This window comes from Magnolia sinica, chromosome 6, assembly GCF_029962835.1.
Source record: "Magnolia sinica isolate HGM2019 chromosome 6, MsV1, whole genome shotgun sequence".
NCBI lineage: Eukaryota > Viridiplantae > Streptophyta > Magnoliopsida > Magnoliales > Magnoliaceae > Magnolia > Magnolia sinica.
Window position 1 is genome coordinate 18,784,743 of NC_080578.1, and position 72,089 is coordinate 18,856,831.

Sequence of the window (72,089 nt, forward strand, 5' to 3'; positions counted from 1 at the left end):
GGACTTTCACCCAGGGATATCTATCGCACCCCATGTAGAACAGTATTTTCGGTATCCAATCCTGCCAACCACGATACGTCTGTGGAGGCTACGACCCTGATGTCGCTAGGGCGTATAGTAACCATATCACACAATGCGAATGCATGAATCACACTATCCAGTCATACAGCAATCCTGCGCGTATCATGCGCTCATATAGGGCAACACCCCCTGTACGGGAGCCCCTAAACAATCTGCCCAAAGGCATATGCTATGATCAGTCATTTCTCATATCAAGCATGCGTATGATGCATATGATCATGAATCATGAAATTAAACATGCTATATAGGATGGATGATGTACATAACGAAGGTGGGCCTAGACGGCCTACACATAACACGCACGAGCCTAACAATGGGCCTTAGGGAATGTCATAATGCGGACATTTAACCACACTATACTTGCAATGTGGACGTCAAACCACCATTGCTCCCAAGGCATAGCCCTGACGTAAACATCATTACATAAATCATGCTGGGATCGTACATTGCAATGGACCTTAGGCACGTCCCATTGGGCCTTAAATACGTCAAATGGGCCATATCATATGGGCCTTGTATTCATCAAGTGGGCCACATCATTGGACCGCACCAATGGGCCTTATGTGCATTGCAATGGACTATAAATTGTGGGCTTTAGAACGTATCAAATGGGCCTAATCTTATGGGCCTTATGTGTATCAAATGGGCCACACCAATGGGCCCCAAATGCACATCAAATGGGCCTCAACCCATAGGCCCCAATATGTCTTAATGGGCCTTAAACCATGGGCCCTTAATACCTCAAATGGGCCTTGACCCATGGGCCCATAATACATCAAAGTGGGCCTCAGTCATGGGCCATAAGTAATTGAAATGGGCCTCACCTATATGTCAAAGTGGGCCTCAATCATGGGCCTCAACATAAATAAGTACAATATTTATATACATATATATATATAATATAGTATATAATATACATATAATATTACATGAACTATAATATTATATATACCTATATATATATATATACATATATCTATATATATATATATACACATACACACACGCACGCAGCACAGTGGGCCCACACAATTATCACAGTGGGCCCACACAATTATCACAGTGGGCTCCACGTCCACTGTCACATTGGGCTCCACCGTCCAGTGGGCTCCACATCCACTGTCCAGCGGACGGTGAAGCACATACATCATTGTGGTCTCTATGTGGGGTCCACCATAATGTTTATATTTCATCCAAACCACTGATAAGGTCAAGCAGACTTAGATGAAGGGGGACAAAATTTTTCACCCTGATCCAAAACTTCTGTGGACCCCAAAAAGGGTTTTCAAAGGTAAATGTTCAATTCCACTGTTTCACGCGGTGTGGGCCACCTGAGTCTTGGAGCAGGCTGATTTTTGAGATGGGCCCACTTCAGAGAGTGGGCCACCTGCTGAACGGATTAGATGACATGTAAACATCAACGTGGGGCCCACGGCTGCAGCCGTGACTGGCTGTACGACGGCCAAGCCGTCCGCCCGCTGAAATGCGCAGGCAGCGCTGCTGCGCTACTGACGGGGTTTCTTAAGGATTTTGCAGGTGGGGTCCACATCTTGTAAATCCACTCCGTCCAATGGCTCTCCATGGCTCAGCGCGAGCAAAACGAGTCCAATATTGGATGTATTTTGGCGAATAAGAAATCAGGGAAGGTTTCAACGGTGAAAACCACCGTTTGGTATGGTACGGTCCGCCCGAAGGTCTGATTAACCCCATCTTTTGGCTCAACGCCTAAAACAGATTTGGGAAAGGAATGGACGGCATGGATTTAATACATACATCAAGGTGGAGCCTACACAAGTGGGCCATCCCCAAACCAAGCAAATATTTAAATTTTTTAACAATAGCCATGAAACGTCCAGCGTCCCTGGACGCTGGACTCTGCAAATATACTAGAGGTGGGCCTTGCTTATGTGGGCCACCTCATGGAGGATGGTGTGTATACTACACACAAGGTGGGCCCCACTCGTAGGTGAGTTGGATGGAATACATACCCTATGGTGGGGTCCATTCAAGTGGGCCACATAACCTCATTAACATAAAAATAAAAATAAAAATAAAACAATTAAAATAAAAAGGGAGAGAGATAGAGAGTGAGACCGTGTGATGGAGGGACCCCGGCACTATGGGCCCTCCCTTGCACTAAATCATACATCAAGTGGGTCCCATTTTATGTGGCCCATTAAAATTAAATCCAACGGTGGAGATCCCTCCTCCACCAAATTAAACGGTCTAGATGACCCTAAATATTCAAGAAGATAAACATCATGATGGGGTCCATGGAGGATGGCCCCGTCATGGAATGATCATGATGATCCAAGTGGGCCATCGGCCACACCTTAGGGTCCAAAGCGAGATCCAAACCATTGATCGGTTGGCCTCACTTGGCCCATCTTAAAAACATCAAAAACTATCCTATCCAAACACCCACCACTTGATCTTCTTGCTCCCTTGGCTTCCTTAGCTCCTTGTGCTACTCTTTGATGGAGGAAGATGGGAAATGGATGGTTGAGATGAGAGATGAAGGGGTGGGAAAGGTGGACCTCACATATGAAGTTTTCTCACCATGGGGGACTCATGGTGCTCTCTCTTGGATTTGGATTTTTTTTTTGAAAAAAAGAATAAGAGAGATAGTTGTAAAGGGAGGGAGAGAGAGAGAAAGAGATGGGTGATGGAGTGATGGGGGATGGTTTGGGTTGAAAATTGTGAAAAGGTGTATGGTTGTTGTTGAAATTTGGAAAAGAGGAGTGGTGAGGTGGAAAGAATGGTGGACTTTTGAAAAAGGTGGGGATGGGTTGATGTACTTGAGGTATGGGATGCTTTAATGGTTGATTGATGGGACTAATAGTAGAGATTCCCTCGAAATCCGTAACGCGCGGTGTTTCTTCGGAATAAACGCTGATCGGCATCTTCTTGCCTGGGTATCGGTTCAGTGCGCAAGTCACGGCGTTGGAACCGCGGCGACGACGCGGTCGCTATGATATAACTTTCAGACCAAGCCGACGTCGGTGCGCGGGACCTGGCTTAGGATCGTGCGCAAATACCGAATACGGTGCGAAGGTTGCCGGAATTTGACCGGAAGGACCGCGGAAACTAACGGAACAGTACGGATTAGGACACGGGTCTTACAGGTTACCCTCCCATAAAAATATTCATGATCATATATTGGGCCCATTGAGATGTGGTTCACAAATCCAGGCCATCCATTGTTTGTGTCCCACTTAGATGAGCGGTCAGACCAAGTTTCAGCCGCATCCAAAACTCAGGTGGGCCCCACCAAATACTTTTATATGTTTTAGGCATGTATGCACATGGTTTTAGATGGTATGACCCACTTGAGTTCTGTATATAGCTTATTTTTGGCATATCTCATAACCTAAAGGGACCCATCAAATGGACGGTGTTGATATTTGAAACACATCACGTTAGGGCCCACACAACTTGACCTCATAGTACCATTTCCCATACACACACATACATACACACATAACAATATATGCATTTCAATTCTCAACAAATTCCACAAACATTCGATACAAAATGTTGATGCAGAAATCTGGTTAGCCTTCCTGAGACCTTTAAGCACCCGCAAAAGGAATGGACAAAGGAGACCCTGACTAATGAAGGGGACCTTTGGATGCCTAAGTCAGGTAGGGAATCTGGGTCTGGTCGTAAACATGGTTTAGGCTAGCGATTATGCATACCTTCTACCATTGGAGAAGCTCCTATTTATAAGTGAGGAGAGGCGGTGGCGTAGAGGAGATCTCCTTATTTGGTAGGGACGTGTTGCAATAGGATTCAGATCTCGTATGTGTCACGAGGATCTTCCGAGATTCTCGACTAGGATCTCGAGTAAATCCATGTTGCGGTCGCTTTCCTAAATCCTCGGCTGAGATCTTGGGTAGACACCGTCAGGATTAGGTCGAACAGAAGAAGGGTTGTGCCGACCTGGAGTTATGACGACTTTGAATTATGCCAACCTGGGGTTATGCCGACCTGACTCCTTTGGTGAGTAGTCGAGCTTCTTTTGGCATCGGGCAGATTAGTGGGTCTTCTGACCTGTTGATGAGAGACTGAGCTTGACCTTATTTCCTACTCAGTTTGGGGCCAGAGGTCGAATGTTTAGTTGTATCTATCGTTGTCTGACTCAGCGAAGTGCACAAAGTTCCAACCTGACATTATCTTATTGGTCGATCCATTTTTCCCATAAGAGTAAGCCCCCCTACTTTTGAGTTTGCATAGATGGCTTGAGAAGTAGATCGGTCTTGGCTAGGTTGGACTGTCTTGTGCTTGGGTGTCGAATTTACGTGTCATTAATGTCGAGTTAGGCGGCGTGCACAGGAATCAGATCGTATCTGCAATCATGATACGCTGCGCTTGAGGTGGTGTGTCGCGGCTCGAGGTCACATGCACTGTCAGGGCGCCTTTTCGACGCTTGGCATATGGGGTGCCGACACATGGCTTGTTCTCAGTCGCAGAGCTATGCAGCGAGTGGTAGTGCTCCACATGTCTGGACGGGAGTCTTGTAACGCTCTGAAAATCGGGGGGTCGTGCATACGCTCGACTCCCGAGTTCCTGGGGTCACTTATAACCAGTTTTCATTAATATGCGATTAATCCAGGTTTAAAGGCGTAGCATGGAATTACTTAAAACATGAAGCACGATCACAACTAGTCTGCTGAAATGAAAATAGATCATTATATACATGTCCAAAAGGATATAAAAAGGGTCGCATCAGGCGTTGCCCAAACAAATCACAAAAGGAATATCATGTCCAAAAGAATAGGGCTGAGTCCACAACTCAGTGATCCAAATCCTGTCTACTAGGCCGACGGGGAACCATCCATTAGCTGAAAGTAAGAGAACTCGTCCTCCTCCTCGAGGCTCGCTCCGTCAGGCTCCACAAAATCTGTATCACCTGCATCTATGAACGAGTCTGGTTGGTGTTTTAAAACACTGTCCTAGAGTGGGAGTGAGTGATCAACTCAGTGGGTGCTATTAACCTCAAGTTATCACAGACATCAATTATAATATGATCTTAATGAAAAACAGACAATCACATACGTCTAAGTAATCTTATTAATGCACATGTATGCAGCATGACATGATGCATGTCCTCACCACAACGCTCCCTCGTGCGACAACATCTAACGATCGCCAATGCCAACACTCCCTCAGTGCGACCTCGACTGCCGAGTCGCCACCCTAACTAGTGTGATGCAATGATCGTGTTAGCCGTGTGATTAGTTAGGTCCATTCAACTAGCAGATTTGGGAATCTGGTACATCCCACGTATCAATGCCCTAAACAGGTTGCGAGGCCAAGACCCCCCAATGCGTGAGGCCGAGACCCCGCGGTCCGTGATCCCGTCGGGTTCCTCATCCCCGACTTCAAGCACATGAGGAGTGCCATGAGAAAGGGATCGCTCGCGATCACTACGGGGAGGCGCGGTACCCCAGCATAGGCCGACAGCTCGGACACAGTGTCCCATTCCACCATGCCCGGCTCACGAGGCTGTAGACCAAATTTCAAGTGGGTTATTGATGAGCTACAACGGTTATAGGGTGTTCCAGGTTCCATATAAGTGTGAACAAGCAGGGTTAACAATCAAGGTTGGTTAGACGGTAGGCTAGACCTCACGAGTCAGGCGAGCGTGAGGCGTGTGACATCGGGCATGAGGGTCCCATGTAATCGAACTACAGCCACCCGATCACACCCGCCCAAACCCACAAGTCCAACTATAGCGTAGTCCTATCGATGGGACTACTGTCTTTCCTCAAGTTCCTGACCAACCCAAGGGTAGGAATAGGGACTCATAGCATGCCAACTACCAAAGTAACATCAAGCATATTCAACACCATGTTCTCATGTTGCTCAACATACAATTCAAATTTCTCTAACAAGTAAACTATTAACATCATGAATAAAGTGTATGTGTGTGGTGTGGTTTGGTGAGGAAGTTAACACTTCCTCCAACTTAAGAAATCACATGCACATGGGTAATGAATCATACATCCTATGAAGCAACAATACATAGGAAAATCAAACATGGCATGAACATATAATAATCCATACACAAAATCATGTGAGAGACAAGAACAATCATCATAAGAGTCAAACCTACAATTCCATACTATTGCAACAAACATACAATTCCTAGGGTTCCTCTAGTTATCCTAATATGGCATCCAAGCAATCAAAATCATTAATCTCATAGTAGAATTGGTGCTAGGCTACCTAAGATCAATACTCCGCACCTTTGGATCGTTGGAGGCTTGGAAAACGACCTAGGAATGAGGGCTTTTGGGGATTTGGGTAAAACCACCATTTCCTAAATCAAAATCAAGAAAGATAACATTAATACCTAGAAATCTATACTATGTTGCTCTATTGAAGGAAAAATATACCATTCTTACCTCCACTTCTCGGCATGGGTGGGTTTGGTGGAGGTTTTCTTGAGGAAGAGGTAGGGAGTTGTAAGATTGAATTCCCTTGGGCCCCACTTTAGTTATGACCCACTTTCTCTCCCTTCTTCACTCTCCCTTCCTCTCTTCATCCTTTCTTCCTCTCCCTTTTATCTCTTCTCTCTTTCCTCTCTAGGGCAAATTCGTATGGAGAGAGGGGTGCCCCAAAGAAGCCCCTTTTTATAATGCCAGATTTGATACAAATGGCCTCAAGTGTTGGGTTTTTACTATACTAACCCTATAAAAGGGTTTTTCTAGCCACTAAGGCCCTTTATAGAGTGTAGGAGTCGATACCCACCGTTGGATAGTTGGCCCTAGTAATGATCTTCGTATGGATACGATTGGCCTGCCATTTGGATGCGCCGATCAACAGATACGATTAGAAGTTTGTTCAACGGTCACCGATAGTCGATCGGGGCAGCGGCTATACAGATATGAGCAGGAAAATATTCTTGCTCCACGGGTAAAGTTTGGTCGTAAACTGACGGTCCGAAATCCTTAATTTTGCATAAGAGTGGACGACCCAATTCACTTAAGTTTCAATTCATTCTTTTAGGGTATTTGCACTTCTCATGCACTCGCCCTTTAGCTCGAGTTGAGCAGTTCTGGACAGCACCCCGGTTCGACTCTCGCGATGGGCGTCAAGCCCAGTAAGATGGACATTATTCTATAGTTTTGGAACTAGTAGCCCACCAACGAGCGGTCTAGAGTTTGTTTGGAGAATCGGGGCAGTTCTGGTGGCCCTTTAGCCATGAAACTTACAAGATAGGTGCTTCATGGCCCGATGAAGGGCCATGCAAAATTTGAGAACGATTGGATATGGGGTTTAGTCGCACGGGTCTGATTCGTGATCAACGGTCACCGTGCCATGATCGGGACCCAGATTTTGTGGGTGGGCATAGACAAATACATTAGACCTTTACCGTAAATTTGAAAGAAATTTGATGGCTGAAATGCCTAAAATCCTAGTCTTATTTACCAGTGTCAGATTCCAATTCTGGCATTGGTGGGTTGCATTTGGCAAGTGCCTTTGGGACGGCATGAATAGTTTATTTCTGGATGTTCACTGAGTCCATGGTCCACGATGGACCACAAGCCCAGTGAGATCTATGTTTTCATAAATTTTTAGATTTTTCTGACCTTCCTCGGCTGCTGCACGACTTATACAAGCTGTCGCTGAGTACAAGCCGATCATCTGACTTGATGGCTTGCACACGGTCTGATCGTGACCAGACTGGACCACTCGTGTATAAGCTAACGTTGAGTGCTAACGGTCAGTAAGTGATAATATAAGTTAATTAAAAAAATTTCAAGGATTTTTAAAAATTCAAAACAGTGAAAATTCAGGATGTTACAATTTACCCCCTTTAAAAATAATTTTGTCCTCGAAATTGCTTAAAGGTAGTAGTAAAGGTTTCATTATTTCATTTGCCTAGGTTTGTTGATTTCAAGTTTATATATGTGGTAGGGTGTATACTATCTATACTAGGCTGGCTCATTTTAGTCTACCCCCCTTAAAACTTTTTCACCCTAATGGTTTACTAAAATTTATCTATAAAGATTTAGATTTATGGCGACGGTTTTCCTCTATCTAGAGTAAAAATATTTATTTTCAATGGTAGACCAATACGGAGAGACGGTTGTAGTGGGCTTTAACCCGATACGTCGATCATCTACCTGACCAGGGTAGAAGACTCATCGTATCCCTTCTTCGTCCTGGTGGATCCTGGTCTTCTGCTCGGTCAAAGCAGTGAGTCCATTGGTAGTTGCCTAGGATTGAGAATTGAGTCAAGCCACGAATGCTTCGCAGGTGTATACTTCCGTAATTCCATAGTCCGATCAATATAATGTTTAGGGAACGACCATTATTGGAAAGTTTAAATCTCCTATTTATAAGGTTGTCCTTTCGGTCTTGGTCCGAGAGAGTTCTTATTTTAATTCTTGTCTAACTTAGTGTTTTAAATCTCCCACGGTGCTTATGGTCAAATGATTATCCTAAAAAGGTTTCCAATAGTGTAAAATCTTACATGTATATCACCATTTCGATCTCATGTCTAGTGAGTTAGGAGCAGACTGCACTTCAGTTTCCTAAACTTCGAGAGGGAAGAAGGAATCGAAAGTTCTAAGGTATTTTAGTGGTTTGAAGTGCTAATAACACTAAGAAGGATGCAGAAAAGGAGAGACGAAGAATGTCGTCTTCTCAATGTGGTACAAACCTTAATTCTTTAACAGAATAGGAAAAACTTGACATATTTTACCATAGTTCACCTTTAATACGAACTTTCGAAGCCTTAAACTGTAAAACACAATCCTATTCAAAGGTCCTAATTCGATTGCGTTGAAAACTACTTAAAATAGAAAAACATATATAAAAATTAGTCTAATCATAGGATGATTCCTAGCATTATTAGAGATAAACATTCTTATCTTTCACTGCATATTTGGTTTCTACTGCAGACCTGTTTAAATTCAATCCATTATAACCTATTTTACATTTGCAACAAAACCCACTAATAGATTCAGATTGTCGTTTAGTTTTTGCTTCTAGAACTGTTTCCAACACCCATAGCCTGTCCTGGAACTTGCTCATCAGCTCCTATTTTAGCAGGGTCTTCACTAGTCAACCATCTGTCTTCATGACTGATCTGTTTCCTAGCCACTTCCACACCCAACATTGGTACCAAAATCTAGCATTGAATGTCCATGGCTATAAAGTATCTTTAATTGTGGACAACACAATATCCAGATGGGGATGTGTATATGGATTCACAGTTTATTTATTTTCATTTAGAGCAACCTCACCTATCTGTGATGAGGCACGTTAGATGAATGGATTGGGTGGCATATAAAAACCATGGTAGGCCCCGTATATAACTAACAGTGGATGTTCCTTCTCAACTATTCCATGAGATGGCCCATTTGAGTTTCAGATGATCATATTCTAGTTCAATGGTTGCCTTTGGAAGAAAGAAAAGAAGAAGAAAGGATTGAAGTAATGGGTTTTTTTTTTTTTTTTTATTTTTATGATGGGTTTGGAGAAGAAGAAAAGAAGAAGAAGAAGGAGGAGATGGGTTTGAGGATGGGAGAGTGAGAGTGATGGAGTGGGAGTAGAGAGAAATGGGTTTAGGAGACAGGTTTGGGAAAGGATTTGAGAATGGGATTGAGAAATGTGGATTAGATATGAATTTGAAATGGGGTTTGAGGTTTGGGTTTTAAGATGGGTGTTGGGAATGTATTTTGAATTGGGTATGACAATGGGTTTGGAGAAGATGAAGAGGAATGAGTAGAGGCTGGATGCTCTTGAATGGGTCTCTTGAAAATGGGTTTGAGGTCGGTTTTCATGAATGAGTTTAGAAAAGAAAGTTGAAGTTGAGATGGAAATAAATGTTGGGAGAGGAAAGATGAAGAGAATGAAGGAGTGTTGAAGGTGAGGAGGTTTGGAGAGAGGGTGTAGAAAATGAGGGTGGTTTGGACAGAGCTAATGGAGTCAATGAAGACTCAACTCCTGCTACAGCTCCAACGAGACAACAAAGGCAACTTATCGGATGGAATACCTAGCCCAAGCTGTTGAAGGGTCAGATCACACTATCCAGGTCGATGTGTTGGATCCTAGAGGCAACTTAAATCCCATTGATTAGGTGGACTACATGGCATCCTTAGTAGCTTTCTCTATCTGGAAAGCTTGGAAGAATGGAAAGAAATTAAGGTCTGTGGCCGCAAAACTCAAAGGGTGTGTTCGTTCGGTGGCAACAACACCAATTGACCTATGAAAGGAAGGGAATAGAAAAGATTAATAATTGGGCTTAAATTAAGTTGAAAATGGACAGTAAATTGTTGCCTCTTAATTATTGTCAAACCCTATATAAAACTTTTCAATTGCAACAATCTAATGATCAATGTATGCTAAAGTATATAAAATCAATTTTTTACAAATCGTTGGGTTTTGTGAATGAGCTTATGAGAGTGAATGAGTGGATAGTTTTGAATGGGTTTTGTTGAAGGGGTTTTGGGAAATAAGAATGTAATGGGTTTTGGGAGTTTGTTTTAGGAATGGGTTTTGAAAGTGAGATTGGAATGGGGGTTGGAAAATGAAGTTGAGGATGGTCTTGGATTGGGGAAGAATGGGTTGAATGTGGATGGTTGAGGTTGGGTTTTGTGAATGAGGGATTTAGGTGGAAATGGATATTGGGTGTTAGAGGGGATTTTTGGAAATGAGAGAGTGGAGATGGGTTCGGGAGATGGAAGTGAAAATGGGAAAAGGATGTGTTTTTTTTTTAGGAAGATGGACTTTAAAGATGTGGTTTGGGGGAAATGGGTTGAGTGTGGGCCTGAAGAAATGAACTTGAAGATGGGTTGAAGGTATAGGATTTGAGAAGGGTTTTGAGATGGGTTTTGGGAAATGAAATTTTGAAATGGGGAAGAAGAGAGTGAAAGGAGTGGGGTTTTGGTGAATGAGTATTGAAAGAAATATGGGTGGTGAGAGAGGATAAAAAATATACAAGAGATGAAGGTGGGTTTGATGTTGAATGGGTGGAATAAGAAGGAATGAGTTTTGTGAAACAGAAGAAAATGGTTTGGAGGAATGGGTTTTGGGAATGGAGTTTGGAGATGAGGGAGGGGAGAGGGTTTTTTTTTCCAAGTGTTTGGGAGTAATGGAGAGGAAGGAAATGGAAGAAAATGAAGTGGTTTGAGTCCTATTTGCAAGGAGAGGGGACCCCACTCGTGTGTACATTGAAAGGGAGGAGGGGACCTATCTTGTAATGTTTCTTATAAATTGGTGACTGAATTATTTTTAAATTTTTTATAATGTTTTATAATTAAGTTTAAAGTTATACCACAAAATTTCATCTCATTTGAAGTTGTGGATAAATTATTAAAATTCTAGGAGCGACAACCATCTGAAATTAATAATTTTTGGACAGTTGGTAAAACATTCTAAGTTTAACTATATTATAATTTTTATTTTATTTTTTTATTATTTTTATACAAAACTAGACTCATCAAACTTAAATCTGACTTTTGAATCACTTAAATCGGAGCTGTAACGAAGGAGATATGAATTTTTGAAGTCGATCAAATTTTGCAGAAAATTCTGGCGTGGGCACGCCGGTTGGGCGTGGCCACGCCGGGCCCCTGGAGATTTGGGCGTGGAGACGCCCGGTGGGCATGGCCACGCCGGGCCCCTGGAGTTTTGGGTGTAGGGACATCCGGTGGGCGTGGGCACGCCAGCTCACGGTGTATTTTGGGCGTGGGCACGCCGAGGTCCTACTGGGACTCCTAGTTTTTCGATTTCTCGGGCGCCGGTAAGGCCCCCGGGAAAGTACTATATATGATTTTGGGGTTGAATGACCTGATCTACGCAATGGGCCTATCATTTTTGAGATATTCTTCCAGGTTAAGGGCCAAAAACTTATTTTTCTTCCGTTCCACTATGTTCGGTAAAATCTCGTTCACCCCTAAGTCCCTATCCTCAAACGGGCCGGAACTATCAAATTCAGCCTGAAAGTAACTCATTCGTACGTATATGTTACCTCCGACCGTCCAATCATTCAATCTCTAGCTCATTTCTATTGATGGGTTGAGATTTGGTATGACTCCTGGACTCATTCTCTAGCGTCGTTACCTCCTCTTGCTACCAAATCCCAATTCCTAGGAAGTCTCACCGTTCATCCGAGATTTTCGGTTCGGGGTCTGGGATGGATCCTAACATCCTTAATCTTTGTTGTGTTTTCTAATACATATCCTCTCAAGTCAGCGGACGCATAGTGAGTTCATGACCTATGGCCCAATTAATTCCAAACCATGCTTTGATACCATCTTGTAATGCCCTGAAAATCAGGGGGTCGTGCATACGCTCGACTCCCTAGTTACCGGGGTCACTTATAACCAGTTTTCATTAATATGCGATTAATCCAAGTTTAAAGGCGCAGCATGGAATTACTTGAAACATGAAGCACGATCACAACTAGTCTGCTGAAATGAAAATAGATCATTATATACATGTCCAAAAGGATATAAAAAGGGTCGCATCGGGCGTTGCCCAAACAAATCACAAAAGGAATATCATGTCCAAAAGAATAGGGCTGAGTCCACAACTCAGCGATCCAAATCCTGTCTACTAGGCCGACGGGGAACCATCCATCAGCTGAAAGTAAGAGAACTCGTCCTCCTCCTTGAGGCTCGCTCCGTCAGGCTCCACAAAATCTGTGTCACTTGCATCTATGAACGGGTCTGGTTGGTGTTTTAAAACACTGTCCCAGAGTGGGAGTGAGTGATCAACTCAGTGGGTGCTATTAACCTCAAGTTATTACAGGCATCAATTATAATATGATCTTAATGAAAACAGACAATTACATACGTCTAAGTAATCTTATTAATGCGCATGTATGCAACATGACATGATGCATGCCCTCACCACAACGCTCCCTCGTGCGACACCATCTGACGATCGCCAATGCCAACACTCCCTCAGTGCGACCTCGACTGCCGAGTTGCCACCCTAACTAGTGCGATGCAATGATCGTGTTAGCCGTGTGATTAGTTAGGTCCATTCATCCAGCAGATTTGAGAATCTGGTACACCCCACGTATCAATGCCCTAAACAGGTTGCGAGGCCAAGACCCCCCAATGCGTGAGGCCGAGACCCCGCGGTCCGTGATCCCGTTGGGTTCCTCATCCCCGACTTCAAGCACTTGAGGAGTACTATGAGAAAGGGATCGCTCGCGGTCACTACGGGGAGGCGCGGTACCCCAGCATAGGCCGACAGCTCGGACACAGTGTCCCATTCCACCATGCCCGGCTCATGAGGCTGTGGACTAAATTTCAAGTGGGTTATTGATGAGCTACAACGGTTGTAGGGTGTTCCAGGTTCCATATAAGTGTGAACAAGCAGGGTTAACAATCAAGGTTGATCAGACGGTAGGCTAGACCTCACGAGTCAGGCGAGCGTGAGGAGTGTGACATCGGGCACGAGGGTCCCATGTAGTCGAACTACAGCCACCCGATCACACCCGCCCAAACCCACAAGTCCAACCATAGCGTAGTCCTACTGATGGGACTACTGTCTTTCCTCAAGTTCCTGACCAACCCAAGGGTAGGAATATGGACTCATAGCATGCCAACTACCAAAGTAACATCAAGCATATTCAACACCATGTTCTCATATTGCTCAACATACAATTCAAATTTCTCTAACAAGTAAACTATTAACATCATGAATAAAGTGTATGTGTGTGGTGTGGTTTGGTGAGGAAGTTAACACTTCCTCCAACTTAAGAAATCACATGCACATGGGTAATGAATCATACATCCTATGAAGCAACAACACATAGGAAAATCAAACATGACATGAACATATAATAATCCATACACAAAATCATGTGAGAGACAAGAACAATCATCATAAGAGTCAAACCTATAATTCCATACTATTGCAACAAACATACAATTCCTAGGGTTCCTCTAGTTATCCTAATATGGCATCCAAGCAATCAAAATTATTAATCTCATACTAGAATTGGTGCTAGGCCACCTAAGATCAATAGTCCGTACCTTTGGATCATTGGAGGCTTGGAAAACGACCTAGGAATGAGGGCTTTTGGGAATTTGGGTAAAACCACCATTTCCTAAATCAAAATCAAGAAAGATAACATTAATGCCTAGAAATCTACACCATGTTGCTCTATTGAAGGAAAAATATACCATTCTTACCTCCACTTCTAGGCATGGGTGAGTTTGGTGGAGGTTTTCTTAAGGAAGAGGTAGGGAATTGCAAGATTGAACTCCCTTGGGCCCCACTTTAGCTATGACCCACTTTCTCTCCCTTCTTCACTCTCCCTTCCTCTCTTCATCCTTTCTTCCTCTCCCTTTTCTCTCTTCTCTCTTTCCTCTCTAGGGCAAATTCGTATGGAGAGAGGGGTGCCCCAAAGAAGCCCCTTTTTATAATGCCAGATTTGATACAAATGGCCTCAAGTGTTGGGTTTTTACTATACTAACCCTATGGGAGGGTTTTTCTAGCCACTAAGGCCCTTTATAGGGTGTAGGAGTCGATACCCACCGTTGGATAGTTGGCCCTAGTAATGATCTTCATATGGATACGATTGGCCCGCCATTTGGATGCGCCGATCAATAGATATGATTAGAAGTTTGTTCAACGGTCACCGATAGTTAATCGGGGCCGCGGCTATACGGATATGAGCAAGGAAATATTCTTACTCCACGGGTAAAGTTTGGTCGTAAACCGATGGTCCAAAATCCTCAATTTTGCATAAGAGTGGACGACCCAGTTCATTTAAGTTTCAATTCATTCTTTTAGGGTATTTGCACTTCTCATGCTCTCGCCCTTTAGCTCGAGTTGAGTAGTTCTGGAGAGCACCCCAGTTCGACTCCCACGATGGGTGTCAAGCCTAGTAAGATGGACATTATTCTATAGTTTTGGAACCAGTAGCCCACCAACGAGTGGTCTAGAGTTTGTTTGGAGAATCGGGGCAGTTCTAGTGGTCCTTTAGCCATGAAACTTACAGGATAGGTGCTTCATGTCCCAATGAAAGGCCATGCAAAATTTGAGAACGATTGGATATGGTGTTTAGTCGCACGGGTCTGATTCGTGATCAACGGTCACCGTGCCATGATTGGGACCCAGATTTTGTGGGCGGGCATAGACAAATACATTAGACCTTTACCATAAATTTGAAAGAAATTCGATGGCTGAAATGCCTGAAATCCTAGTCTTATTTACCAGTGCTAGATTCCAATTCTGGTATTGGTGGGTTGCATTTAGCAAGTGCCGTTGGGACAGCCTGAATAGTTTATTTCTGGGTGTCCACTGAGTCCATGGTCCGCGATGGACCACAAGCCCAGTGAGATTTATGTTTTCGTAAATTTTTAGATTTTTCTGACCTTTCTCGACTGCTTCATGACCTATACAAGCTGTCGCTGAGTACAAGCCGATCATCTGACTTGATGGCCTGCACACGGTCTGATCATGACCAGACTGGATCACTCGTGTATAAGCTAACGTTGAGTGCTAACGGTCAGTAAGTGATAATATAAGTTAATTAAAAAAATTTCAAAGATTTTTGAAAATTCAAAACAGTGAAAATTCAGGATGTTACAAGTGTCGAGGAGCTGTCTTCGGCTATGCATTAAATGAAAGCATTGAAACCTGTACGAGTGGAACTGCTATAAAAGGGGGTGCCCTAGCATCGCCTAGGTTACCTCCGAAGGATCTATTCAGTTCCCAGTCATGGTAGGAGGAGGACAGAACCAAACAATGATAATGATCGACTTTTTAGTGGTCAACTGCCCATCTGTAACAATGTCATCTTCGGACAACCCTTCCTCAATACTCTATGAGCAGTGGTATCAACGTACCATCTTGCAATGAAATTCTCGACTGAGCATGGAGTGGAGAAAGTCAAAGGAGATTAGTAAGAAGCTCATTAATGCTACTACATGGCATTGAGAACGTAACACCAGACGATGACCGTCACCTCATTAGATCCTCAGGAGGACATAGTTAATAGGGGGCGTTCGGTGGAAGATCTCATAAAGATCCCACTCGATGACTCCGACCCGACCAGGACGGTGCAGATCGATTCGTCAATGAATCCAGCTCTGTGAAATGAAATAATGGATCTCCTCCGACAACACGCCAACGTATTCGCCTGGTCCCATCGGGATATGCCCGACATCAGTCCAAAGGTAATAGTTCACAAGTTAAATGTCGACCCCGACCATCGGTTGAGATAGAATGGTACGCAATAATCGGCGAAGAGGTCAGTAAACTCTTAGAAATTTACTACCTTAATGGGAGTGCCAATGTTGTCCTAGTGAAAAAGTCTATGGAGAAGTGGCGGGTCTGTGTTGATACACTGACTTGAACAAAGCTTGCTCTAAGGACAATTTCCCTCTTCCATCAGTCAACCAGCTGGTCGACAGTATTGCAAGGCACGAACTCCTAAGCTTCATGGATGCTTACTCAGGATACAACCAAATCGTCATGCATCTTTACGACAAGCAGAAGACGACCTTTGTCACCGACAAAAAGCTCTACTGCTACAAGGTCATGCCCTTTAGGCTGAAGAATGTTAGGGCCACATACCAGCTACTTGTCAACAGGATGTTCGCTCAGCAAATCGAACGCTCCATGGAGGACTCCCTACTAAAAAAACAGGGCAACGTCGATGGCTAAAAACCATCAGCAATGACCTTCCCCCAACAGCTTTTAGCCATCACACAATTCGTCGGGAAAGGGGGCGTCGGCGTTTTTGATGGCTAAAACTGTCGACGTTTTTGATGGCTAAGGGTGATGGCCAAAACCATCGGCATTTTCAACGGTCCGTCGACCATTCACCAACGGTTTTAACAGTTGGCATTTCTCAATAAATTTAAAAATATATATAACCAAAGCACACATCCAAAACTAGATATACCTATTTCTCCAAAGCCCTAAAACCAACCTATTTGAGAAGATAAGTCTACACAAAAGAAAAGGAAAAAATCAAAATCAGATATATTACCAAAATCCCAAACATATAAAATTTGTATTTCCATAAATTAAAAAAATTTATATAAAAAAAATAATAATAATAATTTGATTGTGTATTACCCAATCTCAGGTTGCCACCTGGCCATGATAGAATGTACTTCATCTATTTATTTCCTAAGAGATTAGTTTGGCTAATAGAAAACATTGTCTGAGAACTATTTCCACTTAAAGAAGGAAAACAAGAAGATTGAATTGACATAAATTCCTAATTTTCTCTTGTTCAGCTAACAATATCAGCAAAAAGTACTGCACTAAATGATTGTTGCATAGTTGGTTGTGTTTGGTCTATATAAGGATGGTCATTGGCCCGATGAGCATTGAATGCCTTGAATCCTAGCAAATCTTCTTAACCAGCAGCCCACGAAATGAGAGAACACCATAAATGAAAGGACTAAGAAAGGGAAATGAAAATGAACAAGCATACAACTGTCAAGGGATTCAATATATTTCTGAATGCATGTATATCATGCTCATACTCATCCAAACAATCCCGAATACTTGTTCACCAAATTGCAAAGGAGTGCAGGGAGCCATGTGAAAATTCCTCAATGGCATAGTCACAAAACACCATTAGTTTCAAGGTAAAGATGGATGCGTTACAAGGAAAACACATTTTGTCAAGAGAATACCAAAGTTTCTCTCTCCATTTTACAGGCATCACCTATCCATTCATAGTAGACTACTGATTTCTCAAATACCCAATCACTTAGATTAAAAGAATATCAGATACTTAATAAATTGACTATTCTGCTTGTTCAAAACAAACACCTCCGGAATTTCTACAGCACAAATTCTTTACGACTGCCGATGTCTAAAACTTGACATCATCTGTTAGGGTGCAAGAACGTTGCTGCAGCTTAAGGGTACATTTGAAGAAAAAGATATGCCACATGGGAAGTCACATTCTATTTTTCTGTCAGAAACCCTTGTAGAATGCAAAAGGCCAGCTTAGGATGATGAACACAGGCCCATGCAACATGGCACTGATGACAAAAAGAGACTAGGAAGGTTTCAATGCCAGAAAGTAGTGGAGGCCGGATGGTGGACGAATATTGACCTGTCTTGAAGCATAACAGGTCGCCAAGCAATTCAGCAAATAGTAGTGAAGCCACAACATGCACTCTAAGACAGGACTATAAGATACACGTCTTTCAAAATTTTAGACTGTTCTTCAAAGTTTTGGACCATGGTCATGACTCATGACTCCTACTCGCTAGCTCATGACCTAGGTTCGAGATTTGCTGGTCTGGTGACGTAGCAAGCACAATCATTGAAAAAAAAAATGAAAGGATGTGGATGTATATCATATAAAAAAAAGAGCCCAGAGTCCAATGTTAGTTCGCACCATTTGAAAAATTGGGGCGGCTCATCCTCCTTAGATCTTGCACTAATGTATTATTCTAGACCATCCAAATTGTAGATCCCATTGTGGATGAGGCATATCTCTAAATCACACTGATGAAGCAATCCTAACTACCTAATTTTTGGATACAGAAAATGATTAAAAATTAAGAAAGCAATTGGTCTAAATGCAAAGGGAAAATTCAGATGGATCATATTATCTTCTAATTGTAATTTTTTTTTGTTTTGTTTTGTTGTCTATGCTCTATCCATGGTACTCATGATCATATTAAGAAATACCTACAAGTAATTTGATTACCTAGTCACAGTAGTTTGGAGCAGAAAATACAGCATATCTTTTGATTATAGAAGCTGGTTAGTTTAAAAAAGAAAAAAAGCAGCATGTTCCTCTTTGAGGTGAACTCTCATCAGCTGAAACATCAACAAGCATTATCCTCTAAAATCTCTAAAAACTGCTCAACCTAAAACAAAGGGTAAAAAGCAAGGAAAAAAAGGCAAAAAAAAAAAAAAAAAAAAAAAAGAAGAAGAAAAGAAACCAGATTCTGATCTGAACTTGATTCAAAGCTCTTTTAGACGCCATACATATCAGTTTGAAAATCATTTGTAAAGAACTCAGATTCAAAGGAAACAAAAATGCACAGTACGGTACAATAGATGAACAGTTTCGATCTCATACATACGTGCTATGTTAAGGGTCTTACGTACCTAAGATAACTAAGATATTAGTATCTAGCACTAGATACTTTCTTATAAATAAGCAAGAGGCATCATAGCAACTTCACGCCTAAAATGAGCCCCAAACAAGATTTAAGTCAGCATCTTTAAAGAAGAAATGAGGACCGTGGTCACAGAGGACCAGGCAGGAAAGAGCAGACAACTACTCCAAATTAAACAGGGTAGGTAGCTTCATTCACGAACAATATGATGATGCAATCAGGCCACCTGTGACTGGCATATACAAGCAGAAGTTCAAACTACAGAGTAACTCCTTAACACTTCTTCTGAACACGTGGAGCACTACCACTTGCTGCATGGCTCCGCGACTGAGAACAGGCCACACGTCAGCACCCCATACGTAGAGATCCGAAAAGGCACCCTGACAGCGCACGTGACCTCGAGCCATGACACGACACCACATTCGCAACGTATCATGATTGCAAATATGCTCCAATTTCTATGCACACCACCTAACTCAACATTAATGACAAGCAGATTCGACACCCCAGGCACAAGATAGTACAACCTGACCAAGACCGATCTACTTCTCGAGCCCCCCTACTTAAACTCGAAAGTAGGGGGAGCTTACTGTTATGGGAAAAATGGATCGACTAATAAAATAAGGTCAGGTCAGAACTTTATGCACTTCACTAGGTCAGACAACGACTATAACATCCCAAGAATTCCGGATGTTAATAATGTAAATATTGGATGCTTCAAAATCGTACCTTATTTTTTTGCTTTTCATTTAGATCACATCTAATTACATTCACGAGAATAAAATCAACTGTATTTATTATTCCATTAGTGAAAAAAACATACAAATAATTCTTTAATGCTTTCTCAATGAGAACTTATTATATTATCAAAGTTTGCAGTAGAAACTAAATAAAATAATTTGTGGTGCTATCCTTCTTCTTTATTCGAAAGAATCTTCCATACAATGATAACCGGCCGTATCATCAACATGTAATTCACCTGCAATATCTATATGATTGGAGAGGGTCCATGCCCTACTCATAGTGATGGTTATCCTTTAAGATTAACTCTAATTTAAGAGATTCATAAGAATAATGTGAGGGTACATCTCGTACTCCACCACTACGAGTGGTATCAGTATGCGCAACTAATATACACATATATACGTGCACACACACACACACTCACAAACACGAATGCATGCCTAGCAAAGTGTGTGCGTTCTATCATACGTAGTGATCATCACAATGTGGAATATAATTCATAGAAAATCCGGCTCGCCCTGCATTCTTACACTATGGAGATTCACCGGCACATCCAACATTAACTTAAATTTATGTGAACATCTCAAGGCGACACGACAACGCGATTTGAAGATTTACATGACATGATTTGTTCATGGAGCAACTATTTGTGACATCCAATCCTGAGAAGTGATGTAACACGCATAACAGTTTATCTATTTTGATTGTACACCACTACCCAACCCATGAGATTACGTGCCGACCAAGAGGGCCGCTACCTGAAATGCATTATGCACATGATAATATATATGAACCACTATATATGAGGCTTAAAATACATCACTTACATCAATGGAGAAATAACTCAAAACATGAGGGTTTTCGAATTCCAATTCACATGCCCGAGCTATAAAGCGAGGTAACACAAGGTTGACCTAATAAAGGAGAAGAGTAGCAATAAGCTAACTCAATAAAAGAGAAGAATAACAAATAAGCTAACTTAACAAGAATAAGGAGAGAGGATCAAATGTTAGTGCACTCACTTTGCACACTTGTTTGTCAATCACGTGAATAATTGTATCAACTAAGTTCGGTGAGCTGTTGGAAAATGAAGACTGAAGATGCAATTGGAGTAGAAGGGTTAAGATACATTCAAAGGGTAAAACGATGTTCATATCCTCAAAACAAAACAAACCTATACCCTTTAGATGATCCTGACTCAAATAGGAAACCTTATTTAGATCATCCCTTAGTCAAAAAGCTCATATTCCCATCTTCTTTAACTGGGCTATATAGGTTCAAAGTTGCTGAAAGAATTGTAGGACAAGAACTTAAATAGGAAAAAACTGTCCTAACTTCGGTTAGAAAAGGTGCCACCGAATGGCATCTTTGGTCCCACCGAAAGTGACTAAAACAGTCCAACAAACATTGAAGGTAATTCGGTCGCACCGATACTATATTCGGTGCCACTGAAAGTGATAAAAAAATGTCCAGCAACTTCAGGACTTAATTTGGCACCACCGAGAGTTAATTCAGTCCCACCGACGATAGTTCGGCGCGATCGAAGGATCCCTCGGTAGGACCAAAATATAGCTGTTATAGATCTATTAGGACTTTTTGTCACGCCCCAGACCGGGAAATCGGATTCACAGGAATCCCGATTACTGAATCTGGTGCTGGTAGCCTCCGTAGTGCCCCATTCTCGGCTCCCAGCACCCATATGCCAGGTTTCGATCCTGGGATTCTACAAGGAGGATTTTTTTTTCAACGTACATTTATCTCATAAAAAGCATAACCACAAGTTTTCAACAATCATAGAGTGTAGGGTATCTATCAGCAGATATGTGATGTTATCTTTTGGTATTCCTAAGTTATGCCCTGATACCAACTTCTGTCAGCACTAGATTCGGTAATCGGAATTCTTGTGAATCTGATTTCCCGGTCTGAGGCGTAACACTTTTTCTCTGTAAAAGGAGCATCCAAAACTTCATAAAAATTATGGATTAAGGCATCCTGGAGTCCCTAGTATATCCCAAGCTTACCCTAGCCATTTTACACTCTACCCATATAAGATTCATGTTCTTTTCATTGTGATTCATCATCTCAATGAGCATTCAAAGCTCTTATTAATGAAGAACATGATCTCAAGCCTTCACTAGAGTATGGAGACTAAACCTATTGGTATATTCTTAGTCTCAATCATACTCTAGTGCATCTATCGGTTGAATCCCTTAGGAAATTCACTTGCCGTCAAGTTATAGGAGATTCAACCCACTCCTATTACCATGTTTACCCGAAAAGGAACATCATATACAAGGAAATCGATTGTGAAGCTGAAACACCAGGTCAACCACAACATTGTGATCGGAGGAGCACTAGGGAGCTGATTGAAGCTCAATAAAGCAGAGATCAAGCAACCTACAAACTATATCAAGAAGGGCTCATGCACGTATAAAGTAAGTATAAGAGTCTAAAGAGTTTGAAACATATTTCTTGTGTAGGATGTGGTTTCAGACTTTGTTTGCAAACTCGCTAAGACCTTCATAGGCCTTTGGCGGGAGAATACGTCAAGTCCTTATGTAGGATTGGTTAGCCTTGTGTAGGCTTCGCCTTATGTAGGCAAAAGTTACCTTGTGTAGGCAAAAGTTGCCTTGTGTAGGTTCCTTGTTAGGCCCTTGTGTATGACCTTTGCCTATGTGACTTAAACTTATGTTCTTGTGTAGGACCCTTGCTCTTCTGTAGGGCATAAATTGTAGAGTCCTTGTGTAGGCTCCTTGTTATGTTCTTGTATAGGACTTGTTAAGTCCTTATGTAGGACTTGTTATGTCCTTGTGTAGTCTTCGCCTTGTGTAGGAAAAGGTTGCCTTGTGTAGGCTCCTTGTTATGTCCTTGTATAGGACTTGTTATGTCCTTGTGTAGGACTTGTTGCCTTGTGTAGGCTCCTTAGTAAACCTTGTGTAGTTTGTGAAGATTGATGGTTAACCTGATTTAAAACCATTTAATAGTGAAATTCGGTATACTCTAGGAGAGATTGCCTCCGCCGGGAGTGGAGTAGGTACGTAGCTAAACCACTATACATGTCTGTGTTTGGATTTGTCATTTGCGCATTTGTTTAATTATGCTTATGTGTTTGAATGCTTAACTATGTATACATGATTAGATGAATACCTATGATTGATAGGTAGCATATTCCATACACACATGTTCACTATGCTATAGGCTAGTTACTTAATGTGCATATTTTAAGTAGCTTATGTGATTGGATCCTTTATTGGCTTGGAAGCCTTTAGAGTTATATTGTCTTGCTTAGTTTAGTTACTAAGTGTTTAAGATTAGGCAATTAGAATTTTTAAATTAACATAATATTCGAAAAGTCTTATTCATCCCCCTTTAGGATACTTGAACTGATTCCATACTTTTACTGTAGCTGTCTAAACCGCAATTTCATCAAAAAGGCCAACTCAATATAGAGTGGAAGCACGCGTTGCTATTAAACTTGACAAAGGGCAAGGCTTCTATTCATCACCCCACATAAATTCATAAAAATCGCGCATAATTAAAATCATACCTTAACCATAATTCTCGAAAGGATAAATAATTTATAATGATCCATCAATTAATTGCATGAAAAATCACAATAATATGAAAGTATGCAAAAATAAGATAAATCATATTGACTGAAATTAGTGTAAGCTTCAAGGAATCCCTCACCTTAGCCTTAGATCTAAACCCTAGGTAAATCTTGATGTAGGAGAGCTTCTACATGAATTACGATATCGTTTGAGTAAGAGGAAGACACCATACATGTGGAAAAGGGAGAGGATAGTGGACGTCTAAGCTTCTCTTTCTCTTTCTCTTTTTCTTTCTCTCTATCTATTTCTCTCTTCTCCTTGGACATTAGGAGGTGGTGTATGAGTGGAGAAGGGGACGTACACCCCTTTTACAAAAGGAGTGGGCATGTAAGAGGGGTGTGTTTCACATCCTACTTGGATTGAGTTTCTCCAATTTAACCTTTTCTAGCAATCTTTCTTTAAATCTAATTTATCCAGTATGTCGGGGTCATCAAATAGAGATGAGATATATGATTTTCTTGGTGATCCGAAATTTAGATTGGCCTATCTTTAAAATTCTCATAACGGGTGTCAAAACAAACTTAATCTCAATTAACGGTTCACACTTAATGATCAGGGCCCAATTTTGGTAGAAATGTGTAGTCATGATAGGAAAATGATTGAATAAAAGTTGGTAGTTGATAAATGATGAAAAATGCCTAAATCTGAAATTTCACCTTTTGTACCAAAATGAATGAATTAGAGTTAAGGCGGTCATCATTCAATAGTGTAGGATCATAAATCGGGATTTAAATTTTATATGATATCATAGTCATATGAGGCCAAAGTATAGTCTAAATTTGAGTTATGATTGAAGGTGTAAAATGGGTCAATCATAAGCTCTAGATTTAGAAAGAGTCGGTAAGCGTGACATGAATAATTTTGCGGCTAAGGAAAACCTACCAAGGTGGGGTTCTCATATTTCACACTTGGTCTATATGATGAAAAATTCAAGTTATTCATATGAAGGGAAATATCTTACTATGACTACCTACGAGCTTTCTTTACTTGATGGACACCAAAATCAACGGTTAATGGACTAATTTGTCAATTGGGTTACTTTTACAATGATTTAAGAGCTGAAATTCGAGGTGTATGGTTAATTTATGATAAATAGGTACGGTATAAAATTTTACATGAAACGGATCATGGGAACCATGTGATTTAGAATTCAAGTGTATAGGTTAATGACATTAAGTGTTTATAATTTTGCCATATTTTATTTCTCTAACTTCTACCATCTGTAACGTCGGATTACATCATCCAAATACATAGAAATTTGATAGACATTCTTTACTTTTCATTCTTTTTCCATCACCTCATTTTGGGCCTTGATCGCTTATAGATGACCAAGATGCCTTTTTAATGGGCTATATCGCCCTTAGGTCTAAATCAACGCTTTCATATATCTAATAAAGAAGTCAGTTGGTGGTTGTGGCATATACCTTACGATCTTTAAACTGAGCAGTTCATTTTGATATTTAGGCAGCTCATTGGGCGGATCCAAATATGATGGATGGTCAGATGATATGTTAAAAATAGAAAAATTGATGGTTAGTACTCTAATCATGCATGTAGGTGATTGTATGGTCAGTTTTGTAAACGGGTGAACACAAGTGAGTTTTTGGAGCGATCAAGAGGTAAAATATGTATACCGTTATATTCAAGTGACTTGTTCACATATGTAAGTTTCTCAGATTGTAGTTCTGATGATAAGTTAAACATATTCATAGGTAGTGAACAAGATGAATGGATTAAAATCTCAATTTGATATGTGTACAAGTGGATGCAGATATCATGGTCTAAACTCAAAGTGGACGGTCAAATATTTTTACCTATTGGTGGATAGTTGACTGAACTATTAGTTATGGTGGACAAGCGGGAATATTCAGACATATGATGTCTTGTCTTAAAATCAACGGTTGGATGGCTTGATCTATGGATGAAGATCATTCTCAACGGTCAGATTCATGTTAAAGAATAAATGTAAGGTTAGGATAGGTAAATTGTTATCGTACGCATGTGCATACAAAATTAAATTTTATGGTGACACTCGAGAACTTTTAATACTCGGGTATTAAAAAGTTCAGGGTATTACAACGACAGATACGACTAAAGATTCGACCTCTGGCCCCAGACTGAGTAGGAAATAAGGTCGAGCTCGGTCTCTCATCAGCAGGTCAGAAGACCCACTGATCGCCCGATTCCACAAGAAGCTCAACTATTACTCCCCAAAGGAGTCAGGTCAGCTTAACCCTAGGTCAGCATAATCCTAAGTTGGCATAACCCCAGGCTGGCACAACCCTTCTTTTCCTGGTTCCGACCTTATCCCGACGATGTCTACCCAAGTTCCCAACCGAGGATCTAGGAAAGCGGCTGCAACATAGATCTGCCCGAGATCCTAGCCGAGCATCTAAGAAGATCATCGCGACACATACGGGATATGAATCCTACTACAACACATCCCTACCCAACAAGGAGATCTCCTCTAAGCCACCGCCTCTCCTCATTTATAAATAGGAGCCCTTCCAATGGTGGAAGGTATGCACAATCTCTAGCATAAAACTCCGTTTATGACCAGACTCAAATTCCTTACCTGACTTAGGCATTGAACACTACAAGAAAAAGGATTTTTATCGACGAAACTTTTACCAACGATTTTTTTTTCGTAGGTAAAAAGGAATTTTACCATCGAAAATTATTTTCGTTGGTAAAAGTTTACTTTTACCGATGAAATTTTAATTTCGTAGGTAAAAGTCTACTTCTACCGACGAAATTACAATTTTCGTCGGTAAAAGTAGACTTTTACCTACGAAATTAAAATTTCGCAAGTAAAAGAAAACTTTTACCAATGTAAATTTTCATTGGTAATGGTTATTTTTATTTTTTAAAAAAAATAAATTCAAAAAGTTTACTTCTACCAACAAAATTTGATTTTCGTAGGTAAAAGGTGTTTTTCCCGACGGACATGAACCGTCGGCAAAAATCTGGTAAGAAGTAATTACCAACTAAATCTATCTTCATCGGTAAAAGTGTTTTACCCAATGGACATGACACATTGGCACAAATCTGATATAATGTTAGTACTGATGAAATATAGTTTTGTTGGTAAATGTGTTTTTACCGACGGACATCAACTGTCGGCAAAAATCCGATACATTGTTATGACCAACGAAAACCACTTGTCGTCGATAACAGTGTTTTACCTGATAGACTTGATGCGTTGAAAAAAATCTGATAGGCTGTTAATACTGACCAACATCATTATCGTAGGTAAAATTGTTTTTCTCGTTGGACATCAACTGTTGGCATAAAGGTTCCTGCCATGACTGAAAGCATGACAGTTTTGCCAATGAACTAAAACCGTCAGGTAAAGGTTCCTGCCAAAGCATGTCAGTTTTGCCGACGAACTAAAACCGTCAGAAAAAGGTTCCCGCCAGAGCACGTCAGTTCTAACGACGAACTATAACCGTCGGGAAAAGGTTCCCGCCAAGCCCCAAACATTGCCGCCATGACCGAAAGCATCTCAGTTTTACCGACGAACTAGAACCGTCGGGAAAAGGTTCCTGCCAAAGCATGTCAGTTTTGCCAACGAACTAAAACTGTCGGGAAAAGGTTCCCGCCAAGAATCAAAGATTACCACCTTGACCGATCGTATGACAGTTTTTCCGACGCACTAAAATCGTCGGTAAAAGGTTCCCACCATGGAAGCAAAATGTGTTTTCACCGACGATGAATTTCGTAGGTAAAAATAAATAATTAAAATTTTTTCCGACGGCAAATAACCGTCGCTAATTGTTTTTACCACCAACCAGATGGCTTCGGTAATAATCCTCTTTTTTTTTTTTTTTGTGCAGATATATGGTTTTTATATCATATGAGTGGAAAGTTTTTTGTTTTTTATAATTAAAAAGTAATATTTAAGTGATTTGTAATATCACATGAAAAAGAATATTGAGAAGTTTAAAATTTTAACGATATTTAAGAAAATTTTTGAAAATAAAATGATACTTTTGAAGAAAAGAAAATCAACATTTTGAAATTATTGAGAAAAAAATTTAAAATATGAGGAAATATTTTAAATTTTTGAAAATAAAAATTCAGAATTTGTATTTAATTTTTTTTTTAGAAATAATTTATAATAAAAATGTTATTTTGTTAAATGTTTTCAAAAATATACATTTTAAAAAAGAATGTTATTTTTAAATGGAAATTGAAATTTATGTTTGAAAAAAATTACTAAATTATTAGGCACATTCACTAATTGTAGCTTTAACCGTTTTTGGACAATGTAATCAGTCTAGATTGAAGAGTAAATAACTTCAAATGTTTAAATCAAATTTTACTAAAATTGTTGATCGATCTTATATGCCCAATATCTTTTTTATATGTAAACTAATCGGGACGAATAACTAGTGAAATTGAGTATTGATCAGAAATATAGAGTGAATGGACCAGATAGGTAAAATGGGGCAAATATTTTGTTCAAAATTGTGACCCGAGGTTATTGACCTCGTGAGAACCTAAGTGTTGATGTAAGTTTTGTGGGCCCCATCATAATGTGTGTCGAACATCAACACCGTGAATTTAATGTGTCCCCTTCAGGTTATGAGATATGTAAAAAATCATCCATATACGAAACTCAGGTGGGCTATGCCATCTAAAACCATGTGAAGACATTCTAAAAAATATAAAAGAACTTGGTGGGGCCCATGTGAGTTTTGGATGCGGCTGAACCTTGGTCTGACCCCTCATCCAAGTGGGACACATATAATGAGTGGGTTGGATATCTGAATCACATTTAGGCAAACCCAATATATGATTATGAAAGGAAACCCTTCTCCACTCCATTTAGGTGATTTACTAATTACCCTAAGTTAACTTTGTGTGGGTCTACCATTAATTATTTATTTTATCTACTCCGTTCATCCAAGTTAACAAATGATTTGAGGTCTAAAGAATAAAAAGGAATCATGTCCAAAGCTTAAGTGGACCACACTACAAGAAATAGTGTGATTGAACCTCTACCATTGAAAAATTCTTAGAGGCCAAAGAAGTTTTGGATCAAGCCGATGTTTGTGTTTTCTTTCATTCATATCTTTTTGATATTGGATGACAAATAAACATTACTGTGGGCCCAAGGAAGGTATCAACGATGGAAATCATTATTTAACATTGTTTCGTGTGGCATGGTTCACTTGAGTTTTGGATTTACTGAAAATTTGGGATCAACCGACACTGTTCATCCATTTTTTGAGATCATTTTAGAGAATTATCCAAAAAATGAATCATATCCAAAGATTAAATGGACCGCACCATAAATAAGGGGAACAGATTGGCTACTTCTCCTGACACTAGCCAATGGCTAGTGGTTGGGCCCACCATGATGTATGTGTTTAATCCATCCCGTCCATCTATTTTTAAAGATCATCTTACGGCATGAGACCAAAAATGAGGTATAACCCAATCTGAAATGGACCACATTACAGGAAATAGTGTTGAATGAGCATCAACTATTAAAAACATCTCAGGGGCCATAAAAGTTATGAATCGAGATGATTTTTGTTTTCCCCCTTCATCTAGGCCTGTATGACCTAATAAACAGATTGGATGCCCAATAAACAGTACAGTAGACCTTATGAGGATTTTAATGATGGATATCTAATCATTATTGTTTTCATGTGGTGTGGTTCACTTGATATTTTTATACCTGTCATTTTTGGGCCCACCATGATGTATGTTTTATATCCACACCTTCCATCCATTTGGAGAGATCATTTTAGGGCAATATCCAAAGAACGAGTTAAATCCAAAGCTCTAGTGGACCCCAGCACAGAAAATAGTGGGACAGTGACGCCCACCATTAAAAACTTCTAAAGGCAACAAAAGTTTTATATGAAGATGATATTTGTGTTTTCCCATATTTCATGTATTTTTTAACTTTTGAACAAGTTAGATTTCAAATAAATATTATGATGGGCCTTAAGATAGTTTCAATGGTGGAAATCACTATCCTTGATGTTTTTTGTGGTGGGGTCCACTACAGATTTTTATCTACTTCATTCTTTGGCTCATGACTTAAAATGATATCTCAAAATGGATGGACGGTGTGAATATAACAAATATATCATAGTGGGGCCCACAAAACTTGGTGACGTCACTGACCGTAGGGCGTAAAGACGCCCTATGTCAGCAACGGAAACAGATTGGCTGCTCCTCTTGCCACTAGCAATTGGCTGGTGGTTGGTGCTCCGTGGGCCTCACCCAGATTTATGTATTTCATCCATTCCGTCCATCTATTTTTATAAATCATTTTATAGTATGAAAGAAAAAATGAGGTATATCTCAATCTAAGTGGACCACGTTGCAGGAAATAGTGTTGAATGAACGTTTAACATTAAAAATGTTTTGGGGGCCATAAAAGTTTTGGATCAAGCTGATATTTATTGTTTCCCTTCATCTACGTCTGTAAGACCTAATCAATATATTGGATATCAAATAAACAGTGCAGTGGGCGTTAGGAATATTTTAATGGTGGATATCCAATCATTATTTTTTTCCTGTGGTGTGGTCCACTTAAGATTTGTATCCCTATCATTTATTTTATAAGGCCCTAAAATTCTCTGTAAAAATGGATGAACGGAATGGATGAAACGCATACATCATGGTGGGGCCCACAGAGCACCAACCACCAGCCACGAGGCTGGTGTCGGGGGAGTAACCAATCCGTCTTGGACGCGGATTTCCTGCGAAAGCCTTTCGCAGGAAGTTTCGGCGCAAGCGTTCTAGGTGTGGCCGTTGTGATGTTTGTGAAAAATCAAAGCCGTCCATCCATTTTTTGACCTCATTTTAAGGTATTCTACCAAAAATGAGTAGGATCTGAAACTCAAGTGGGCCATAGGAGATGAAACAGTGGGGAAAGGAATGCCTACCGTTGAAACCTTCTTAGGCTCTACCTTGCTGTTTATATGCCATCTAAACCGTTTATAAGGTCATTCTCACTTAGATAAAGTGAAAAAATCAAAAAAATTATATCGTCAGAAACTTTTATGGACATATAAATATTTCAACGGTGGTCACTAAATATCCACTGTTTCCTCTCGTGTGGCCCATTTGAGTTTTTGATCCTCCTCGATTTTGGTCACATGTCATAAAATAAGCTTAAAAAATAGATAGAGGGGTTAGATTTCACACAAACAAATAAGTAGGACCCACACAGATTGTGCAGAACTTCCTGCGAAATCCGTCCGTCTCCGTCAGCGACTCCTCGCATCCTCTCTTCTATATCTCTCGGTCCTATCTCTCTCACACATCCTCTATCTCTCTCTGTCTCTCCTGGCCCTCTCTCTCTCACGCATCCTCTCCCTCCTTTGTCTCTCTGTATCTCTCTTCCTCTCTCTCGGAACTCTCTCGGGCGGACTGTTGCCGAACGCCCTACCCACGCCGTGAGGGGTAGGGATTTGGGGACCGTAAGGTATCTCTCTCTCTCTCTCTCTCTCTCTCAATCTTTCTCAATCTCAATACCGATTTAGGGATTTAGGGATTTGGGGATTTGGGGATTTAGGGATTTAGGGGTTTGGGGATTTGGGGATTCCCGTTCCGAAAATTTGCCCATTTTATGATTCTCATATTTAAGATGGGCTGGAAGATTTTCGGAACTACATTCTCTTCCAACCATTATATTGTTGAAAAGGATAAAAAAGCCTCTGCTCTCCTAATAACTCTTTCCAAACAAAAGAACTGGATTTCTAAGAACTTTTTCAGTACCAAAACATGTAGACAGAATCCCTTTCATTTGGAAATTCTGGACACATATTCATGACTCCTAAGATTCGAGAAATCCATACCTCTTATATTTTAATCGGCGTAGGCATGTCTGATCAAAATGCATAATTCTCTACATGGAAAGTTGGTTGTTTGTTGAAAACTTGGAATGTTTATGTTCATGTGTATGTTTTTAGAGGAATATTAATATGCAGGACACTGCCTATTAATTTTATATTCGGCTCCCTCCTCATAGCAATCAGATCTCTTGTTATTGTAGGCCACCACATGGACAGGCCATATCTCACAAAGCAGGGGGATTGAACTTTGGTTCATTGTATCAGTTGCCTGCAAAAAGAACAGTTAGAGCAACAGTCCAGATTCACCAAGGAAAAAAGAAAAGAAAAGAAAGAGTTGTCCTATCACTGTTTTAACCATAGCTTATCCACTTGGTGGGTCACCAAGATCAATACCCCGAATCAGCATAAACATTTGCCACAGGTGTTGCAAGGAGAGCTGCATTGAACTTTTATTCAGCAATCTGCTTATTAGCATTCCTGTAGTTTTAACAGCTAGATGTGTTCTGGAAGACATAGTATACAATGCTCGGTGCGACAGTGAGTACAATATGCTCAAGTTTTCAGTTTGTACAAGTGGGTCCCAATGGTTCCATGATCCAAACCACTAATATGATTGGACCCGCTTTGGATGATGCAACACAAATAACCCATATGAGTTGGTCCTGTCTGGTTTGTCATCCAGCAAATAGACATTTAAGAAAGAAAAAGAAGCAACATCATATTCAACCAAAGAAAGCCAGATGTTTGGTAGCTAGAAGCATTCAATCTGAGGAATTGTTTGTCTAAACCAAGGCCCATTCTACCATCGACTGAGATCTCGCTGAACATGGGCCCCACTTGTACAAGTTGAAAACCCAAACATGCCATAGAAAGCCTCAGGCCAAGCATTATATATACCTCAGTTTATAAACAAAAAGCCAAAAATAAGCAAACTTAACTACACCTTGTTAATACAGCAAATCCATCTTTGAGTGCCTTTAGATATACAACATCCTTAAAAACATAATGCAGCAGAACTCGAAGTCGACAACAACACTACATTCTTTTTTACTTGCGCATTAATACGTGATTTTGGATTTCTACTCTTACACTATTAGTAGAAAATCCAAAAACAGTTAAATGATATTCATGTGGATTTGAAAGGAAAAATATGTTGTCACATATGCAATTGCACATGATCACATATGCAATTCAATAAAGTTGCTTGTCACAAATAAAAAAATTCTTATTTATTGCAATGTGATTGAACCACATTATCACAGACTACATTTAATGTAGCAATGTTGCCAATGTCGACGATGAAGAATTCAAAGAGCTTCATAGATTTGGAGTAGTTATCCTAAGGAAGACAGTGATCAACCTCATCATGTCTTTCCCTGAGTTAAATTGCAAGAAATAGATTCGGAGTAGATATTTTCTTTTAAGAATCGAATGGCCGTTTTATTTATAGTTTCACTATAGTTGATGGAACCATTGAAATCCTTCCATACTTTTAGAAGCTCTTGAAAATCTTAGATATTCATAATCTTGTTATTCCTTTTCTTTTGTAATTCAATATAGCAGTGTTGTTCGCCTTTTTGTACTTCCCAAGGTTCTGTCTCAGCTTTTCAAAGACTGTTGCTAGTTAATAAATAATTTATTTACTACACATGCATGCGATTCTTTTTTTATCTGATGCTCAATAATTTATCTGAAAACCAACAGTAATTTAATAAAAAGACAGGACTTTTGGAAAGGGGGAAAAAAAAGAAAAAAAAAAATCTTGGTTGTCTTCGAGTCAACCAGCACGCATTCATCTACCAAGCTTCATTCATTCTAGACTAAATTCAAATGAAGGAGAAACAATGGTATTAAATAAACTATGTAGTTAATGCAGAGATCAGTCTTGTATTTGCTTTTTTAAATAGAAATATGATTGCTAGGAGTAGGAAAGAGAATTTGGTTTTAAAGATGTATTTGGGAGGCAGACGGTCATGTGAACAGACTTGCGGCGGGTGACTGGATTAGAGCTAGTCATCTCCGATGCAATGCCTCTGTTGTATCTGAGCCCTTGTCAGCCCTCTCTGTATTTATGTTTCTCTTTCTTTAAAATAAAATCATCACTGATGTTTGGGAGAATGCCCTTTCATCTGCTATTGGAATGCAGGTTGTATAGGCACCTCCTCATTGTAACTTTCTCTGTTTGAGGTCCCACCTCCTCATTGTAAGTGCTAGCAAATTTCTAGATGTAGCAAGTCTTATAGTTCCCCTGAAAACCAAACTTTTGCAGGTTCATCTTTTAGATGTTTTTAAAGAAGTGCCATCTTTGCCTTGAATTTGTTCACTGTTTGTCAACTTTGGGCTGCACTGAGTTTGTTTTCTTCCAAGTTCTTCCAGGCAGTCTCATCTGTCATTATGCATTTTCTAGTGAAACTTTTATGTAATTGTGTTAAAATGCAAACCTTTCTACAATTACGGCCATGCTTTGACAATCTCACCTAAATCTTTCTTTTCTCTATTGAATTTCTTACTTGTTTGTAGGTCCTTATGGTTCATGAAGACATCTCCGATGTATAGCTTGAATTGATTCCCATGTTTTAGGAAATACTTACTCAATGGATTATTCTCCACTTGGTGGGAACAACACCATCTGAGTCACCACTTTTGGAGGATTTTAGCTCTCGCCTTTCGTCATTGCACATTGGTAACTACATGTTATGCTTCTTGTACAGCTGGATCATTTTTCTCTTAGTTCTCAGTTTCCTCATTGCTCCATAACTTAAATCACCTAATAGACAATTTGGAATTACTAGAGCCTGTTGGCTGAGACAATTTATATGCAAGTACCTATTAGCCTTGTTATTTTTTTAGGTTCTTTTTTCAGGTTTGCTTGTTGCATTAATAAAAATTTGATTTGTGGTGTAAATGGACTTTCTTGGATGCTGGGTTCTGCTTTATCAGTTATTTGCTTGAGGAGGAAGATCTCTTTTTCCTTATGAGGTACCATAAGAAACTTCTTTTGCCTTTATACAAAGCACAAAATTTATCCTTCTTGTTGCTGAAGTGGGGGTCAAATTGGGTTGGGTCTGGAACCTTTATTGCAGTACATATGGACAAAACTAGACAAAACTTGGGTTCAACTTCCAAATTTGAAGTGTTGTGGTATATTTCTGCACATGGTATTGTTGAAAAGTTAAGAGAACTTTTAATCATCAGATGTGGCATATTTCTGCATATGGTATTGTCAGATTTCTTAACTCGGCTCCTTGTTGAATCTCGCAAATTTCTGTTACTAAGAATACTATACTCAAAAAGTTGCGCTGGTGTTTTTTTTTATTTTTTATTTTTTATTTTTTTTTATTTTTTACTGGTTGTATTTATTAAATCGGTATGAGATGAGTTCCACTAGTAGGAGCCTCACCTACTTTGAATTGGGTGTGTATGGATGCTATCGAATTTGGTTGCAATTAAATGTATACTAAAGTGGAAATAAGCAAAAGTACCTGGCAATCATATTCGAGGACTTGGCTTCCAGTTGCAACTATGCCACTTTCAAGTCAGATTGGAAAGGAATATGGTTCCAGTTTGAGGTTTACTTCTTCATTACAATCATTAGGGAACACCATTAGCTTAATTGTACATACAAACATGGGTTTTTTTTTTCCTTCTTAAATCTTATTTTCATAAATGTTGTACTTCAATTTTTAAAGACAGTTGGAAACATATTCTCATGTGTCTCTAGTGTTTGTGGTTGATAGAAATTAAATGTAAAAGCTGATTTTTATTTTTCATTATTTGTTTTCCTTTAAGATTTACGTGTCCTTGGAGGGTGTGGAGCAAGAGAAGGTGGAAACTGTTTTCAAGCCTGTTTGTTGATATTAAATTCCATGACGTTCAAGGGAAGAATTACCGTTGTGCCATACTGAAGTTGAACAAGGAGATTGTGCCTGAGCAATGTAAGGTGGTTGTTAAGCCCAACTGAGTCATTGTCACACTGTCTAAAACTTCAAAATGGAATTAGCTTGATTTGCACTTCAAAGAAGATAAGGTAAATGCCAATTTTTCATTTCCTGTGTCTTTGGATGATGAAAGAACATATGCATGGCATGGTAAAAAAAGGCATTGTTATTATTATATGGCAATCCACATTACTGCTATCTAAGGAGTCGGCCTGTCTTTGGATGATGAAAACCAAAATTGATATTGTTTTGTGAATTATAGTTGAATGTATATGTCCACATAGGTACTTGGATACCTTAGAGATTATCATCTTTGAACAGCTCTATACATTCCAACTTGTGTGGTTTTGTCTCGGAAATGGTTATAAGGTTTGTTTTATTATTTTGCAGTTGAAGCCAAATATGGATAAATAAAAGGATCCAATGGTTGGAATTATGGATTTGATGAAGGTAAGTCTTGTATCCATTCTTTTCTTGGGAAATGTCCTATGCCTCAGCCTGAACTAGCAGTTTTTGTTTGAGCCAACATTCTGTGCATATGAGTCCTAGCTTTTGTTGTGCCCCATTGTTGATTGGGTAAATGCTGTGGAAACCACCTCAGGGAGAAGATCCTCGCCATCTATAATTGCTTTCCTACAACTGGATGATTAAAAACCGAAAAGCAGTTATGCTAGCATGAAATGAATTGTCAGGATCATTGAAAAGCAGGCCTCAAGTGTCCAGCGTGCTGACACAACTGAAAATTGCCCTTTTTTTCTATAGGCCGAGCATCATACATTACCTCCTTTTGTCAACCACCATGGATATCAAGGGGTTGCACATTCTGGATTAAGCTGAGAAAATGACCTGTTGCAGAACATGTATGAGGACGGAGTTGATGACATGAAGTGGACGATTGCAAAAGCATGGACAGATGCAAGATCTGGGAAAACAGCTAACCCATTGCAGGGATACCGGTGAAATTCCCTCAGCCTGATGATCAAATGGTAGAAATAGGAGGTTTACCAGTAATGCATCTAGGAGTTTGATTATACTGAATGAGTGGTACACTTGAGAAAGTTACTCTAAGGGTGTCCTCAGATGTTGCTGCTGAAATTTAGCGACCAGACGAATTGCTTTCATTTAAGAAAAAACACCCATTTGAGCGACTAACTCAGATGTTGCTGCTGAAATTTAGCTAGCAGATGAATTGCTTTCATTTGAGAAAAAACTCCCATTTGAGCGACTAACTCATGAGTGGGCTTCATTTAATAAAATAAAATAAAATAAAAAGCTATTCACAAGGTAGTGCATCTGCTGTAGTCCAAAATCCATGTTGGTTAATTCTCTTCAACTATCAATTATTTATTTATTTATTGTACACATTTGGCCTTGCTGATGATAGTACTGGCTTGATTTATAGGTAATGACACGGTGGTCCCCACCTGATGAGTGGCATGGATCTTGTTTGGATGTGTTACGTTTCCATCTCTAATTAGGGTAGCCTCTGCATTGCTTGTCAACCAAATAATCCCGATGCCCCTACTTAGGTGAGCCTTTAATATTGTGGACCCATTAGTGTCGAACTGTCAACTTTCCTCACTGGGAGCAACTGGTTGTAGAATCACTCGAACTTGTATCTATTAAAATCATAAAACGAAATTCGATATGTTTAAGAGCCTGTTTGCACGCAACTGGTATTGAACTACAGATCAGTTGAATAGGATTAGAATTAGCTCCATCCATTCGTTTCAAGTGGGGAGATGAAAGAAAATTGGTAGGAGAATTGCTGGATTCTGCCAGCTTCCAGCTTCCATCCCTAAAAGTATTTAAGATGTGTGCACTGTCTCATATTTGAATCCCCTTTCCTGTGACAAATCTGAAAAACTTGGATTTTTTTTATTTTTAATCGTCATTCCTAACACACCTTCGGAATTTTAAATTTGGAGAAAATGAGGAGGTATGGCCAGAATTACCCCCTCAGTTCATGGAGATTGCCAGAGTGGATTAAAGGTAAAAGATGTCTTTTCTTTTGGTGTTAAACCAAAAAATGGTAACACCTATTTGAGATTGGACTATTGGCACCAACGAAAGTCTGCTAAACAATGCAAGAAAAACAAGGAAAGAAACTAACTGTTAATAAAAACCCACCTAACTTCCACTAACGAGCTCAACAATGTATATCCATCCCAAGAAAATACAAGCAGGACTACAACTCCAACTCATCTCTGAAAGGTTGAAAACCAATTACCACCGTTAAGGGCCTGCAGTTCTATAGATAGCAACTCATTTATTCCTGCAACAACCTGCTACAGCCTACAGCCAGGCAAAGGTGAAATTCCCTCAGTCTTCTTTTTCTTTTCTTCTTTTTTATTTTTTTGATGTATTCTATTTGTATCACTTGTATTCTTACATAATCGTTTGCGATGTGTATTTTCAGGTAGTAGAGTAAGATATGTGGGTCCACTAAATTCGCTTAACAATTGGATGAATGTAGTAAGTAGTAACTATGAGTTGGTTCGATCATGTTGCTCCATGGATGATGCTCTTTGATGTAACATTTAGGTCTCAGGTGTGATCCTAATTTACCTACCCACAGAAAAACAGGGGGAAGAAACTACTGTTTGGTGGAATATACAATATATTGGAGTTTTCTCCTATGCTCTATTGGCATGGAGGGAGGGGCTGGAGTTGGCTAGACTTCGTGATATTAAGAAATAATTTGAGTATTAAAAAATTATGAGTCTTAATGCTTTCTAAATGTCCAACTAAGTCTTAAAAATTGATATAACAGAAAATATTAATCCAAACATGAAAACATGACACAACAGTTTCATGTTTTTATGTTTTATTTGGAGAATTCATCACTGTTACTATGTGCAACATTTTACTCGAGTTACAGTTCATTTGCAGCAACATGGAGCACCTATGAAGTCTCCTGGTTTTCGGCTTCAACTTTGAGATGGTATGTTGTAAGGTCATAAGATCCAGCTGCCTATTGTGTTTTCTAAGATGTTTATGTTTTGCTTATAATTTCAATTGATGCTTCTATTGATGGTTGGAACATCGTGATGCTTTTATGTGATTAGATTCCCATAGTTCACTAATTTTTCATGTTCAACTTGAATATAAAAAAAATTGTTGCTTATTTTATATTTGCACTCAACGACACATACATAAGAGCTGTTGTTGAACATGGATGCTTTACTCTAGGAAAGCATTGCTAGGTTGTCCCAACGACATATCCAGAATCCTCTGTTTCTCTCTGTTTTCTTCAGTTTTGCTCTTGAAAAAGAAAAAGCAAAAAAAAAAGAAAAGATGGTGGTGTTGTCCCAACCAGCATTAGATCAGATTAGTTTTGTAGAAAACTAGAATGCCTCAGGTCAAGGATGGATGTAGTTTATGTTTATTTGGAAAAATGGGAATATGAATATAATGAAATATATTGTAACAGGTGTATAACAGGAAATTTTGCCTGAATTTGGGGGGAAAAAAAGAGACCTTTACCACGCAAATTTTCGTAGGTAAAAGTTTCATCAACATTTCTACCTACGAAATTTTTCGTAGGTAAAAGGTTCATTCACATTTTTTTACACACGAATCATTTCGTAGGTAAAAAGTCTTAACATAGTTTGTAGTTATTAGGAACCTTAGCACGGTGATTTAGCTACGAAAATTTTTGTAGGTAAAAGTCTTAACACAGTTTTTCCCTACGAAAAAGTTCATAGGTAAAGGTCTTACCATTGTCTTCCCACGGTGATTTACCAGCGAAATTACCAACGAAATATTTCATAGGTAAAAATCTTTTTCTACTAAATAATATCATTTACCTACGAAAATTTTTTTCGTAGGTAAAAGTCTCATCAATGTTTTTAATTTTGTAGGTAAAAGTTTTACCATTGCCAACGATGACATTTTTCGTCGGTGAAAACCTCTAGCCACGGTCTTTTGCTAACGAAATTACCGACGAAATTTTTATTAGGTAAAGCACTTTGCCTACGAAATAATATCATTTACCTACGAAATTTTTCATAGGTAAAAGTGAAATTTCTTGTAGTGGGAGGGTCCCCTGTATTAGCCAGGGTCTCCTTTCTCCGTTCCTTGTACATGTGCTTAAAGGTCCAAGGAAGGTTAACCTAATTTCTGCATCAACACAAAAAGTCACAATTATCAAAATAATGAGATGACTATTTTAATAACAATGGATAGAAAACATATCGAGTTCACTCACCTAATGATTTGGCTAGGATGAATTATTTTTCGAATAATTGAAATATGATAGTTTAGAATTTCCTAAAACACAACATATACATAAAATCATTATCCTGATTTATATGAATTCATATGATAAGGCCCACCTTTAATTGATCGAGGATATGATCAGGGTCCATAATATTCTCAAATCCGGATCTCTTTAGATCTAGCCCTTGATACAGGGTTTGTAATGACAACCATTTCAAGCAAGACCCACCTGATTAATCAAAGCGGTCTCTATCATTTTCATTTACATTTCAAATAACCCAACAATTATAGTTAATCATAAATCAAATGACTCAATTCATCAGTCCTTAAATTCAGAGTATAAGTAATATGTTTTTACCTTTGTCGGTCGGACTGAATCGAATTGACTGAATGCATGCTCTGTCAAATTTAGTTAAGATCTCTCTATCAATTTGGATTGATAATCCTATATGTCAAATTGACTAACTCTTAAATTCTACTCTATTCTTTAGAAAAGAATAAAAGTTTTGAGAGTTTTCTTATTTAAAATCTAAAGTATACTTTAAATATATCAGTCAGATCCTAATCGATTAATGGCCAGTTAAGGAACAGTTTATGTAGGGCCAAATAATCAGTTTGATTTGAAACCTTAATAGCCCACACGGTATTTTTAATACTTCTCTTTTTAACAAATACCATCTAATCAACATGGTCCACCTGATGATTAGATTGACCTAATATTTGTGGCTCCAACGTAATTTCACCTCAATAATTAGATGGACGGTGTGGATCGGATTGCACATGTCAGTGTGGGCCATGCCCAATTCCCATGCTAGAAGCAAAATATAAACATCTACGTAGAGGTTAGAGGTTTCATAATCAAACATCTTACTCGGAGATGATTTACTGATCATACGAGACAGATCTAAGCCATCCATTGACATCATAAAATTTCAAATTGATAGCGGGTCAATAGATCTCTTAGATCCAGACCATTTATATTTCCAAAATAAAAAAAATTAATTCAAAGTATCATAAGTACAATTCTAACTTTTCATCCTTGTAGCCCATCAAACGGTCAGATCTACCCATATTCTTTGGACAATAATTTATATCTATTCCAAAATGAGTATACATAGTGGGGATCTGATCTGATATGTCAGATCACCATTTTAGATATAAGGTATAAATTATTATTATGGTTAAATATGATAAAAATGGCCCATCCACTAATCAAATTGACCATATCTAAAATTATAAAGCACTTACCCAAAATTGGGAGTCATGGTGGCAATAGTCGATCCCTCGACCTCTCTCTTTATCAAGAGTATCTCTACCAACTCAGCCATTGACTTGTTTTTATTTCTTAATTAAAAATAAAATATTTAGATAGGGTCGTTACATACTTATTAATTTTTTAGTCACCGTGCGAAGTTCTATATAATTTTCGGGTGAAGTTAAAGTTCATTTATTAATTTTTAGTCACCTTGCAAAGTTTCATATGATTTCCAGATAAAGCTGAAGTTCACTTGTTGATTTTCTAGTTATCTTGCAAAATTCATGTAAAATGTGAATTTTGAGTGAAGAAGAAGTTTATATATTGATTATCTGATTATCTTGATATGTTTACTTGTATTATGGTCTCTAACACATTCTATTAATGGTGAAAATATGTTGATTGTTTATGTTCTTTGTGTATATAATCATGAATTAGAATTTCATTATTGAATATATCTATTTCTTTGTCTAGCGAGCTATACTTAATTATGAATGTTAGGTGTGTAATCTTAAGGGTATTCCTCATTACAATAGTCATTGACACTATCAAAACATATCAATTGATGCAGGCGTAGAGCGAGTTGACATCGTTCACCTGTTTAATGGAAATGATTGAGTAATAGATTTTCATTTCGAATTAGCGTACTTTTGGTATTTGGGTTGTATAAATCCTGTATGGGAACTACATTTGAATTTTTGTAATGAATGTAATACTTTTACTCAATGTTTAGTTTACTCCGTTAGTAATTGCTGCTAACTCTGAATATTGACAAGATTGTTTAAATTTAGATTTTAAATTTTATGATTAACACTTGGTATTTTGGAAAACAATTTATACACTTGAGTTACGAAGGTGTTATAGATATCCCTCGTGGCATGACTCTGTGAGGCCTCAATAATGTATGTGTTTTCCATGTTGTCCATCTAATTTTATCCTCATGACGAAAAAATGAGGTAGATGGAGAGCTCATGTGAACCATACCATGTGTAACAGTGGGAATTATAATGCCCACATTGAAACCTTCCTATGGGCCACCATAGTATTTATTTGCCATCCACCGGTTCCTATCACACCAATATGAATGAAGGGAAAACGCAAGTATCGATTTGCTACAAAACTTCTATGGCCTTCAAAATGGTTTTAATGCTGGCTTTCAATACCCCTATTTTCTATGCCGTGCTTTACTTGAGTTTTGGTTATACTTCATTTTGGGCTCATATCTAAAATAAGCTAACAAAACAACACAGTGTGGACAAAACAAATACATCATGGTGGGATCTACTGAGTTGTTTCTGCTCAATTCTAGGCTCATGAGGCAGATATAAAGGTCAAGTGGACCACACTACAGGAAACAATGAGAATTAAATAAAGTTGACCACAGTACTGCAGGAAACAATGGAAGTTAATTGTCGGTGAAGGCCAATTTACTTGTAGTGTATTTGTGTTTCTACATCCAAGTAGTCTTGTGGCGTGGCCCACTTGAGCTTTGGATCTGTCACATTTTTGCGCATCGAAAAACAGATGGACGGTATGGACAAAACACATACATCACCATGGCCCTATAGATTTGGATCACCAGGGATAGATCATCGCTCAGGCAATCCACTACAATTCTGGAGGTCAAGGATCATTTTGGTCTCATAAGGGTCGTGGAATACATGTTAAACACTGGTCCATTCGTTATATAAGGAACCCTGTGAATTGACATGAAATTTCATAATATTTGGTACAACCAAACGCAGCCTAAGATAGATTATCCTCTTTTGTAACAGCAAGGTCTGTTTAAGATGGACTGCTACGAAATGGTTTTGTATAAGGGTGGTATTAGGCCGAGCAACCCCAAGGCCAAAGAGGCTGACGTGGATTTGGACTGGGCTTATATATACATATTAGCCTGGCCTATGGGACAGATCTGAGTCTGATATGCATGGCCTAATCATTTTTTTTTTTAGGGCAGGATCGTGCACAAGTCCTTTTTTTTAATTCAACCCGGTCAGCCCAGCGTAGCTTCACTTCACTTTTTGATGTAGAGTGGGTTGTGAATAATTTCATGGCCAAGATGGAACAGAAGAGGCCCGATCGCAAGCAAAAGAGACCCGGACCGTTAGGACCTTAAATTGCACGTATCTCGCAAATCGAAATGAGTTATTCAACGTACAATATATGATTTAGGGGTAGGACGAGCTACTTTAGCCACCCAACCCAGCATATGCGTAAGCCAAATTTGCAAGATTCTGCATGCCCGTTTTATTAATGTTTTTATTATTTATAGCAAGTTTTAGTTATAACTCTTCATCCATTAGGCTTTAGCAGTTGCATCCAACATGAAAAATGCTTAAAATAATTAGGGAAACATCATGATTCATCCAAATGGGATAGTTACTATTTTGGGCCGAAAACCATGCACACTAGTAGAGATCACGACTGTCTGTAAATAGTAACTTTACTATTTATAGTAAATTGTGAATTATAGGAGTTTTAGTTGTAGTTTGGCTCCGAAACTTCTCCCATGACTTAGTATCCCTATTTAAAGGGTTGTAAACTCGTTTATTTCAATCATCAATCCAATTACGAATTTTCTAGAATTTATTTCTATTTTATATTTGTTTATTTTCTCGTGGATTTGAGAAATCTCTATGAGGAGTCCACAGAAACTCTGTTGATTCGGAGTAGTTATGCTAGAGGAAGATGGTGCTCCACCTCTACATGTCCTTCCCTGCGTCACTTCTTGTGTTCATGTCTCATATTTTCTTATACCACCCCTTCATTTACAATGTAGACCATTGATTTCATTCCTCAAGCCATCTATTTCTTCACGCATATGTGGCCCACTTGGTCGGACACAAAGATTAGCAAATTCAAGTTGGACATTGAGGTTTTTGTCAATATTTTAGCCTGACATGGGACTTGGCCCAAAAAAATTTAGCGTGTTCATATCATCTCAGATAACGTGTCCAGTTATAGGGTTTGGGTTCGGGGCGTGAAGCAACTGGACTCGGTACTGAAGGCACTGGAGAATTGTAAAATATATTAAAATATCTGAACCCAGTTTTATTAATCAAAGAACATCATCCATCCACCGGAAAACATATCTCACGGAACATCATGATCGTTCATCTTCTTCATTATAATCAAAAATGGCAACAGCATCTGGTCCCACCAGCCGGATAGTCCTGGCAAAATCCCGAGCTAGCAAAAATATGGTATTGGCAGTGTTTTGTGCAGTCGTCGTCCGTCTTGCATGGCACCTCCAGCCATGAGCATAAGTCCTGGGCCATGGTCCCTGCAACACACCAAGGTGCATGTTAGTCGAGACACACGACTAGGTGGTGACTATAAACAAGAGGAATTGCATAGAAATGCATAGCTTGTATAGATGGGGACCATGTATCCTTGACCCAGAACGTTGATAGGGAACATCGAGGGATAGACCACTATTCAAATCTCAATTAACCATTGCAAATATGAAGGTTTAAAACTACCACTATTCAAATCTCAATTAACCATATTGCAAATATGAAGGTTTGAAACTACCTACCTATTGCCAGGGTGCAGAAAACGAGCAAGAGAAGAACAAAAGCAGTCGTGCGAAGTTTAGTTGCTGCCATTTCTTGAAATTGAGTGTGGGTCAAATGGAGAAATGGACGGTTTAAATAGAGCCTGAAGGTTACCATGTCAGCGTTTCTACTACCGTTAGATATGCCAGATCTAGCCGTTACCAAGGAATTAATTTAGTGGAAACGGATTGGCTACTCACCCTGCCAGCAGCCAATGGCTGATAGTCGGTGCTCTGTGGGCCCCACCATGATGTATATATTTCATCCATGCCGTCCATCTATCTTTTCATATCATTTTATGGGATGAGACCAAAAATTAATTATATCCTAATCTCAAGTGGACCACATTATATGAAACAGTGTTGAATGAGTGACAGCCATTAAAAACCTTCTGGGGGCATAAAAGTTTTATATCAGGCTGATCCTTGTTGTTTTCCTTCGTCTGGCCTTGTATGACCTAATCAACAGGTTGGGTGTCAAATAAACAGGACAGTGGGCCTTAGGAGGATTTTATATCAAGCTGATCTTTGTTGTTTTCCTGCGTTGGGCCTGTATGCCCTGATTGGATGTCAAATAAACAGTACGGTGGGCCTTAGGAGGATTTTAATGATGGATATCCCATCACTACTGTTTTCCTGTGGTGTGGTCCACCTTAGATTTATATACCTCTCATTTTTTGTATCAAGCCTTAAAATGATATGGAAAAATGAATAAAGGGAATAGATGAAACACATACATCATGGTGGGCCGACAGAGCACCGACCACCAGCCCGGCAGGGGAGGGACGCGGATTGTGTACTGAGTAACTCAGCACGCTAAGCATACTGAGTAAACTGAGTAAATTCGGTGGGGTCCACCATAATTTACATATTTTATCTACTCCGTCCATCCATTTTAAAAGATAATTTGAGGCCCTAGACCAAAAACAAAGTATATCCAAATCTCAAGTGGACCTCACCACGGAAACAGTGTGAATTGAAATTCTACCGTTGAAAATTTCTTAGGGGCCACAGAAGTTTTGGGTCAATCTGTTAGTTGTGTTTTTCTTTCATCCATGTCTGTGTGATCTTATGAACAGGTTAGATGACAAATAAACATCACTGTGGGGCCTACCAAGGTTTCAACGGTGGAAGTCATTATTCCCCGTCTTTCCTGTGGTGTGTTCCACTTGAGCTTTGTGTATGCTTCAATTTTCGGCTCAACCACTAAAATTAGCCGTAAAAACAAATGTACGACGTGGATAATCCACACACATTCATAGTAGGCCAAACTTAGTTTACTCAGTACGATAAAAGCATACTGAGTAACTCAGTACGTAATCCGATTTCGCAGGGGAGTAGCAAATCCGTTTCCGAATTTAGTACGGCATTGAATTTAGTTCCTGAAAAGTTGAGTCTCGCGCACGTTTTTACGACGCGGATTTCATGCGAAAGCGCTGGGATGCTTAGTGGGGCCACTGTGATGTTTGTGATCAATCCACGTCATTGAAAAAGAGTTTCCTATCGTTGAAATTTTCATGAGATCTAATTGTTTATATGCCATCCAAACCGTTTATAAAGTCCTTGCCACTGGAATAAAGTGAAAACACCAAAAACTAAGCCGGATATGAAACTTTGTAGCCATGCAAATGTTTCAAGCTGTGGTCACTAAATCCCAACCGTTTCCTCCCGTGCAGCCTATTTAAGGTTTGGATCTACCTTATTTTGGACATACATGTCCTAGAATAAGCTGTTAAAACGGTTGGATAGTGTGATTTCTCACAAACATTACCGTAGTCCCCACCTAGCATTTTAGTAAAGGAACTTCCTTAGCAAGGCTGTCTTAGGAAATAATCGTTTTTTCACTTCAGTCTAGTGCATGAGCCCAAAAATGATCAACACATCCAAAGTTGAAGTAGACCACACACCACTAAAAAATAATGGGGACTGAGGACATATTATGATGTTTTATCTGCCATCCAACTTGCTCGCAAGGGAAAACATAAATATAAGTTTAACCCAAAACTTGTCTAGTCCCTAAGAAGTTTTCAATGAAAGGCATTCAATCCTTATTTTTTGTGGTGTGTTACATGTGCTATTTGGTAAAACTTAATTTAAGTGGATTGACTGGTGTACCGCACACTACCGATGTGGCTGGTGTGTTGACGTCACCAAGTTTTATGGGTCCCATCATGAGGTATGTGCTATATCCAAACTGTCCGTCCACTTGGTGAGATCGTGGTAAGGCTTGAGCTGAAAACTAAGACAGATCCAAAAATCAAGTGGACCACACAGTAAAAAGGAGTGGAGGATTGAAGGCCTGCAATTGAAACCCTTTTGGGGTCATAGAAATTTCGGATCATTGTTCTCTTCATCCAGGTCTTTGTGAGCGTGGAGCGTGTCAGGGACCCTTTTGGAGTTATTCTTATATAGTCTTTGTATTTCTCCCCTTTGAGCCTTGTACTTGTGAAAAGTTTAAATTCTTAGTGAATTTTGTAATGTTGTTCCTGTTGTTATTTATCTGTGGTTATGATGTTATGATCTTAGGCATGCTCAATTGAATCAGACTTATGTTTTAGAAATCCTCCTTATAAGATCCCAGGATCGGAACCTAGTGAATGAGCGCTAGGAGCCGAGAATGGGTATTATGGAGGCTGTCGCCGCTGGATTCGGCGATCAAGAATTCTGTGACCCCGGTTTCCGAGTTTGGGGGGCGACAAGAGTAACAGATTGGATGATGTGGACCACTTGAGCCTTAGAAATTACTCAATTTTGAAATCAAGATAAAAAAATGATCTCGAAAGATGAATGAAGGGTGTAAATATGATAAATACATCATTTTGAGGCCCATGTAACTTTGATCTTCTTTAAACCGTTCATACAACTCGGAGTGTGATGTTTTATTTAAACCAACCTGATTTAAATGATTTTAAACTCGCAAGTATACGAATCAGATGTAAATATGGTACGTATTACGAGATCGTTCCCACGAGGACTTGTTGTCACAATTCAAAATTAAAGACTCTTCTTAACTAATCCAACAAATATTTGAGATAGTAATTGAATAAACTAAATAAAAACCAACGAAAAAATAACCACGAATAATAAGAAAAATTAAATCAAAGAGAAGACTAGGACTTTCGAATCCACCTCTAATTATCATAAACCTTGTTTTACCTGTTGATTCTCCCTAATTCAGATTGATATCAAAAATAAATAAAGCGCACTTTATGTCCTTGGTCGGGCACACAGAATGTATAATTCCTTAAAGCGTATGGATTACATCTTTATATCCATGGTCAGGCATGAAGAGATGTAGATTCCTGTTTCTTCCTCTATAGGAACCTGTTCATGGTTAGACACAAGCGCCTAGAATAATATTCCAACAATATCCATAACTAGATTTTGGTTAAACTCATAGCATGGAGAAGTACGAAAATTCCAGTCAAGTACACCAGAGAAAGAAACAAATCAATTAAATCAACATGAAATCAACACATAACAAGGGTTATTCAAATTAGGGGCTTCATCTCAGCCCTAGCTAGAAGATTAGCAATCTATGAATTCAAATAAAAAGAAAGAAAAATAAAATTGATATAAGGAAAACATCCCTCTCTCTTTTCTTCTCTTTTCTTCTCTTTCTCTTCTCTGGATCTGTTCCCTAGCTCTCCTCTCCTCTGTCTACGTTTTGCATCCTTTCTTATAACTGCTGGAGTAGCTGGAATGGACAAAATCGGGTTTGGAAAGCTGTCGTATGCGCAGCGAAAGCCCTTTTCGCAGCAAACTTCTGTACCTGCATAAGTCCCTCATTCTTTGCATTTTTTTCGTAAAATCAACGTCTCCTGGGACGTTTTTGGCTGGTCTATATGATGGACGGATCAGATCTTCCATTTGATCAAAGATGGTGGGCCACAACCGCCTGGAAGTCGGCTTTTTGCGGACGTGCTTAAGCCTTCGCACGTCCGGCGCTGTGATGCTCGGTGGGCCCCACATAAGCATTTTCGGGGAAATCCACCCTGTCCATTGGATGCACGACGAAATTTCGGTTAGATATGGATGGTTTTGAACATCATTGACGCGACCCATAGAAGAAATTACAATAAAATCAATTTTGAACGTCACAGGACAGTCCACTTGTGGCCTCTGTATCTCACACGTGTGAACGTATGGGCACAAACTGTAAACATGGTTTTGTAGCTCTTGAACCCGTCTACACGATGAACGGCTTGGATCAGACGAACGTGCTACCAGTGGGGCCCACAGCGGTCCGTAAAAACGTACTTTCCGTCCGTTACACGCGCCAGAAACGGCAACTGCCGTTTTTGAAAAAGGAAGTCGGGTCAGCAGCGCTGATCGACTTAGGTCCGTTCGGTGCCCGGGCAGTGCACATGTGCATTATGCACACATGTTATACATATGGGGTCCACTCTGATTCTTTAGAGAAATCCAATCCATCCATCCTGTTTCTCACCTTATTTAAACCGTCTGGGTCAATTTTGAAGTATATCTAGATTGTAGGTGGGCCTAAAATTGAAGATTAATGGGCTGATCTGTCCGTTGGCCCACTTCTCGAGATATCCAATGGTTGAAATTTAATATGTACGGTTTATTTATGGCCTCCAGGCCATATATGGAGTTTCGAGCCAATTGGATGGCGGGAACTATGTGATCTTGCACTCTGCACTAATTTCGGGCCTCTTTAATGTGAATGGCTTGATTTCCTCGGATCCCTGGTATGTAAATTCTTTAGTCTTAGTTCTCTGGAGTGCCTCCCTTGCTCTGGTGACTTCTGAGTGTCAAATTCATGCTTGTAGTACTCTTTTTCCATCAACGCTCCTGATTTCATCCTGCAACAAAAATATAATTAAAATACTCCGTTGAGCATTATCATATACGTAAAATCAGGTAATAATTGGGGTCTGATATGTAATATTCGACCCTCATCACAACGCCCAACCAACATTTTGCTAGTCCCGAGCAAAACATGCGAAAAATAATTTCAGAAATACTTGACAATTCCTGTGAACCCGAGTGACTTGTGAACAGATCGTTGAGGCGCGAGAATTCTAAGATTCATGAATGGTGCACAAAATTTTTCTTTCTAGAATCAAGCTCATGGTAAACTTCATAATCAATTTCAAAATATTAATCCATTAATTAGAATATTCTAAACATTGAGTTCCATGAGTGTATAGTGTAATCTCGGCTTATTATCATTAAGAGATCCAATTGTCAATTTCATGATATCATTAGTAATTAACAACGGAATGCATGCCAACTGAACCCAACACTTGCCTGATAGGTTAACTTTTCATTCTACTAGCCTTTGCTTTTCTTTATGAATAGTAACGCCAAAGAGGGGAATCAAGTCCTCACCTATAGGGAGCAAACCTATGGCGAAAACTTGTTGCCTAACTTTTTCAAATGACAACCATTGGGAATCGAATCTACACCTATAGGGAGCAAACCTATGGTGAAGATTATATGACTTACGCTTTTTCTCAATTCTTAGTTATAGACCGAAGCTAAAAATTTCAGGCTAGTTCCTTTCATGCTTAGTGATTACCAAGTTAATCATTCAATGTTGAAACGGAACCTTAATGTGCAACCGAGATGTGATATGTGAGATCATGACTCAATCAATGTTTAAAAGTTCTAATCATGGGTTAACAATTTAAACTTAACTATGAAATCTAACGGATGGTTGAATCCAAGAGTTATAAATTACCGACATTCTATACCTCGCAATGTTAAAATCACCCTTATCCTTCACAATCACTTCAGATGTATAAGAAATTTCAGAAAATTTTAAAAATTTTCACAATTTGTGCTCAAGACTAAGAAAATACTGATGAGGTAATCTGATCGCAGGTAATCTAATCGCCCACCCCCAACCTAAAATCTACAATGTCCTCAATATAAAAGAAATAAGCATGAAATGCATATGGGACAACGAAAATAAAAGAGGAGTGATGGACAAATAGTACATGTATGAAAGAATCTAGAGGCTTTCCAAAAAAAATCCATGTAAGAGTGAGCCAGCATAAGAGAGAAATTAACAAAAGCAAAATGATAAAAACGCAAAAAGAAAATCCTATCTATACCACTTTCGCAGGTGCTCTTGATTGCATTTAGTGTATGCAACAAGCCTTTAAACCCCTAGATTACCCCTAGTGGACGAGTTGTAGTCTCGTGAGGGTTTGCAGTAATGTTACCCACAAACATTGAACTCATGAATGAGAAAAGTGAAATGGAATGAAAAACTGGGTTGCCTCCCAGAAGCGCTAAGTTTAACATCTTTAGCCAGACAAGAGTGGACCATGAACTAATCAATCTTGATAACCTGGGTCCGCCAAATAAATTTCCTCCACATCTTTGTTCACCAAATCATCTAAATATGGTTTCAGCCGTTGACCATTTACTTTGAAGATATTCCCGTCTGTTAGATTTTGAATCTCAACTGCTCCATGAGGAAATACTTTTACGACTCGATAAGGACCATACCACCGCGAACGTAGTTTTCTAGGAAAGAGGCGTAGCCTGGAATTGTACAATAATACTTTCTGGTTCGGTTCAAATGTCTTGCGAAGAATCGACTTGTCATGGAAGATTTTTGTCTTCTCTTTATAAATTTTTGCATTCTCATATGCCTCATTTCGAATTTCCTCTAACTCATTGAGTTGAAGTTTACGGTGTGATCCGGCCTTGTGCAAATCAAAATTAAAAGTTTTGATGGCCCAATAAGCATGATGTTCTAATTCCACAGGTAAGTGACAGGCTTTTCCAAATACAAGCCTGTACGGAGACATTCCAATCGGAGTTTTGAAAGCCGTATGATATGCCCAAAGAGCATCATTCAACCGTTGCGACCAATCCTTACGATCGGAGCGAACCGTTTTCTCTAAAATTTGTTTAATCTCCCGATTTGACACCTCAACTTGACCACTTGTTTGTGGATGATATGGCGTTGCAACTTTATGAGTGATGAAATATTTCTTCATTAAAGATTCAAACGGTTTATTGCAAAAATGAGTACCCCCATCACTTATAATAGCTCGAGGAGTGCCAAATTGAGAAAAGATATTCTCTTTTAAGAAACGGACCACAACTTTGTGATAGTTCGTTTTACATGGCACTGCTTCAATCCACCTAGAGACATAGTCGACGGCCACAAGGATATACACATAACCGAATGACGGGGGAAATGGGCCCATGAAGTCAATACCCCAAACATCAAATATTTCAACACTGAGAATATTAGTAAGTGGCATCATGTTCCTGTGAGAAATATTACCCGTATGTTGGCATCTATCACATGTTGAGCAGAAGGCATGGGTGTCGCGAAACAGTGTAGGCCAATAAAATCCACTTTGTAAGACTTTCGCAGCTGTTTTCTTTGAACCAAAATGACCACCACAGGCATGATCATGACAAAACGAGATTATACTATGAAACTCACTCTCAGGCACACATCTCCTAATAATCTGATCAGGACAAATTTTGAATAAGTATGGGTCATCCCAAAAGAAATGTTTAACCTCAGCAAGAAATTTGGATTTATCTTGTTTAGTCCAATGAGAAGGAAGTTGACCTGTAACAAGATAGTTTACAATGTCCGCGTACCAAGGTAATTGAGAAATAGTTAGAAGTTGTTCATCAGGGAAAGACTCATTCACTGGCAAAGGATCCACTATGGACTCTAAGACAAGTCTAGACAAATGGTCGGCTACCACATTTTCGGAACCCTTTTTATCCCGAATTTCAATATCGAATTCTTGTAGCAAGAGAATCCACCGAATCAATCGAGGTTTAGCGTCTTTTTTAGAGAGAAGATATTTCAATGCTGCATGATCTGAGAACACTATAACCTTTGACCCTATGAGATACGACCTGAATTTGTCTAGAGCAAATACCACTGCCAACAATTCTTTTTTAGTGGTAGAGTAGTTGAGCTGTGCATCATTTAGAGTCCTACTAGCATAATAAATGACGTGAGGCATTTTGTTCAATCTCTGTCCTAGGACGGCTCCAACAGCATAATCCGAAGCATCACACATAAGCTCAAAAGGTAAACTCCAACTAGGTGGTTGGATGATTGGAGCAGAAGTCAGTAAATGCTTCAACTTATCAAAAGCTTGCCGACACTCATCATTAAGGACAAAAACAACATCTTTAGCTAGTAAATTGCATAAAGGTCGAGAAATTTTGCTAAAATCCTTAATAAATCTCCTGTAGAATCCCGTATGCCCTAAGAATGATCTAATCTCCTTAACCGTTCTGGGTGGAGGAAGACTAGAAATTAAATCAATCTTGGCTTTATCAACTTCAATGCCTTTACTTGAAATAACATGCCCGAGTACAATCCCTTTTTGAACCATAAAATGACACTTTTCCCAATTCAATACCAGGTTCATTTTTTCACATCTTTCCAAGACAAGAGATAGATGGTATAAACATTCATCAAATGAAGAGCCGAAAATTGAAAAATCATCCATGAAAATCTTAAGAAAACGCTCAACTATGTCTGAAAAAATACTCATCATACATCGTTGGAAGGTCGCAGGCGCATTACACAATCCAAATGGCATACGCCGATAGGCATATGTGCCAAAAGGACATGTAAATGTGGTTTTCTCTTGTCCTCGGGAGCAATGGGAATCTGATTATACTCGGAATAACCATCCAGGAAACAATAATAGCTATGCCCTGCCAATCTCTTAAGCATCTGGTCTATGAAAGGAAGAGGAAAGTGATCCTTCCTTGTGACCAGGTTCAGTTTACGGTAATCAATACAAACTCGCCAACCCGTAGTCATGCGCATTGATACTAACTCATTATCCTCATTCTTTTTCACCGTAATCCCAAACTTTTTAGGAACAACTTGAACTGGATTGACCCATGTGCTATTTGAAATGGGGTAAATGATACCAACATCTAACAATTTTAGCACCTCAGCCCGAACGACCTCTTTCATGTTAGGGTTAAGCCTCCTTTGCATTTCACGCGATGTTTTCGCGTTCTCTTCAAGATGAATACGATGCATACACACCGAGGGGCTTATTCCCTTTATGTCCGCTATTGTCCACCCAATAGCTGCCTTATGTTCTCCAAGAACATTAAGCAACTTACCCTCCTGTTCTTTATCAAGGTCAGCAGCTATGATGACAGGCAGGGTTTTAGAAGGTCCTAAAAATGCATACTTGAGAGTTTCAGGTAATTGTTTAAGGTTGACTTCGGGTGGTTTCTCGATAGACAGGACCAGTTTAGACTCAGAAGGTGGAAGAGGTTCCACTCTACCTTTCCATTTTGTTGTATTCATTTCTGGATTAGAGTCAAGCAATGCATTGACTTCCTGGATGGAACTTTCTATGTCAAAATCTCTGCCAAAATGTGCTAAACAAGTCTCAAGAGCGTCTTCGGAAGTTTCAAGGAAAGAGTCATGCACTAGACTCTCAAACATGTTCACTTCAAATATATCATCCGAGTCTGACATTTGTTGTCCAGCATTGAAAACGTTGAGCTTGATCTTCATGTTACCAAAGGACAACTTCATAACTCCATTCCTGCAATTTATGATTGCATTGGATGTGGCCAAGAATGGACGTCCTAAGATAACCGGGATTTGACTTGTAGGATTCTGGACAGGCTGAGTATCTAGAACAATGAAATCCACTGGAAAATAAAACTTGTCAACCTGGATTAGCACATCCTCAATAACACCATGGGGCACCTTGACAGATCTATCAGCTAGTTGGAGTGTTATTTTAGTTGGTTTCAGCTCACCAAGTCCTAGCTGCTCATAGACCGAATATGGTAACAAATTAACACTGGCCCCTAAATCAAGCAACGCTTTCTGAACCTTATGCTCTCCTATGACACAAGAAATGGTAGGAGCTCCTGGATCCCTAAATTTAGGAGGGGTGTTGTGTTGAATCATGGAGTTGAGTTGCTCCGCAAGGAAGACCTTCTTATGAACATTCATCTTACGCTTTTGAGTGCATAAATCTTTAAGAAACTTAGCGTAAGCAGGAACTTGCTTGATAGCATCAAGCAACGGGATGTTGATTTGCACTTGCTTAAACATGTCCAATATCTCATTAAAGTTGTTTCCTTTCTTAACCGGTGCCAGACGTTGAGGAAAAGGTGCTTTAGGCACACAAGACGACACATGAGTGGTTCCTGGAGAGTCAGAGTGTTGTTGGACTTTGGATGCACTAGTATGTCTTTCCATTTCATTTTGATCTTCCGTATTGGACTTTGATTCTTCCCTAGGCATCTCTACTTTGTTCTCGATCTGTTTACCGGACCTAAGGGTAATGATTGATTTGGCTTGCTCATGATATTGTTCTTTGTTTGAATTAGAGCCAATCTCATACTGTCCTTTTGGATTTACCATAGGTTGACTAGGGAACTTGCCCTTCTCTCTCTCACTTAATGTGACAGCAAGTTGACCCAGCTGTACTTCTAGCTTAGCAATGGATTGTGCATTTGCATGTAAACTCTGCTAGTTAGCTAGTAAAGTATGTTGGGTGTCTTTTTGAAATTGAAGTGAACTCTGCATAAAAAGATTGAGTGTATCCTCAAGAGATGGTTTCCTAGATTGTGGAGGCACTTGTTGATACTGTGAGAACTGCTGAGGTTGTTGACTGCCAACTTGGGAGTAAGGTTGCATAGGAGGGTTTCCAGGTGGTCCTCCTTGTTGTGGTCCTTTTGCCCAAGAAAAATTTGGATGCCTAGCCCACCCTGGATTGTAGGTGTTTGAGTAAGGATCATTCTCAGTTCTCCTAAAGGTGTTCATAGCATGTACTTGTTCAGAGAGAAATTCTGGAAATGCTGAACTAGATGGACAAGATTGCGTAGGATGGGCGAGACTAGAACATATGGCACATGACTCGACTTGAGTTGTTTGTGGAGGTCCTTTCTTTAACATTAAAGCATCCACTTTCTTTGTCAGGCTATCAATTTTGGCATAAAGATCTGGCGTGACTCCTACCTCATATATACCCCCTTTCTTCAGTGGTTGAGGACTTCTTTCACCTCTATTTGAATTGTCCCATTGCTGGGAGTTTTCACACAAGGTTTCAAAGAAATTCCAAGCTTCGACATTACTTTTGGTCATGAATGACCCTCCACTGGTGGCATCAACCATGCGACGGTTTTGGGGTGTCAGACCATCATAGAAGTATTGAACCTGTTGCCACTTTTCAAAACCATGGTGTGAACATTTAAGAAGTAAATCCTTCTATCTTTCCCAACATTCATGAAAGTGCTCACCCTCTTTTTGTGTGAAATTTGTAATTTCTCTACGGAGAGCATTAGTTTTGTGAACCGGGAAGAACTTGTTTAAGAACTTCTTAGACAGTTGGTCCCATGTAGTGATAGACCCAACATCTAGAGAATTCAACCATGCTTTCGCCTTATCCTTCAAAGAGAAAGGAAAAAGGCGCAAACGGATCGAATCGTCTGAAAAGTTTTGGAACTTAAAGGTGGAGCAAATGTCTAAGAATTCTTTCACATGATGATATGGATCCTCCTTATCTGAACCATAAAAGGAGGGCAACAATTGTATGACCCCAGGTTTAAGTTCAAAGTGTGCTGCCGTGGTGGCAGGTAACACTATACATGAAGGCGCATTGAATTGGACAGGAGCTGAATAATCTCTAAGAGCTTTAGTTCCATTCTCTTCCGCCATTTCAAATAGGATGTTTCTAAATCTTCTCCGAAAGGTTCTTTCTATTTCAGGATCAAAAGGTGCTAGTTCTATGTTCAGAGACCTACGTCCTAGCATAAACTATGTTATTAATATAAGAAAGAAAACTAAACTAAGATGCAACCTAAGATGAATAAAACTAAAGGAAAAAGTTATGAATTCATAAAAACAAGAGAAAGCTATGTAAATGAGAATTGGAAGGAAGAACCGGGGAAAAGGAGATGATGAATGTCTGAAGATTTGAGAGCTCCTCCTTTTGAAGACAATGTTATTTAGCAGCTTCCTTCCTCAATTCCTGTAAACAAAAAGAAAACAAAAATAAATTAAATTTCCTAAAATAATGCTAGAAAAAATCCTAAGCAACGGTTAATTTCTAAAAAAAGAAAGTTTCTAATCTTAGAAATAAAATCTAAGTTAGTTTCTAAAAAGGGCAAAAAAAAGAAAATTTCTAAAACTAGAAAATAGAAAGTTACTTGAAAGAAGAATCAAAATCTAAAATTAAAAAATAGGAAATTTCTAAAAAAAAGAAAGCCTAGAAATAGAAAATTTCTAAAGAATAAAACCCCAATTCTAAAAATAGAAAAAAAAAATAAAATTGGAAAGAGATTACCAAATTAGTAGTTTACGTCAGGTCCCTACAAAACAGGAAATAGGTTAGTTTCTAAAAATAAAAATTTAACCTAAAGTTAGTAAAAAAACCTAAGACTATGAATTATGATAAGAGAGAATCCTAAATTCAATTGGACCGAAACAGTCCCCGGCAACGGCGCTAAAAACTTGATGTTTTATTTAAACCAACCTGATTTAAATGATTTTAAACTCGCAAGTATATGAATCAGATGTAAATATGGTACGTATTACGAGATCGTTCCCACGAGGACTGGTTGTCACAATTCAAAATTAAAGACTCTTCTTAACTAATCCAACAAATATTTGAGATAGTAATTGAATAAACTAAATAAAAACCAATGGAAAAATAACCATGAATAATAAGGAAAATTCAATCAAAGAGAAGACTAGGACTTTCGAATCCACCTCTAATTATCATAAACCTTGTTTTACCTGTTGATTCTCCCTAATTCAGATTGATATCAAAAATAAATAAAGCGCACTCTATGTCCTTGGTCGGGCACACAGAATGTATAATTCCTTAAAGCATATGGATTACATCTTTCCATCCATAGTCAGGCATGGAGAGATGTAGATTCCTGTTTCTTCCTCTATAGGAACCTATTCATAGTCAGACACAAGCGCCTAGAATAATATTCCAACAATATCCATAACTAGATTTTGGTTAAACTCATAGCATGGAGAAGTACGAAAATTCCAGTCAAGTACACCAGAGAAAGAAACAAATCAATTAAATCAACATGAAATTAATACATAATAAGGGTTATTCAAATTAGGGGCTTCATCTCAGCCCTAGCTAGAAGATTAGCAATCCATGAATTCAAATAAAAAGAAAGAAAAATAAAATTGATACAAGGAAAACATCCCTCTCTCTTTTCTTCTCTTTCTCTTCTCTGGATCTGTTCCCTAGCTCTCCTCTCCTCTGTCTACGTTTTACATCCTTTCTTATAGCTGTTGGAGTGGCTGGAATGGAGAAAATCGGGTTTGGAAAGCTGTCGTATGCGCAGCGAAAGCCCTTTTCGCAGCAAACTTCTGTACCTGCATAAGTCCCTCATTCTTTGCATTTTTTTTCGTAAAATCAACGTCTCCTGGAACGTTTTTGGCTGGTCTATATGATGGACGGATCAGATCTTCCATCTGATCAAAGATGGTGGGCCACAACTGCCCAGAAGTTGGCTTTTCGCGGACGTGCATAAGCCTTCGCACGTCCGGCGTTGTGATGCTCGGTGGGCCCCACATAAGCGTTTTCGGGAAAATCTACCCCGTCCATTGGATGCACGATAAAATTTCGGTCAGATATGGATGGTTTTGAACATCCATTGACGCGACCCATAGAAGAAATTACAATAAAATCAATTTTGAACGTCACAGGACAGTCCACTTGTGGCCTCTGTATCTCACACGTGTGAACGTATGGGCACAAACTGTAAACATGGTTTTGTAGCTCTTGAACCCGTCTACACGATGAACGGCTTGGATCAGACGAACGTGCTACCCGTGGGGCCCACAGCGGTCCGTAAAAATGGACTTTTCGTCCATTACACGCGCCAGAAATGGCAACTGCCGTTTTTGAAAAAGGAAGTCGGGTCAGCAGCGCTGACCGACTTAGGTCCGTTCGGTGCCTGGGCAGTGCCCATGTACACTATGTAAACACGTTATACATATGGGGTCCACTGTGATTCTTTAGAGAAATCCAATCCATCCATCCTGTTTCTCACTTTATTTAAACCATCTGGGTCAATTTTGAAGTATATCCAGATTGTAGGTGGGCCTAAAATTGAAGATTAATGGGCTGATCTGTCCGTTGGCCCACTTCTCGAGATATCCAATGGTTGAAATTTAATATGTACGGTTTATTTATGGCCTCCAGGCCATATATGGAGTTTCGTGCCAATTGGATGGCGGGAACCATGTGATCTTGCACTCTGCACCAATTTCGGGCCTCTTTATTGTGAATGGCTTGATTTCCTCAGATCCCTGGCATGTAAATTCTTCAGTCTTAGTTCTCTGGAGTGCGTCCCTTGCTCTGGTGACTTCGGAGTGTCAAATTCATGCTTGTAGTACTCTTTTTCCATCAATGCTCTTGATTTCATCCTGCAACAAAAATATAATTAAAAAACTCCATTGAGCATTATCATATACGTAAAATCAGGTAATAATTGGGGTCTAATATGTAATATTCGACCCTCATTAGAGCGTCAGCACTCGTCTTCGCGCGACACGTACCCACACCAGCTTGGATGCTGGTGTGTGGTACACAATCCAATCTACTTCGGCTAACAAAATTGAGTAGTAAAGGGAAAGGAATTTCGCAATTTTTCTCTCTACAATTCTTGCTGGCTACTACTGAAGTGGAAGGAGTTGCACCTCAACGCAGATTTTGCAGCCATTTCATACCTTTTTATTTTTTTGCCAAGTAGATTGCGTGGTGATATGCACACTACCGACCTCGGTGGGGGTTGATGTCACCTGGCCCCACCATGGGATTTGTCACTGAAGTTAAGACTTCTGAGTAAACTCTGTGGGGCCACCATGGATATATGTGTCTTATCCATTCTGTACATCCATTTTTTCAAGTCATTTTAGGTGATGATACCAAACTTGAATCATATCCAAGGCTCAATTGGACCACACCATTGGAAACAGTGGGAATGATGATGTCCACCATTGAAACATTTATAGGGCTCACAGTAATATTTATTTGTCATCTAACAACCTATTCATAAGGTAGAAATAAATAGATGAAGTTAACAAACACTGATCGAAAACTTCTGTGGCACCAAATAATCTTTTAATGGTATGCATTCAATTTACACTGTTTCCTGTGGTGTGGTTCAATGTTGCTTTGGATACGATTCAATTTTCGATTCGTAGACTAAAATTTGCTAATAACAAGGATGGACGACATTGATGAAACACCAATCAAGGTGGGCTCTACAGAGTTGACTTAAGCGCACAGAGTTACTTAGTACAACCATCCGCTTCCATTTGTCACAAAATCGACGATTTCCTGCGACAGGCTATCGCAGGAAGTTTATGCGCTCCGAAGATAAGTTGGCCACCGTGATGTTTTCGGAAAATCTACGCCGTCCATCCATTTTTGCATCTCATTTTTGGTGAGGAAACAAAAAACATGAAATGGGCTGTACAAGAGGAAAATGTGAAAAAAGAAAGGCTTACCAATGGAATATTCCTAGGGTCCACCTTGATGTTTATCTGCCATCCAAACCATTTATAAATTCATTCCCACTTCAATGAACTGAAAGCATAAAAATATTAGATTGATACTAAAGTCTTGTAGCCCTAGAAATGTTTCAACGATGTTCATTCAATCCCCACCCTTTTGTGTGGCTCACATGACTTTTAAATCCTTATTTTTGTCCTCTGTCCCAGAAAGACTTGTTCAAACGGGTGGACGGGTTAGATTTCTTATAAACATCATGGTGGGCCCCACGTGGCTTTCGAGTGTAATAACTTTCTGACATGCGCTGTCGTAACGAATCCGCGTCTGGTGGAGTACATATGAACGTCTCTGTATGGTACATATGAGGATAGGTGGCGCCCATGGGTACTTTTGACTAACACATACGCATCACATGTGCCTGAAAGTGCCTTGGTTTGTCAAATTATGTGAGTGTTGAGTCAGTCTTTAAGTGAGCCTCAAATATGAATATTACAAAATCAAGACCTCAACTACGAAGAAGCTCCAGTGCTCTAATCAGGTAAATGAAGTCTCTCTTCTCCAACCAAACCCTTATGGTATATAACCCCATTTAACTTAGCCTTACCTCCAACACTTTGTCAAAATCATCTTTGGTAAAGCTTAAGTATTGAAACACTTAGAATGTGAGATGAGTAAAACATGAACCATACAGGAAAAATCGATTGCATCGATTTGCAATCGAAGACATTTTCGATTCTTTCGAACATGGTTCGATTGCATCGAGTAATTGGCCCATTCTGTCCAACAACAAAATGACCACCTGCTGAGAAATATCGATTATATCGAATATTGTTCTATAATATTGAAATTCAAAATGTGATAGCATCAAACCTTCTTCGATAACATCGACTAAGGACACTCCCCCTACATACAAAACATTCTCTAAGTGTTCATCGATAGAATCCAGCCACCTTAGATCATATCGAGAGTAAGTTCTTGATAGTATCGAAGGCTGGTCGATTACTTCGAAAATCAGGAACATTTTGTCTAACAAACCATTCAGGAATATACATCTTTTTGATTACATCGAATACCATTTAATGGCATCGAACTTCAAAATTTGATAGCATCGAATGATGAACGATAGCATCAAATATTATGACAAAATCTTCCAGCAACTAAAGGTAATTTTTTTTGAAGAAAAACCGATGGGATCAAACTCCCTCTCGATTACATCGAAGTGTACTCGAAAAAATCAAGCAGAATCTGTTCTACACAAAAATGAATATATATGTGTAGGAAATCAATACAATCGAATTAGGCTCGATACCATTGAAATTCAAATTTTGATGGTATCAAAGACTACTCGATAGTATCGACAATGACAGATTTTTTTCCTTTTTTAACCATTGGGATTCTTCTTCTATAAATATCATAGGTTGCTTCTTAGTGAAATGAGCTAGAATTTAAGAGAGTTTGAGGGAGTTGCTTCACGGAGATTATACCCTCTTCCTCATCCTCTCTTTCCCATTAGATTTCATCATTCAATCTTGCATAAGCATTAAACTCATTATCTTCACTGCTTAGATTGAATTATGAACTCTAGCATTCAATGAGTATCCAACTGACCTCATCATAGGTAAATCCTAGTGTTAAAACTCTTGAATGCATAGCTCATAGGAATCTTCTCTATGCATATAAATCATATCATTTGAATAGAGAAGAACAACAAAACCCTAAACCTCACAACTGTTCACACCCCAAGTGCAGGGTTGTGATGTAGTAATAAACTCGGTAAGTCCGAGGTCGAATCCACAGGGACTGATACCTATATGTTATCTGAAACCAAGTAGAACTAGAACTAGACTAAGATGTGATCTAAGCCAAATAGAATTTAGGAAATAATTGTGGAATAACTATTTAAAACTTTAAGGAATTCAGAGAAAGGGAACTAGGGATTCAGAGGATCCACTTGTAGAGATCAGGGAGATTTTATGCCAGTATCACAAATTATGGAAATTCACTGAACTGCCATTGATATAGGTTTCAAGAGATGAAAGGTAGATGAATTAGAATGGATTCCATCATCTAACCATGCCCAGGAGACAAAGTAAACAACAGGATTAAACTAATTACCAACCAATCAACAATGTGTGAAAATCAGGAAGGGTACGGTCATCCTACCATGCCCAGGAGACGATGGTGAACAACAGGACCTCCTGACGTCATAAACATTAAAAGAGAAAGAGAAATATTCAAAGCCATTGCAAATCCATTGTAATTTCAGTCACAACAGACCATTAAATACTGAGAAAATATTCCTTGAATTATCAACTTAAAAATCACATAAAGTTCAGAAATTTTAAATTCATAGAATAAACTCTCCCATCTCGCTACAGGCTTCACCTCTTAGCCCTAGCTAAGAGGTTTAGCCTAGCAGGATCATGCTAGGACCCCTTAGACAAAGTAAATAAACAGGAAGGAAAAAAAAAAACCAGGCTTAACTCGCGTGCCAGCCCAAACCCAAGCCAGCCGTAGTCCTTTTCAAACCCAAGCCAGCCGTAGTCCTTTTCTGTTCTTTTTTTTTCTTCCTTTCCTTCCTTCCTTCAAAACCAAACTCTGTTGATCTCACCGTCCTTCACACGATGCCTCAGCTCCCTGACCAAGAGAAACAGCAGCCGCACTCTTGTGCACAGCAACACCAAAACCAATCCACGTTCCCAAGCTTCTCTCCCTTTGAATGCTGCCTCTCTCTCACACTCTCCCCGTCCTCCCTGGTTCAAGCCGTAGCTGCCCCTTTTATAAGGCCTTGGAGTCGACTGGAGAGAGTCCTGCTGGAGGTGTGCGTAGCCTCTGTTTTTCGGATTTCCCGGACTGCGTAAACAGCTAACGCAACGTATTTGCGTTGTTCGGATGGTGGGGCCCACATCGCTTATACTTTGATAAATCCACTCCGTCTATTGAACGCTTGCTGAAAAAAACACTGAAAATAGATGGTTTTGGCTGTCTTTTGATGCGGCTCGTCTGATCTACCACGCCGCCGTTCGTCCAATGTTTAAACAATCCAAACTAATCTTAAACTGTCTTTTGAAAATTTTCCACCTAGGTGATGGTTACAGGCCTCTTTGGAGTCCATTAGACGGTCCAGATTGGACCGATCATCTCAGAGGGTGGCCCACAACAATTCACCGCAGGCTCTGTTGCGAAACAGAGCCCGCGCGTTTGAGCGCTGTGATGGTCGGCGGACCATCTCTTGATACAAGGTGTAGAATCCACTCCGACCATTCGATCCACCTCGAAAAACCACTAAGATTTGGCTAGCTTCATGTTGGATTCGGTGTGGCCCATGCGATCTTTGCTCCCACCGTCCATTCCTGCGTTTTTATGCAATCTGCGTGTGTTTGTGTGCATGGGACTAAAAGGACGCCTAGGCACGAGTCTTAGCCATCCTACGGATCAAATGGACGGTTAGGATCTTTCTTTTGAATGATGGACGGGGCCCACTGATAAAAAAAAACGATCGGACAGCGTTGGGTGCTGCCTTTGCGAGGAAGACGGCTCGGGTCAGCCCGGCTTTGACCGGGCTGACCGTCCGGTGCGGCGCGGGCGCTGTACATCATATACACGCGCTGTACATGCAGAGTAAATCTGTGATGTTCGTGAGAAATCCACTCCGTCCATCCGTCTTGTCTCCACAGATAATAGGTTGAGACCAAATTTCAAGTATATCTGGATAGCAGGCGGGCCCAAAATCAATGGTTTTATGGGCTGATCTGTTAGTTGGGGCACTTCCATAGTGATCCGAGGGCTGAAATTTGACGTGTACGGTTACTTTATATTCTTCAGGCCGTATATGAAATTTCGGGACAAACGGATGGTGAGAAACCTATGATCTTGCATTCTGGCTGACTTTCGGGCCACTTGAGCTTCAATTTCTCAATTCTCTTGGATCTCTGGCGTTGATCTTGGTCCCCTGGAGTCCGTCCCATGCTTTAGTGTCATCAGATCGGTAAATCCATGCTTTTTAGCGTCCTTCCCCAGTCCAAGCTCATGAAGATGCCCTGCATCACAAATACAATCAAATTAGGCTATTAAACGGTGTCATGCTTGTAAATCCATGCAATAAATGGGTCTGATATGTAATATTTGACCCTCAACACAACCCCCAACCAGCATTTTGCTAGTCCCGAGCAAAGTATGCGAAAAATAAGTTGAGAATTACAGGAGAATTTCTATGAACTCGAGTGATTTTGGAAAACAATCTAGATATTCAGAATTCAACAATTCATGAATGTTGGGCCTTACTCTCTCCTAGACTCAAATCAAGCTCACGGTAAACTTCATAATCAAGTTCAAAATATTTGTCCATTAATTAGAATAATTCTAAATATTGAATTCCATGGATGTATAGTCCAATCTCGACTTGTCAACGTTAAGATTCACCTTGATATTTAAGAATATCATTGGTAACAAAGAAGAGAAATCACGATAACCCAACTTGGCTTACACCTTATCTTTTTATTCTTTTAATTTTTTTTTTTTTTTTTTTTTTTTTAATTTTCTCATTAGAATTAATGCTAAGAAGAGGGATCAGATCCTCACCTACAGGGAGCAAACCTAAGGTAAAGACTGTACACCCAACTTTTTCACATATCATTCATGGGGAATCGAATCCTCACATATAGGGAGCAAACCTATGGTAGAGACTGTTCACCCAATCCATTCGATTTCTCAAGTGGGTTTCTTTCATGTTTAGTGATTACCAAGTTAATCCTTTAATATCGAACTGAAACCTTAATATGCAAGCGAGATGTGTCCTGGGAATTCATGACTCAATTAATGTTTACAATTCTAATAATGGATTTAACAATTCAAACTTAGTTGTGAAATTTAATAGATGATTGAATCCAAGAGTCATGAAGTACCAACATCACGCATCTTGAAATTCTAAATGCCCTAGATGGCCTGTCAAAATCACTTCGAATTCATCAGAAAGCCTGAAAAATTAAAAATTTTCACAACTTTTGCTCAAGACCAAGAAAACACTGATTAGGAAACCTAATCTCCCACCCCCAACCAAAAATCTACATTGTCCTCAATGTAAAAAGAAATGCACTGCACATGAGACAACGGAAATATAGGAGGAGTGATGGAAAGATAGTACCTGGACGAAAAGAATCAAGAGGCTTTCCAAAGATATCTACGTAAGGGCGTGTCAGCACAAAAGAAAAACCAACAGAAGTAAAATAAAATAAAAAAATAAAATCCTACCTATACCACTTTCGTAGGTGCTCTCGATTGCATTTAGCGTATGCAACAAGCCTTTAAACCCCTAGGTTGCCCGTAGTGGACGAGTTGTAGTCTCGTGAGGGTTTGCAGTAATGTTACCCACAAACATTGAACTAACTAATGATAAAAACAAAATGAAATGAAGAGCTGGGTTGCCTCCCAGGAGCGCTAAGTTTACCGTCTTCAGCCAGACAAAAGCAACTACCATAATCCTATAAAAGCGATAAACCTACCTATACCCCCATCAGACTAGGAGATCAGTCCTGGTAAACAGGATCAGTCAGAGGCATGGACATGTCCTCTGAATCAAATTTCTCGACAAATGGCTTTAAACGATGTCCATTTACTTTAAACTCCTTGCCATTGTCGGGATCTTTTATCTCGACGGCCCCATGAGGATAAGTAGTAACAACAATGTAAGGGCCGGTCCAACGAGATCGAAGCTTACCCGGAAAGAGATGTAATCGAGAATTATACAGAAGGACTTTCTGGCCTGGCGTGAATGATTTTCGTAGAATATGTTGATCATGAAACGCCTTCATCCTGTCCTTGTAAATTCTCGAATTCTCGTATGCGTCGTTCCGGATTTCTTCAAGTTCATTCAACTGCAGTTTGCGTAGCGAGCCAGCGTTGTCTAGATTGAAATTAAGATTTTTGATCGCCCAGTATGCTTTATGTTCCAGCTCCACAGGCAAGTGACAAGCTTTCCCATAGACAAGTCTAAAGGGAGACATTCCAATAGGAGTTTTAAAGGCAGTACGGTATGCCCATAAGGCATCGATCAATCGGATTGACCAATCCTTACGATCTGGGTTGACCGTTTTCTCCAAAATGTGTTTAATCTCCCTATTGGAAATCTCAGCTTGTCCACTTGTCTGTGGATGGTATGGGGTGCTTACCTTATGAGAGATACCGTATTTCTTCATTAAGCTCTCGAAGGGTCTATTACAAAAGTGTGAGCCCCCATCACTAATAATGGCTCGAGGCGTTCCGAATCGAGAAAGGATGTTCTCTTTCAGGAATTTAATGACCGTGCGATGGTCATTCTTTCGACATGGAATCGCTTCAACCCATTTAGTGACATAATCCACGGCGAGCAAAATATACAGATTTCCAAACGATTGGGGGAATGGTCCCATGAAATCGATGCCCCAGCAATCAAATGCTTCAATGATAAGGATGGGATTCAAAGGCATCATATTTCGACGGGATAATGCTCCCAATTTTTGACATCGCTCACAGGCATTGCAAAACTCATGAGTATCCCTAAACATAGTGGGCCAGTAAAAGCCACACTGCAGAATCTTGGCCGTGGTCTTTTTAGCAGAAAAGTGACCACCACAGGCCTCTGAGTGACAGAAGGAGATGACGCTGATGCTCATCGTCTAGTACACATCTCCTTAGAATTTGGTGGGCAATATTTAAATAAGTAAGGATCATCCCAGAAAAGTTGCGCACCTCGGTGAAAAATTTCTTCTTATCTTCGCAGTCCACTGTGCCGGTATAGCACCCGTAGCAAGATAATTAGCAATATCGACAAACCAAGGTGAATGGGAGACTCAGAAATTGTTCATCGGGAACATGTCATTGATATGAGTCGTCTCAAGGGACTCAGAGGTATTAAGGCGAGAAAGGTGATCAGCCACTACGTTCTCTACTCCCTTTTTATCTTTAATTTCCAAATCAAATTCTTGGAGTAGAAGGATCCATCGTATCAAGGGGGGCTTAGAATCATTCTTAGAAAGAAGATACTTCAGTGCCGCATGATCTGTATATATAATGATCTTGGATCCGATCAGGTAGGACCTAAATTTGTCCAAGGCGAACACTACGGCTAAGAGTTCCTTTTCTGTAGTCGAGTAGTTCACTTGGGCAGGATTTAGAGTCCTACTTGCGTAGTGAATGACGTAGGGCTTCTTGTCTTTTCTCTGGCCTAGGACCGCCCCAAGAGCATAATCAGAAGCGTCGCACATAAGCTCAAAAGGAAGATTCCAGTCGGGTGGCTGCATGATAGGTGCAGTGGTTAACGTGCCTTTAAGCTTGGTGAAAGCTTCCTGGCATTGCTCAGTCCACTCGTACGGAACATCCTTTTGAAGAAGATTACATAATGGACGAGAGAGGAGACTAAAGTCCTTTATGAATCGCCTGTAAAACCCTGCGTGTCCTAAGAAGGATCGCACGTCTCTGATGTTCTTGGGTGGAAGTAGGTTAGAGATAAGATCAATTTTTGCCTTATCTACCTCGATTCCTTTGGACGAGATGATATGTCCAAGGACAATTCCCTTCTGAACCATGAAATGGCACTTCTCCCAATTAAGTACCAGGTTCTTTTCTTCACATCTTTTCAGCACACATTTAAGACTTTCCAAGCACTTGCTGAAAGATGGACCGTAAACAGAGAAATCATCCATGAAGACCTCTAGATATTGCCCCACCATGTCAGAAAAAATACTAAGCATACATCGCTGAAAGGTGGCAGGGGCATTACATAGTCCGAATGGCATCCTTCGATAGGCAAAGGTGCCGTAGGGACATGTAAATGTGGTCTTTTCCTGGTCTTCAGGGGCTATCTCTATCTGGTTGTAGCCCGAATACCCGTCAAGGAAACTATAATAGGAATGACCAGCTAACCTTTCCAGGATCTGATCAATGAATGGTAAGGGAAAGTGGTCTTTCCTCGTAACGGTATTCAACTTCCTGTAGTCAATGCACATTCTCCAACCAGTAGTGACTCTAGTTGGCACGAGTTCATTATTAGCATTGGCTACGATGGTGATTCCGGACTTCTTAGGGACCACTTGAGTTGGACTCACCCATTGACTATCAGATATAGGGTATATAATACCCACATCCAATAGTTTAAGAACCTCGGCTTTAACCACTTCCTTCATATTTGGATTTAGTCTACGTTGTGGTTGCCGAGCGGTTTTTGCATTATCCTCAAGATATATGCGGTGAGTACAAATCGAGGGGTCGATTCCCTTGAGGTCCGCTATCGTCCATCCTAGGGCTCCTTTATGCTCAATGAGAGTAGATATAAGCATACTCTCCTGTTCTTTCTCCAGGTGGGCAGAGATCACCACCGGGTATGTCTCATCCTGACCTAAATAGGCATATTTCAAATCAGAGGGCAAAGGTTTTAAGTCAAGCTTCGGCGGCTTGAGGTTAGACGGTGGAGGCACTACATCGGTTTATGGCAATTCTTCAAATTGTGGCCTCCACCGGTTAACTTCAAGTACCGGTGCAGTATCAAGCAAGGCGCACGTCTCCCTAATCATGTCATCATCAAAATCATGGGAGTGGGCCAGGCACGTCTCTAGATGGTCGGAGGATAAGGTCAGAGGTGTCATATCTTCCACGAAAGAGTCAATCATGTTAATATCGTGGAAATCGTCATCATCCTCTGAATTGCTGCCGTTATTGAAAAAAATGTTTGACTCCAATGTCAAATTTCCAAAAGACATAGTCATGATACCATTCCTGCAATTGATAATTGCATTTGACGTGGCAAGGAATGGGCGACCAAGAATGACAGGAATCTGAGTGCTCATGTTATTGATGGGTTCAGTGTCCAGGATGATAAAGTCTACAGGGTAGTAAAATCTATCAACTTGGACCAACACATCCTCAATTATCCCTCTTGGTACACGAACAGAGCGATCAGCAAGTTGTAGTGTGGTTGGGGTGGGTTTTAATTCACCCAAACCTAACTGTTTGTATACCGAGTAGGGAATCAAATTGACGCTCGCTCCTAAGTCAAGAAGTGCGTGATCAATTCGATGGTTCCCGATTACACATGATATGGTTGGGCTACCGGGATCCTTGAATTTCTGCGGCACGTCTTGCTTCAGGATGGCACTCACTTTCTCAGTCAAGAAGATTTTCTTTTGAATAATTTTTCGTCGCTTGGTCGTGCACAAGTCTTTTAGGAATTTGGCATATGAAGGTATCTGTTTAACGACATCAAGTAGAGGAATGTTAACTTTCACCTGTTTCAACACCTCTAAGATATCCTGAGAGTTAGAGAGAGGTTTTGGTGAAACCAACCGTTGGGGGAATGGAGCAACTGGCTTCTCTAGAAGTTCCGGTTCCACTTTTTGTGGGACATCACTGGATCCATCCTTGTTGTCCTCTTTTGGTTCTTGAGGCTTTTCGGGCCTAACCGGAAGAGTTTTATCGATGATCTTCCCACTCCTAAGAGTGGTGATGGATTTAGCATGTCCCATCTGATTTGAAGAGCTGGGATCATTATTCTCGTATTGCGGTTTAGGATTGGGGAGAGGTTGTGCAGGAAGCATCCCCTTTTCTATAACCGTCATACGAGAATCTATCTTTTGCATAAAATCTGTGATTCCCCGCATTGCCTGAGCCAGCTCTTGTATGGGATTTTGAACCGGTTCTTCTTGAGGTTTCACTTGATTTGGATTTTGATTGAAGAAACCTGGAGGAGTTGCCGTTTGTCCATTCCTCCAACTAAAGTTTGGATGATTTTTCCAGCCAGGATTGTATGTGTTGGAGTTAGGTCCAGTAAAAGGTCTTTGATAGTTATTTACGGCATTGGCTTGTTCATTCAACACTCCTCGAAAGGCAGGTATTGTAGGACAGTTTTCAGTTGTGTGAATGTTGCAATCACAGATGCCGCAAACGATTTCATTGACCTTATCCTTCTTTCCTTCCATGGCCTCAACTTTTTTTATGAGCGTAGTCACTTTACACTTGAGATCATCCTCTTCTTTCAAGAGATATAATCCACCTTTCTCCTTTAATTGAGTCGGCCTAGACGTGGTGTTCGACTTTGGGTAATAGTCCCAAGATTGTGTTTTTTCAGCCAAACTGTCGAGGTAGTCCCATACCTCGTCGATGTCTTTATTAATGAACTCTCCATTACACATTGTCTCGACCATTTGGCGCATGGAAGATGTCAGTCCATCATAGAAAAAATTTGTAATGCGCCACGTTTCAAATCCGTGTTGTGGGCATGAACTGACCAAATCTTTGAACCTTTCCCAACATTGAAAGAATGTTTCATCTTCCTTTTGGGCAAAGTTCATGATCGCTTTTCTGAGGGTAATCGTTTTATGGTGTGGGAAGAATTTTTTTATGAATTCCCTCTGCATATCGTTCCATGTGCCAATGGATCTAGGACGCAGTGAATGTAACCACGTCTTAGCTTTCTCTTTTAAGGAAAAAGGAAAGAGTTTCAGCCTAATTTAAGGATACATTAGGAAAACATAATGTAGCTATTATTTCATCGAACTCTTTCAAATGTAAATATGGACTTTCAGATTCAAGTCCATGGAATTTGGGAAGGAGTTGGATAACTCCTGGCTTGATGTCCATTTGTCCTGTGTTTTCAGGAAAAAGCATGCATGAGGGCGTACTCACTCCCGCCGGTTGTAGAAAATCTCGTAGAGTACGAGGCGGGGGTGCCTGTTGCACCTCATTCTCATCATGGTTATCCTCCACCCTGGGTGGAAGTAGAGGAGGTTGGTCTTCAGCCATAACTTCACTTAACTCAGGGGATCTCGAGCGGTGTCTCCTCCTGCGAAGGATAGTCAACCCCTCAACCACTCCTCCTTCATCAAGAGACGTCGAGTGTTGTCACGGGCCCACTTGGGCATGAAACACTCGCAGCCCTCAATTCAAAGCCTAATCCTAAAGATGGATAAAAGAAAATCTAAAACGGAAGAGAGGGAAAATTGGAAAGGAATTACCAAATTGAAGCTCCTAAGTTAAGGACCTGCAAAATAAAACAAAAATAAGTTAGATTCTATAAAGGAGAGAAACGATACTTTAAAAGAAAAATAACAGTAAATTAATTTCTAAAAGAAATTATTCTTTAAAGAAAAACGGAAATTTCTAAAGTAAACTAAGAAAGCCTAAACTAAAAAGTAAATTACTACAAGAAAATTGAAAAATAGAGAGTATGGAAGGAGTGTACCAAAATAGAGATTTCTATCTTAAAGGCCTACAAAATAGGAAGGTTAGTTTCTAGACAAAAATCCTAAAAATAAATTAAAAAACAGAGTTAGATTCAAAAAGTGTTAGAATTAGAAAGTTAATAGAACCAAAATAGAAAGTCAATTTCTAAATAACCTAAATTCTAAAAATAAACTATTTCCTACAGAACAGAGGATACTAGAATTAGAAAGTTTCTAAAATCTAAACCCTAATTCTATAAAAAGAAAAAGTAGAGAATTTAGGAAAGAATTACCAATTTAGAGATTTTATGTCAGGATCCTACAAAACAGGAAACAAGTTAGTTCTAAAAGTCAAATAGAAATAAAAATCTAAAACTAAAGTTAATAAAATCCTAATCTTATCCTAATTCTAAAACTAATTAATTTCAGAAAATCGTAACTATCAGTCCCCGGCAACGGCGCCAAAAACTTGTTCACACCCCAAGTGCAGGGTTGTGATGTAGTAATAAACTCGGTAAGTCCGAGGTCGAATCCACAGGGACTGATACCTATATGTTATCTGAAACCAAGTAGAACTAGAACTAGACTAAGATGTGATCTAAGCCAAATAGAATTTAGGAAATAATTGTGGAATAACTATTTAAAACTTTAAGGAATTCAGAGAAAGGGAACTAGGGATTCAGAGGATCCACTTGTAGAGATCAGGGAGATTTTATGCCAGTATCACAAATTATGGAAATTCACTGAACTGCCATTGATATAGGTTTCAAGAGATGAAAGGTAGATGAATTAGAATGGATTCCATCATCTAACCATGCCCAGGAGACAAAGTAAACAACAGGATTAAACTAATTACCAACCAATCAACAATGTGTGAAAATCAGGAAGGGTACGGTCATCCTACCATGCCCAGGAGACGATGGTGAACAACAGGACCTCCTGACGTCATAAACATTAAAAGAGAAAGAGAAATATTCAAAGCCATTGCAAATCCATTGTAATTTCAGTCACAACAGACCATTAAATACTGAGAAAATATTCCTTGAATTATCAACTTAAAAATCACATAAAGTTCAGAAA

At 39.6% G+C, this 72,089-nt stretch overlaps 2 non-coding genes and 1 pseudogene across 2 annotated transcripts; all 3 read left to right on the top strand.

Moving 5' to 3' along the window:
* Positions 1-1,661: 1,661 nt before the first annotated feature.
* Positions 1,662-36,569, top strand: LOC131249533 (uncharacterized; annotated as a pseudogene).
* An 18,934-nt stretch (positions 36,570-55,503) lies between these two features.
* Positions 55,504-55,610, top strand: LOC131250229 (small nucleolar RNA R71). Its single transcript, XR_009173155.1, has one exon. It is a non-coding gene; the product is annotated as a small nucleolar RNA R71 (small nucleolar RNA).
* A 14,440-nt stretch (positions 55,611-70,050) lies between these two features.
* On the top strand, positions 70,051-70,157 carry LOC131250372 (small nucleolar RNA R71). The gene has a single exon (XR_009173297.1). It is a non-coding gene; the product is annotated as a small nucleolar RNA R71 (small nucleolar RNA).
* Positions 70,158-72,089: the final 1,932 nt, after the last annotated feature.